Genomic DNA, 72,089 nt, shown 5'->3' on the forward strand with positions numbered 1-72,089 from the left:
GGGCCATGATTTTCAATATTTTAACGTAGAAAAAGGGTGAGGGGTGAGCTTCTCGGCTGAAGTTTGTGAAAATAGTTAACTATGCTTAGACTAGGTCTCAATCAGATAAATAGAATTCTTTTAATGAGTTCCTCACTTTTTTTTATTCATATAATGTGCATTTCGCATTACCTGAGGTTTCAAGACATTCTGACTCAGTTTGCTGAGTTTGCCACTGTTTGAGATGGAGGGAGTTATTAAAAGGTTCGATGTTCCTGCCTTTCTGGAGGCATTACCTGTGGATTCATATGGCCTGGTTCTACGTAGTAGATATAATATCTTATTGTTCTCTTGGATTATTTTATTTTTCCTAAGCTTTTCATTCCATGCTGCTGCAATTGTTCAACCATTGGCTCACTGGCAATGATGACAAAAAGGCCGGACTTACAACTGCTCTGGATCCATTTCAGCTGGTGGCAGGGTGATGTGAAATTTATCAGAGTATATTCTGAGCTAGCTGAGAACTTTGAGAACATAAAGTCGAAATGGAAAAATTTGTAGTCAAACTTGTTTTCAGTTCTCTTGAAAATTGACAAAGTTCATTGTTTTTTCCTTCTCTCTAATCATTGTTTCAAGCTTTTGCAGTTTAAGAGGAAGTTCACATAATAGTCTTTAAAAGAACGTTATGCAATTGTTTATTGTTGCCTGATAGCTTAGTTCTCTCTTCCCACTTGTGCATGTGTTACTCTTTTTTTTTTGGTATTGGATTCTGAACCTTAACTCGTTCATTAATCTGATCATTTCTTGATTGTAATAATTGTTTTATTCTTAAGTTGCTCTAGTGTACATCAAGTGAGGATAGAATCCACAACTCTGCAAGAAAGAGAGACGACAAAGTGGGCTTAATGTTTCATACTAAAACAAAGTCTCCAACCTTGAGACTTGGATTATGGCTCTCGTCTTTGATAGATAACCAACTCACTCCTAGGTTTTACATAGGACATTGCATAAAGAGATTTAACGGCTTTGGGCTCATCTATTTTAATGGATATACATGGAAGTCTCCACAGGTATTGCAACTCACAATTTGCTCAACCGATCACATTTGTCATGTCGATCTACACAAGCAAAGGACTTGACGCAATGACAATTATTTATTTGTTTTTGCTATTTTTTTAGGATTAGGGTTATTTTTGTCTTTATTGGTTGTATAGATTTCAGTGGTAGAATTGAAAAGTTTATTTTATGTTGAACGATGAAGTGATTAGAAAACTAGAGAGAGAAAATAGGTAAGATAAGGATATAGGGTGAGATTTACATGAGGCTAAAGATAGACAATGTTGAAGATATAGAGATGGAGAAAAAACGTGGGGAGGTTTTGTTAACTTTTGTTTTTATCATACTTTTTTAATTAATTCTTTTATTTGTATTTAAAGGGGAATGATATCTCTCTTTGAAATTAGGTTGAATAGAGTAAAGAAATTATTTCTGGGTCGGGGTGGAGACACTTGCATATCTTGAGAGAGGCTATATTTTCAACTATTTATTTTATTTTTATTTTTTATTTATTATTATCTAGTATCAATGCCTTGAGATCAGAGCCTTAGATCCATAAAACATGATGCTTTTACAAATATCTACAAATCCCATTATGGAGTATATAGATGAAAAATTGAGCCATTAGATGAAAAATTTGAGCGAATCATAGAAGACCTGATATATCTACAATATGTATTTAGTAGATTACAACAGGAGGAGAAAGAACACGAAGAGGTAAATCCCAGTGAAAAAGATGTAGACAATTATGAAGAAAAAGATACAATGTTTGAAATACCATCCTTTGAAATCGAAAGAGAAATTAAAATCAATTTGGACATTTTACAAGTTCTGTTACAAGTTGGGTATGTAAGTGTTTGATCAATTGTTTTATTAAAGAAAAAATACTTTGCATCACCAACTATTGGAAAGATTATTAGAAGAGTTTAAATGTTCAAGCTCGAGGTTGTGCTTCTCCCAATCTAATGAAAAAGATGCAATGATTTTTTTTGTTATTTTTTACATTTTTTGAAAAGTGTATTCTATTTTAAAAGATGAAGTGGTTTTTTTTTTTTGTAGAATATTAAAAGATGAAGTGGTTAGGAAATTAGAAAGATAAAATAGGTAAGATAAGGATGTAGACAAATTTACACGACGTTAAAGAGAGACAAATGTGGACGATATAGAGAAAGAAAAAATGTGGGTACATGAGGTTTTTGTTGGTTTTTCCTTTATCTTATTTTTTTATATTAATTCTTTTAGTTGTGTTTAAAGGAAAGGATCCGCTATTTAAATTCAGAAAGGGTGAATTGAGTAAAGAAATTGTTTTTGAATTTTGTGAAGAGATTTTTGGTTGGACTCCTTTACAGGTCCTTAGTGAGGGTATATTTTTTTTGTTATTTATTTGTATCTTTATTTATTATTTTCTCCCTGTATGACGATCCTTTGAGGTTTAGGAGTAAATTTGGACCCTATGAGGTTTAGAAGTAAAATTTGAACCTCATCATTCAAAGCGCCACAACTCCCAACATACTATATTTTGATGATAATTTTGAAATAGATCGCCTTACGAGCCACCATAATTAAGCTTGACCTTACCTAGTGACAAAATATTATGGGACCTTGGTACTTCAGATGAGAGGCTTTCTTTTTTGGTACTTCAGATGGGAGACTCTCTGCTTCTATTTATTCTTCAATGAAATTTGTTCTATAATGAAATGAATCATATGAGTCTCTGACTTGATGCTTGGGTATGACTTTGAGTGACAGGCCATGGGATTGATGTGTCCCTTGCATGCAAAGTACTTGTTTGGATATTGGAATTGTTCCCTCCCAAATTACATAGTGAAATCTCCATTCACCCAAGACCATGGCAAAGAGCATTTGATTTCTAGAGAGAACGACCTCTATTGAAGGAAAAATCGGGGGCCAATTTGTAATACAAAAATTTACCTTTTCAAGGGGGAGCTCCATGAAATGGCTTAAAAATGTCACCGTAAATCAGTTTTACATGGATTGGACTGTCACTGAACCGGTGTGGACTCTGGTAGTTGAATCCGTTTGGATATGAATTTTAAACAATAAAAGGAAAATAGGAACAATAGTTAAAAAAGAAAATGTCTGGCTTTGTTTAATCATTCTGATTAGTCAACACTTTCTGAATCGATTGAAAAACCGGCTTAGAATTGGTTTTGATTGGGTTTTTGACCAAACTTAAGTGTTTGCTCGGGAAGGCCAAAAGTCTTTTTAGTAGTCTGACCGTCCGGGCCGAACTACCCAATCTTGATTCTATGCCATAAATATTCTATAGTTGGACATGAATCACAGCCTTGTCGAGAGAGAGAGAGGGGGGGCTTCTAGTCCCGCTTCTATCACATATAGAAATAAAAAATGAAAAGCCATCCATTAGGATGGTCTTCCATTTGAACTTAGTTGCCTTAGAACTATGAACCGGGCCTAATTTGACCTCGACCCAAACCCAACTGAGTAGTCTAAGTAAGACCCGAGTCCAAGCCATTGGGCTGCCTACTGTCTAGATACAGAATGGACCGCCTATTGTCTAGGTACAGAATGGACCGGTTAAATCCACTTGTGGGTTCCAACCCCTAGGAAAAAATAACGAGTACTTTGGACCTTGTCACTACATGACCCATTTGTTTATGGAAAATTGTTTCATGCGGGCTAGACTACATTTCTACCTATGCAGTCCACAAAGTGTAAAGCATCTATCTTAAAGATGGATGCAAGTAAGTGTTCCATCTAAAAACAATAAAAACTAACTATCCAAGTGTTTTTTACTATAATTATTATTTTTTTAAAATTTATTTATTTTTTCATATTCATGATCTCCATGTTAGAGATTACAAGTCTTTAAAAATTAAGTTTTAAAATTTATCTCAAAAATATATCCATAAAAAGACATGCATTTCTAAGTATGAGTGCCTGGCCGCATAAAAACCGGTAACGTTGCACAACCAATTGGAAGACAGAAATGCGCCATCCATGCTAAAAGAACTTAAAACCCTTGCGTGGAAAGTAACAACTCACACTCACACAGTTGAAACGTCCAATCTCTTTTATTATCATCATTTATTTTTGATACCCTGATTTTTATATAGAATGAGCAGTAAAGGGTATTTGTTTTACAAGGGGGAATCGTAGCATTATGCAAGTCACTTAAATAACATGGCGAGCACATAAAAACATCTTGCAGCATGTAATCGGAACTGTCCATAACCATCAATTGGAATGAGTGCTTCAAAACCTAGATTGGTGGAGCGGACCGTTCAGCTATAGTTCCATACCGTTCAATTGATGATCTAGAGAGGGTCTATAGCGGTCTGAATCAGTGATCTAAAAAATGTTAAAAAAAATAATAAAAATTAATGTAGGGGTTTATAGGGTAAGGATACAATAGGGACTTTAAGAAATGTTAAATAAACTAAAAAATATATATATATATATATAAGAGGGGTTTTAGAGAGAACATGGCAATGACCCATACCATATCAGAACTGGTTTGGTTTTGATTGATTTTCATCCAGATCGACGATACGAATTGGAAATTGTTGAATTCTAAAACATTGGTTGGGATAAAGTATGGCTCTACTCAAGCCGACCATGTCCATTCAGTCAGAGGAGAAGATCATCTCAAATGTACATTGAAGATATTTCAGCAAATACATAAAACTCTTTTTATTCTACATGCAACGTTCCAATTTAGTCAGATCTCTAAAGAGAGAATGGAGGGCTAAAGGATTTGAACCTTTTCTTTTCTTTTTTGTTCAAAGAAAAATACTCAATGGAAATATTTTTACCAATTTGTTTTTTGCACCTTTTACGAAAATTTGGACAAACCCAAAATATTGTGTACGGTACTCCTTATAATTTGTGAGACAAATCCTTGCGGTTCAACACCCAGCAGAAGTGGTCTTAATTCCCAAAGTCAAGGGTGGCAATGGACCGGGCGACTCAGCCTAGAATAGCTCGAACTTGAGCCAATAAATTTGGTTTGTGGCCTTGCCTGGACCTGAAATCTTGGTCCGATGTACAGGCCCCGCCTGGCTCAATGTTTGCCTTGGTTTTTGTTTTACTTTTGTTTAATTTTAAAAACAAAAAAGATTACATTTACTTACCCTAGATTGAGCAAACATTCACATCACCACTCTAGGAACCTAGAATAGGACAAGCCTTTTGGCCCAGTCTGAGCTAGCCCGACTAGGCCTTCTAAGGTCCCAAGTTAAGCTCGACATGGCTTTGGCCTGGCGCGGGTTGGCTTTAGCCATACCCCACGCTAGGCTTTAGCCATACCCATCGCCACCATTGCTAACGTGATGAATATGCTATCTAGATTTGAACTTAATAAATGAAAGGGAAAATAACCTGTCCACATCATGTAAATGGGCACCCTTCCAATCCTTCAAGATTTCTCATAGTTATATATCAAGGAAAAGTATATATTTATCTTTGATACAAGGTGGTCACAATTAATTTTGACTATTAGATTTGAAATTAGATGGATTCATTTATTCAATTGACCAAGCTCAAAGTTCAAAAGAAATTTTTTTGAACTTTGTGGCACACCTAAGCTATAAGATTTCATATGAGATGATGTAAGCAATTGTAACATCCTTGTACTAAAGATAAATAGTCACATTGTATACAAACTCATATATCAAATGGCCAAAAATTAATTTTATATTTGATTTTTATTTTTTATTGAAGCACAATAGTTATCTGAATTTTAGGTTGTAGATTTATTTTTCTAAAGAGAACTAAATAGAAATGGTTAAAAATATTTTAAATAAAAAATAAGTAAAATATCCCTAAATTTATTTTAAAGAAAAATTTTATATAAGGTTAACTTATAAAATGTAGAATTAAGGTGCACAATTAGAATCTTTCGAAAAAAGTTGTTTGATGTTGGAAAAACATCTAATTAATCATATATATATATATATATATATATATATATATATATATATATATATATATATATATATATATATATATATATATATATATATATATATATATATATATATATATATATATATATATATATATATATATATATATATATATATATATATATATATATATATATATATATATATATATATATATATATATATATATATATATAGGGTGTGGTTTCTATAAAGTTGCAACCTTAAACAATCCAATTAAGGCGCGCCTCTAAATTTTATCATAACATATAATTTTGTTGTAAAACATTTATAGGATTATCTTAAAACCTATTTTCATATCTAATTAGAAAATTTTAAACTCCATAAATGGTTAAAATCAAGTAGATCTATAAGCATATGAAAATCATGAAAATGGATGGTCTAGATAATGTGTCGCAAGATGCACTATTTTTGGGACTCAAAACTTTTTTTTTTTAATATTCATATATCTTGATATCGAGATGATCAATTAGAGGGTTTTTCAACATTAAAACAACATTTCCAATAGATTTTGAGGTGCATCTATGATTCTACATTTTACGGTTGCAACCTTATATAAATTTTTTCTATATATATATAGGAAAAAACATGGATTAGCCCACTAGCTCATATGAACATATGAGCTAAACGACCCATATTGAATCTAGTTTGATCTGACGATCACATATGTCCGATAGTGTTTGAATTTTATTTATATTTTTATAAATCCAAATCACTTAAAATTTTAGGCGTGTGTTTATAAAAAATAGTTGAATCTTCGAAAAATATAAAAAAAATATTTTACATGGAATAAATTGATCAAAATACCCCCGAAAATTTTTAGGGGGGTATTTTTCATGAATAAATTTTTTATATTTTTATTAGGTGTCTCTTGATGAGAAGAACATACATCTAAAATTTCAAGTGATTTGAATTTGTAAAAAAATAACTAAAATTCAAGCACTACGGAACATATGTGATCTTCAGATTGACCCAGATTTAATTTGGGCCGTTGGACTCATATGTTCATATGAGCTAGTGGCGTAATCCCAGCTTTATATGTATATATATATATATATATATATATATATATATATATATATATGTTTGTTTGTTTAGAGTTAACAACCTTTCAAAATACAAAGGTTCAAGCTAGAAAGGGTTGTGATAGGTGTATTTATCCAAACAACCATTATTTTTTATTGAAAATTTATTTAAATAGGTAACTTTAACATTAAGCAAGGGCAATTTTGAAATTTTTACAAAAGTACAATGGTATTTTGGAAGCTAGTGTCCTGAAAGTGCCTTTGTCATTTAGTTAAAATTTCATTTTTACCTCTTATGAGATGACAAAAGTACCATTTGTTATATAGTAATATTTACAAAATTGCCCTATAAAAATAACTGTTTTTAAAAAATAGATTATAAAATCAATAAGTCCACCCTTCACAACTCTCTATAATCTTGAACCTTGGTAATTTGAGGGGTTGTGAAGTTTAGAATATATATATATATATATATATATATACGAAAGCAATAATTATGCAACGGTTGTATCATAGTATAATGCAACCACACTTCTAGAAAACCATGTTTTTGACATTTGTATGACTCCAAATTTTGCACATATATTCTCTTTATCCTCATAATCAATCTTATGGGGGCAAAAAAAAAAAGTCAATTTGCACCTGAGATATGGTAAAAATTAGTACCCTCCAACAATGAATCTCGACCGTCCACTCGATGAATTTCAAGATCTAGGCCTTGACAAATTCAAAATCATTTTTTTCTTTTTTAACATTGTTAATCTAATGATGATAACACTATTTAAAAATTTTGAGAATAAAAAAATCATTTGAGGCCTATATCTAATCGTCTCACTAAAATGGATGGCTCATATTAATTGGGCTAGAAAAACACCTTTTGGGGTGTTTTTTCTAAATTTTATTTTTTGTGATTGTTCTTTAGAATGAAAAGAGTATACATATAAAAAAATGAGTCAAACTAATATCTCTAACATGATTTTTTAATGTCATTGTATTATATTATGATACAACCGTTGGATGAAATCATTGCTATATATATATATATGGTGAAAAAGCGAGATTTCAAATCTTAAAAATAATGCATCTTGCAATATATTATCTGGACTGTACATTTTCAAGAGTTTCATGTATTTATAGTTTTGTTTGATTAGCTATTTTTTAAGTTTAAAATTAGAGGTATAAATAGACTCTCATATTATCCTAAAAATTTTGACACCAAAATTACATCTCTTGGAGATTCACCTTAACACATATTGTTTAAAGTTGCGACCTTATGCAAACCACAACCATATTTTAATTAATGTTTTTATTAAAAATAGTTATTATTATTATTTTTTAGTTTGTGTTAAAACCCAAATTTCATATAAATACTATTTTTTTAAAAATAAAAAATAAAATTAATTTTTAGCCCTTGAATGAGGCTCATTGAACGACCGGTAATTGTCCACGTGCTCGGACGCAACACCAACACTGAATGAAAGGTAGGGGCATTTCGGGTATATTTGCAACAACATAAGGCTCGAAAGTCAGGGCAATTCCGGGTATATTTGCCACTACATGAGGCACGACTCCGAAATTGAAGTCGCACTTTCCCTCCATGGACCAGTCGAAGGATGTTGTGTATCGGGAAATAAGAGATGCAATTTCATGCATTAATCAGAAGGTGAACTTTTTTGGCGCAGTAAAGGAGTTTGGGATGCCCAAAAAAAGCAAAGAAACTGTTAATGTTCTTCGAATTCTCATCAATCCGTGTTCTTCATTTAACAAAAACATCCCCGTCCTTTGTTTAACAAAAAGGGAGAAAAAAAAACATCAACCCTTGTTCTTCTTCCGAGTCTCCATGCTTTTGCAAGCCAGTGAATTCAAATTCTTTTGATGATGCACGTAGTGAAATATCTAACAGTTATCGGTGGAAGTGTATTCATATATGCAAAGAAACTAAACCAAAACAAGCGAAACCATATTTCGGGTTTCAATTATTGAACTGAGCCCAAAACCTCTTGTACACTGCAATTTCACCAAGTGAAAAACCCTAATTCTCTTCCCCAGATAGATAAATATCTGAAGTCGTATTCCTGCATTCCCTTGTAATCCCGTTCTTCCATTGTTAACTTAGTCTCAACCATGATTATTAATTTCTTCCCTGGATTGATCTGAAAATGAGGGCAATCTTAAAGAGAAAACCCAATAAGTATTTTAAAATGTGTTTAACAGCCCGGTAGCTGAAACACAACTTTATCTTGGATACATCACAATGAACATGAATTGTGTATCTCGAACCAGCAATGGTAGATTAACAGTTTTTTTTTTAAATCCCATTTTTAATGTATTCGCTGTTTCTTCAGCAAAACTCTAGCAATAAAGCAATCAGCAATGTTCATTTGTGGTTTCTCTTTCTTGGGGGACATTTTGGTTTTTATGGTGACGTCACCACTTTTCTTAGTCGTATTTTTTTAGCGTGGTTGTTTCTCGCGGCAAGGGACTTGTGGCGGCTGTTGTAGTTCTGAAATTTATAACATGTGATCAACTATGACCGTTATCATTTTTAGAAAAATGATATTTATAACTCTGTGTTGTCGAATGACTCAAGTTGATTTGGTGGTTCCCATCTTGACATTAGCAAAAAATGGTTTTAAAACTTTGAATTATCTAAAAAAAAAAGAAATTATTGTTTTAGGAAACATCATCATCCAAGCCTTATCCCAATTATTTGGGGTCGGCTTGTTTTAGAAAACATCACAACACATAAATCATAAGATTCTTTCAAAATTCTCGTTTATGGTTTTATGCTATTTGTTTATTATTTTGCAAATGCTTCTCCAATAGCCTAGCATTACCACTTTGCTCCAAAATTTACAGTTCATCCTTCCTACCAAAAGAAAAAAGTATAGTTGGCCTTACATCTTCATTCTTACAGCCGTTGAACTTGGATATACTCTGCTTTGCTATCTTAAATCCCAATCTCTATAACTCTACTTTCCTCACCTCTCTATATATCCACTTTCCTTGCCATACTTGCTTTTTTCGACTGAGAAATTAACCACCATGATTTGGTTTCATCTCAATGACTGACATACGTGGATCGGTCATGTGGCTTTACTATTCCATCGGCTTTACTATTCCATCGGCTTTACTATTCCATCTTCAATGTCTAATTCATTTAACAGCCTTCAAGCCCAAACATGATAGCTTCAGACTTGTAGGCCTCCAGCAATTGCTAAAGGGCTGATACAGTCATCCTCCTTACTTCACTGTGAAAACTTTCTTTTTGCATCTTGTACAGCTTATGAAAGGTCACCGTAGGAGTTAGATATAAATTGTGCCCCTGTTTCTTTTTTTTTTTCAAGTTTTCCTTTTGTTGTTGGTATTATGTAAAAAAGGTGTGTAACTGTATATAAATTTGCATATATTAGAATATCAATATGCACATACATATCTATGTACCTATCTCATATCTATGTACCTATCTATGTATTTGCATAGGCATAAATGCATGTTTACTTACACTTATAGTATACTGATCAGCACACGCATCCACGTATTTATGCGCATGTATGTTTGTGTCATACATGCATTCTTATACGTACTTCTTAGTGCATCAAATGAATACCTTTAACTGCACAATGTTGTGGCCCTTACCTTCTGTAGTTGTTTTATGTGATTGTCATGTTCAATACTCTCTATCCTTTGCGTCATTTTCACCAGGATTGGTTTTTCTTTTTATCTTGATCAATGTTCTTATCTTGCAGATTTTGTGTGTAGATTAGAGATAATGGACATGTTCCGGGGAGAACCTGTGTTACCTGTGACATTTTTTGCTCCAAGCATGGAGAAGCTTCCTCATGTGAAGTCCAATGGAGATATAATTCGTCTGCATCGAGTTCTGGTGAAATACCATTTGCATAAGTCAATTTTTCCCTACTTATTAGGCTTGGTTTTGTCTCTTGAGATGCATTTTCTTCAGTTCACTATTGCTTATTTTATTTTTGATTCCTAAATGGATTCTTCATATTGATCTGATGTTTGTTTTGTTGAGATTCGGGTTTACAGTTTATTTGTTATGCTGGCTCCGTAATCATTGCTTTTTCCTCTACAAGTTGCGATTTAACTCGTGTAGGCAACATAAAATGGTAATGTGTTTTCTGTCCCACTTTGCTAGTTTTTTCTAGTGAATCTCTGCTTAAAGAATGGAAAAATTCTTTATGGTTTTCATAGTTGGAAAGAAAAATGAATCAAATCCTTGATGATTAACTAGACAAATTATATATCATCCTCTCAACATAAGTTTACTATGTTGTGCTATCCAAATGAAACATTTCATACCACTCAAAGCAGCCATCATACAATTATGTGTGTAAGAGCATAGATTGCTTCCAGATTTTTATCATGTTAGTATATATGAAAGTGGAGTGGGGGTTTGTCAAGATGAATCTATACTAGTAGCTTCTAATGAACCACAAAAGGAGCATAAATTTGGAGCACTAGCGAACTACAAGGTTCCTATGATTAGGTTAGGCTGAAAGGAGTGGCTATGTGGAATTCAAAGTATTAAATTCAATTTTTTTCATTTCTTTTATTCAATATACTTGAATTCCACGGCCACTAAACTCTGCTGTAAATCTAATTAGATCCCTAAACACAACTTAGGATATTTAGTTTTACTGCCAAAACAAATAGATACCATTCATAAGCAATAAGCAATCTTCCACTATGATTTTAAGTGCAAAATGTATTCTTAAAAATTCATAGAACATTTAAAATATAACTATAAAATAATTAAATCAATTGGGAAGACTTATTAGAAGATGCATGGAATTATTCTTACAGGTCTTGCTTGATACACCCCACACCCGATTCCTTGACTGATGACACACTTTTATCCCTTTTTTATACCGCTGGAATTTTAGAGATGGGAAACTTTCATAGGCAATAGCTCTTACTATGGGGTTTTGGAGAGCATGGAAACCTAACGAGGGTTTGTAGGAACTTTTAGGAACAAATTAGGGCTGAGCTTGAAGGCACAGAATCCTCCTACGGCTGGGCGTACCCCTTTTTCTTCTCAAAACAGTAAAACACTAATTAGGGTTTCAATGTGTCACCCTTGTCTTATCAAATTTTGGGTGGCATGACCCTTTTGGAAGAGGGGAGAGAGAAAAATGAAGTTTTAATAAATAAGAGAAAGATAAAGAGAGATTTGGTGCATGGAGGAGAGAGAAATATGTGTTTTCAGAGCGAGGGGCTCAATGGTGTTTAAATAAAAAGAATTTCTGTTCCTATTTGGATTAGAATTTCTTCCTTAGGTATTGTTTATCCAATGACACAACTTGACCAATAGGAACTTAAGAAATCTGTGGGGTGAGAGAATAAATTTGAGCCATCCATCCCATAAATCATGAGTTTGAGAGGATTATTAAGAACCTTATCCTCTTATAATTTGACCCAAGTCCAACTTCTATTTAAATTAGAATTATAAACAATCCAAAGCTTCCTAATATTTTTTAATTAGAGTTTTAGTTCAAACTCTTAAAGATTATCCTAAACTAACCTTTAACAAAAACAAATGTCATATAAATAAAAGAAAGAGGGTGTAGCACCCAAGAGAGATTTAGTTGACCTCAGAATGGCCCATGTCCGATCCATGGGTGGTACATATGTGGGGCTTGATCCTGGGCCCCATGTGCCGTTCCAAATTTAAAAAAATTATGAAAATGCCCTTTCAAAGGATTTTACAGCAAAAATAAATTTTAAATGAAAAATTTGTAATTTTTTTAAAAAACATTTCTAATACCAATATATAATATTTTAGAAGTGGACTGGAACCAAATAGTCAAAATTAACAACAATCAAGGCATTCCACTTTACCCAAGAACTGTGATCGACTAATGTTTTTTTATCCACCCCAACAAAAACCCATGACCCACAGCCTCAATGCAGGAGCTCATGATTGGATTGTCAAAGTTGGACAATAAACAGTGAAACCATGATCATTGAATGTGGATTTCAGTCCCCCACTTTAAGAGCAAGTCCAACACTTGTCCCTATAGTGCAAAGGAGGCTCTCTCGATGTACATGCACACACGTTCCTCTAAATGGCTGCTTCCCAGTAATGTGGTTGTCATGTATACATATCGTGGGTACATGTCGTGTAGAAGTTTGTTAAGACGTGTGCCCATGCTTTCACAGGCCTAACAATCACACGCATGAGACCACACAGTTTTTCTGGACTACGAATATCATCGCTGGGCATCTCACTGATCTCAACAAGGGATGACCCACTGTAAACTCTTCTCGATAGTGTCACATGCCTTGGGGTAAGGGTTTTGAACTTAACTAGGGCCATAAAAACTAACAAGAGCCCTTGCTTCTCATTTTCTTTGCCTTTGAGATAAATTAAAAAAGGAAGAAGCTTAAAATCATCAAAGGGGTCAGTCTCATTGTAATTTAAAAATGACACTATCTTGGCAATTGATGAAGGACAAGATCATTGTCATTATTTGGGTATTATCCCAACTATTTGGAGTCAGTTAGGACAAGATGGCTTGTATTTTTGAAGTTTTCTTATTACATTTTAAGGATGTATTGTTTTAATTTTTTATGGTTATTTTGAGGGCTTTTTAAGTGTCTTTAGGTCTTCTAGTTTTTTTTTATAAATTTATTTAAATATTTTAGGGTTTTAGGAGTTGATTAGAAAAGTAGTTAGAGTGCTTATGGGTTTTTTTGCTTTATAGAATGAAATGTTGGGCAGTTAAGAAAAAAACTATATCCATAGAATGAGTGTGGCTGAGATGGGGATGTTGAGATGGACGAGTGACAAGTCAAGTAAGGATAGAATTTAGAATGTATACATGCAAGAGAACTTTGGGATAGCTCCAATAGGCAATAAAATAAAGGAAAGTAGACTTTGGTGGTTTACCTATATGTAGTGTCAACTTAGAAAAATCCAGTTAGGAGGGGCGATTTGGTTCGAGTGAAAGGCTCTAAGAGCACAAGAAGGCCTAAAAGACATGGATTGAAGTAACGATAAGAGATTTGGTGACTTATGGTCTGATTGAAGGTATGACCTTTGTTAGAGCGAAATGGCGGAATAGGAATCGTAACCACCCCAAATAATTGGGCTCAAATGATGATGATGATGATGATGATGATGATATTGATTACATTCTTTTATGGTTGTTATATGCATCTAACATGTATTGAATGTTTTGAATGCAATATTTTTTCTCAATAAATATTGTTAAACATTTTTGTATGTTTGGATGCATAAAAATATGTTTTTCTATGATTTAGCATTGGAATAGTACAATAATAGTAAATTAGTAATTATAATGTCATGATCATAATTCGGTGTTTCATAATTTTTTTATGCAGATAAGTTCAAATTTTCATCATCTTTCATCGTTTCATTTGTTATTGGTTATTCTTTGTTCATTTTGACTAACTTCTTTTTGGAGATTTGTCAATAATTTTTGGATTTTTCTAGAACTTCTTGTTAATTCTCTGGGAACTTTTTGGACTATTTCCTCACTCGGGCGTGTTTTGGCCGATTCTGAGCTTACTCACTTGAGTCAATCTGTTCGGGAAGCTGCCTTGTCTGCTGCCCAAGTCTAGTGTTGGACCACTGCTTTTGAGTGGACCAAAGATGTTGAGAGGGGCTTCGCGAGTATTAAGACCATGATGATTGAGCCCCCCAATTATGCAGCTTCTGGACTTTGATAAAGTCTTTGAAGTCGAGTGTGATGGTTCTCACATTGGCATCGTTGTTGTTCTGAGGCAAGAAGGGCACACCTGTGGTTTTCTTGAGAGAGAAGCTAAAAAAGGGCAAACAAGATCAGTCTGTAGTTAACTTTGAATTCCATGCAGTTGTTTAGGTAATAGGATTTGATTCCCAAAGAGTTTGTGCTTTATTCAGATCATGATGCTTTGAGTTACCTTAAGAAATTGGGTGTGCACCATGTCAACTGGAGCTCGTATCTGACAGTTCATTTTTGTTCTACCCGAATGGTGGAGGTAAGAAGATTTGAAGCGCTCATGCAGGCATATCCTAGTGATCTAGATGTTGGGAAGATTTTTGAGACCTTCTTGTAGTGGGTCGTACTCATATATCTTTCATGATGAAAGATTTATGAGACCCTTCTTCATGGGACTAGTGTCTTACTTCTCATATATTATTCTTTCATGATGATTACCCCTAGTATGGTGCTCGTATTCCATGGGGCTCCTTGTGGGCGCGCAGATTATACTAGAGTTGCATTGGGGAGGTTTAGGAGGGCAATCTGGTTGACTAATGACCATTTCCCTTGTCGAAAACTGATTCTTTTAGCCTGGTCTTAAGTGTGATGTGATGCACATTATTAGCAGGTGCATGGCATGCCAGCTAGGCAAGGGATAAAGGCAGAACGCCTTTATTCTCCTTTGCGAAAGCCCCATGGGAAGACCTAAGCATGGATCTCCTGTTAGGCTCACCCAGGGCAAAGAGAGTTCATAATTTTATTTTTGTGGTAGCTGATAGAGTTTTTAAGATGGCATATTTCATATCATGTGAAAAAAAGCCTATGATGCCTCTCACATTGTAGATTTCTGTTAGAGAGAGAGTATGTCACATGGTCTGCCAACAACTAATTGACTTTATCCTTACCTGTGACTGGCCGAGTTACTGAAGATGCTGATGCTTTTGCAGCCTGTATCCATAGCATTCATAAAGAGATCTGAAGAGAAATTGCTTTAAACAATTAGAAGTACAATACACAAGCAGTTCCATATCAAAGACCTTCGTTTCCCAAGGAAGAGATACGGTGCTTGCTCATGTAAGGAGAGAAATTTTCAGCTGGGACTTATCAAGCTGCACCTCAAAAAGGCATGGCCCTACAGTTTTTAAGAGGTGTTGTGATGATGTCCACTTGCTTGAGCTGCCACCTGACTTATTTGGAATTCCAATCTCCCCGTACTTGCAAAATGATTATTATTTGGAAACCTAATCTCTCTCTCTCTCTCTATGAAGTTGTTCCTAGCTCTCTTTGTTTCTCTTCTCGACATGTGAAGGCAGTCTTATTTGGAAACTTGATATCTCTCTTTCTTAGGAAGAACTTGGAATGATATCTCTCTTTCTTAGGAAGAACTTGGAATAGGGCTAGACAAGAAAGAGGCAATGGGTAGGTTTTGCCCTGGGTGGGGCCGGGGGGGGGGGGGGGGGGGGGGGATGGCAAATATAGGGTTCCATCAGTAACTTTTTGGAACTGCTATAGGGTTCCATTAGTTTGATGTGTGTGTCTGAGAGAGAGAGAGGCAAACTAAAGGCTTCCATCAATTTGATGTGAGAGAGAGAGAGAGAGAATGGTGCAAATCAGCATTGGAAATGACAGATCCGGGGCCGATTTTGCAACAACCAACCCCAGCTTCTTTGATCTTGATCAAGGGAATGAAAGAGTAAGGGATTTGCATCCCCTACTCTTGCCACTATACCAAGTAGATGGCCCTTCAACTCAAAGTTGAGAACACACACTCTCTCTACACCAAGTAGGAGGAATTTTTCAATTTCATTAATCAAAATCATCAACTGAAAAACTGTCCAACTGTTACAGTAATGTTCCATATATGAGACCCCTTCGCTGGACCTAAACATTGACCAAAATATACCTAATAAAATAGTAAAATAGCCAAACTACCCCAACTGCCTATTTCGCATACAATTAAATCAGCTTGCGTATAACCTAATTCCTAAGTAAGATTTCCCCATTCATACAACTAAATTTCTATGCATAGGATCTCTATATCTTTGACTCTAACTCATGGGAACTCAAATCAACAATTACTCTACTTTTGACTTTTGACATACATGGGAAATCTACAACACTCTATTCCATCCTTGACTTTACACTAAAACCCAAAATAATCCTTTAATGACAAATTACAAAGGTGTACTCAACAAATACTGAAATTCCAGATTCATCCCTACTTCAATTTCGAAATTATTATCAAGGTCCAGCCAGCCCGTTGATGTGATTTACATCATATTCCTCGGGTTGGAAAGAACTCGTCCTTAAGTTTTTGGCAATCTTCTTAGAATGCCTTTCCTCTAACTGATGGTGAAGTGCTATGGCTCCATGGGAATTATCCTTATGAGGCATGTGGTCGAACTCCATGCTTTTGATGGTCCCACGCTTTACATACATGGTAGGCAACATGTTTCACATGGAAAGATCAAAGCATAATGTTGGCACTGAAGAAGAGTCGCTACCCATCAAAGAAGTTTGAACCATTGCAAAAACAAAAATCTTACTTCTAATGGGTTTCTACAATCTCACAATCAATATGCATAGGTAGGAAAGAATTCATAGAAAAATTGTCAAAACCAAGCCTCAACTTTAGCATTTGAGCATGGACTGGCTCTTCATACATGAATCTCTTGGTGCACTTGCGAGCTCTAAACAGAGCTGCAAGAGAGATCTAATTGAATCCCACCCCATTTCTTCTCATCTCTCCAAAATTCCTGCAACACTTTCATGTGTCAGCTTAGAAAAGGATGGTTTACTTCGAGTATCGCAAGCATTATTCTCTTTTAAACCTGTAGATGAACATGGCCTCCAACATCCACAGCAATCAGTCTAGAGCAATGAAAGTAAATGCTCGAGAATCTAAGGTAATACAAATTTAACCTCTTCACCATGGCTTTTAGGAAGTGCTTCATTGGAAGACAACCAAAGGCTAGGCTAATAGCCTTCACCACCCGATCAGTGTGAACAGTAATTGACCGATCTTTGGCTATAAAAGGTTGGTCTCTTAACTGGTCACATGATAGTTATTCCTCAACCACTATCATCAAGGCGCTTGATCAATGTTTCACTTTCACCCACCTTAGCAACTCTGAAATTGGCCCCGTTATTAGTACTTGCTTCACTACTTTGTTAAAGAATTTTGTAGTTATTTCAACTGTAGCCTCAAGGCCTAGCTGATTGCTCTCATTGAGTGCAAGGAAGAAAGGTACGGCCTCGCTGCTCACTGTTTGGTGAAGAATGACACACAAGTAGTAGCTTACGCTGATGTAAACAAGTTTGGTCTCCTCCAATATAATGGAGATATTAGTGTCACTTAGCCTATGCACCACTCAAGCTATTCATCAGAGTCAAACACATCATCGGTAATTCTTTGCTGCAAAATTCAGCAAATGGTGTTCAGTTCACTGAGAGCACCATCTATGAAAGTAATAAAACAAGCACCAACACCCTTGGTTCTCACATGGCCACTAACTGCCTGACCAACATTACGTTCATTACAACTCCCAATAAAGTTAAAGCACGGTTCAAGAAATACCTTGAATGCTTCTCTAAAACACTAAATATCTCGTAAAACCCACTTGAGGTTTCATATTCAATATGAGAGATTACCTGCTTTGCATGCTTGAGATTTGCAGAGAGTTGCTAAATTTTGCATTTTCAGGCCCAAAGCATTGAGTTGTAAAACATAGCTCAAAGTAATGCCTCCATGGACATGGACAACACAATCTCCTATCAGAGATCCGTTTGATAATGCCTTGCTTTTGCCAATTTTCAAGAGAATATGCACACTCCAATGAGTCAAAACAAGTAATAATGCAATAAACCTCATAGAAATCTGTGAATCTATGCCCAACTTAAAGTTCTCCGTGAACTTGAACATCCAAGACTAAATTCCTTGAGTTCAAGCGCAAGTATGCACTAACAACGACAAGACGATCAAAATAACTTGGTTTAGAACTATGAATAAGCATAGGAGGGAAGAGTCTTGATTTACTTCGAATCATACATCCTCGGAGATATCTATTCAAAATAATTTTGTAGGAAATCTCAACTCAATGATTTGTAAGTTTGAGCATTAAATCTGCTGATAGGAGATTCCCAATCTTGTAATGAGCTCATGACAGTGCAATGCTGGTGCAAATATTACAACTAAACCCATGTTTCAGAGCTTTAACATAGGTATGCTTAGCAGTCCCATACTCCCTAATCATCCACTGCACCACTTTGATGTAGCAATACCAGCAAGGGGAAATTGAGAAGACCAAAATCCAGAGTTTTTCATCTCTTAGAAACATTGTAACTCAATCTTAAAGATACGCAATTCAAAATCAATGCTTTCCAGGTTATGATGCATCTCATAGACATCTCATCCATCATTGTTTTGCGCACATTGAAAACTAACACAGCTGCAATGCCAATGATAAATGCTATCGGCCATAAACACAGTTGAAGAGAACTCTTCTCTTAAGATGCAAGAAAACCTTTGAACTCTGAGGCTGTTTTGTAAAGTCGAGATGCAGATATTAGGTTCCTTGGGTTTAAGTTTTGGGGGAAGATGATAAGGAACAAAGTTGGTTTTTCTATAAAAGCAAAGCGACAACATAGCCTGAGTTCCCTCATAGAGAATGATTTCAGCGACCATGTGGCGAGCATCCCCTATGCTAAGCTCACCAACTGAGAGTGTAGGGGAAATTACCTTGAACTCTTTGGTGTGAACCTCGCGTCACACCCTAAATTCAGGTAAGAGATAGAGAGAACAACCAAGTTCAGCAGCATACAGTTGGGGAGTAAAGCCCTTTGAATGGAAATACAAAGGTTCACCACCACCATCATTGAGAGAAAAGGAGCTCTTTGCAGTTTCCCCTCTAATTGTCTCCTCGTCAGCATCTTTACCTTCGTCATTAACATTATTCTTTCACTTATTCCTCCGGGGAAAAAGAAACCAGTTATGATAATAATCTTAGGAGCAAATTCGTCACTCTCACCTAGGTCTTCATCAAGGAGAAGATTCACGAAATCCTCTCTAAAGGTAGGATCTTCTTCTTGATCCTCTTCAACAATTGGATCACCATTGAAGTCATTATCACCTGCTTTTTCTTCAGCACCTGAAATCTTCATCCACTTACTTGTCAAAGACTAGTGATGAGTCCCAGTCAATGATGTGCTGATTTTGAAACTCATTTTATGAGAATACAATTCCTCCATGGTTTTCCTCTGATAGAATTCCATAGTACCTGCTCAAATCATCATCGATCTCGTGACATTGTGCAGCAAACTCTTGACGACATTGTGCAGCAAACTCTTGACTGTGATTATACCATGCATTTCACCCGTCTGACACCAACTTGATCTTCGACTCATGGTGCGTGCCATAGGAATTCATACATGTTGGTCTCGTCACCACAGGCCTTATCTTGCATGGAGCATGCCCATGTAATTTCTCTCATGCATCAGCATTGCTACTGTTTTCTTCAGGCAACTCACCCTCTCAAACATCCAATCGTACATTAGCAAGGTCACCAACTCCTTTAGGTTATTCACCCTTTCAGCCATCTTATCAAAGTCGTGAGCTCCATATCTTCAACCACGTCCTCTACCACGTGCAGCCATCAAATTCGATGAAGCTCAACTGTGGCTCTGATACTAAATAGTGTAAAACCCACAAAGAAAGGATAGGCCTGAGGCGGATTTTACAACAATGACCAAGCTTCCTTGATCATGATCGAGGGAGTGAAAGAGCAAGGGATTTTCAGGCCCTAGTCTTGCCAAGTGTAGTAGATGGCCTTCCAAAAGTTGGGAACACACACTCTCTCTCTACACCAAGTTGGAAATTTTTTTCGATTTCATTAATAAAAATCATCAACTGTAGAATTGTCCATTTGTTATAGTAAGTTCCATGTATAAGAACTCCTTCCCTGGATCTAAAGATTGAGCAAAATACCCCCAATAAAATAGTAAAAAGACTAAAATACCCATATTCCCTATTTTCCTATGTAATTAATTCAGTTTGCATGCAATCTAATTCTCAAGTTATATTTCTCCATTCATGCAGCCAAATTCCCATGCATGGGTGTATCATTGAGGCTAACTCATAAGCAACTCTAAACACCAATTACTCTACTCTGACTTGTTGACATACATGGGTAATCTACAACACTCTATTTTATCGTTGTCTTTACACTAAAACCCAAAATAACCTTTTTATGACAAATTACAAAACTGTACTCAACAAATACTAGAATTCCATATTTGTCCCTACTTCAAATTCAAAGATGTTTCATGGTCCAGCCAGCCCGTTGATGTTATTTACATCACACACACACAAGAGGGGACAAACTACAGGATTCCATCAGTTTGATTACTTTGGAGTCTTTGTCGCTCTCTTACTCCTTTTCCTTGACACCATCACCATATCACACTCAAGGCATTCACATACATAAATTCCATCGAATAACTGTAAGCAATACTCTCTCTCCCTGTTTAATCTTATTTCCAGTTCTTATACGGCTCTATTTTCCTAAAAAACTGCCTCTAGTTTGAAAAGACTAGCCTATTTTTTATTCTCTACATATTTGTTTGGTGAGTATTCTATTTATTTCAACTTTTTTGGACAAAAAGGTCTGGCTGGTTTGTGCATTGGCAGGACCCAATTGGCATGGAGTGGATATCTAGCTGGTTTGACCACTGCGCTGGTGAACATTGGAAGGTTTTTTTATGTATTGTTTGGCTCAAGTGCTTGGAAAGTGAGCATATATCACGCAGCACGCTGATCAAATGAACATTGCCAATCTCGTAATTTATATGTTAAAAAGATCCATTGGTACAATTCATGAGGATTGAACATTTGTGGTCAAAATTTTAAAAGTTAACATCATCATCATCATCTTTTTTCTGCTTTTCCCTGGGAAATTGATGGTTATTCATGGTTCAAGTACTTCCTCTATAGAAAAAAGCTATAACAGCATTTTTGAATCTATTGTATGGCTAAGGGCAAAATATCTTATTTACAACATTGATTATGATTAGTAAATAATTTCTATAGTTGACTTTCCACACGTAATGTTGCCATGAATTTATAAATTTAATAATTTCTATATTTCACTTTTCACACCTAATGTTGCCATGAAGTTATAAATCTCATGTATTTATACTGGAATAATATCCTGTAAATTTATTAATTCATAGATTTCCTGTCCTTTGACTAAAGAGTAAATTTTCTAATCTTATTAGGAAAAATGCGTAACCTTTCTGATCGTAGGATGTATGTGTGAAAGAAACTTAAATCATTTGGACATCCAGTAGTAACTAGTGCATTGGTCACGCATCTTCAATGGTGAGGTGAATGCTCGTTTCAACAAGAAGTTTTCTTCTTTTTCTTTATTTGAAGGGAAGTCTGGTAAACGTTTTATTCCGTATCAGTTCTCTTCGAGTCCCTATATTACAGATCATGACAGGAAATACATAACCGAGCTAAGAAATTGGTTGAAAAATTTCGAGTTTCAGAAAGGTTCTTCTTATTTGCTAGTATTGTGAAGATTAAGGTTTTCTGTTAATATATTTTGATGCTCAAATATGTGTTGGTGACAAAAAATACCAGTGTTTGAGTTTATATTGACATGTGAAGTGATTTCGGCATGAGTGATGGTTTGTGAAGCATTTGGTCATATACTTTTTACTTGTAATGATTTGATTGTCATTTGGCTTTTATGGTTAGTTGGAATGCTATATTATACGTGAATGCGTGTTCATAGCCTGTTGATTTTTCATGAAATTGGTATTTGTGTAGAAGAACCCTAGATATTTGATATTGAAGTTCATTAAGTCTACCTAGATTCCCTAGCAGTGTTATCCTATCACTTTCTTTTTATATTTATGTAGTATATCAGCATTACCACACACCATGGAAACTTAGCACTTGTTGGTAGCATCCGATTTAATTTAAAGGTGTCAAACCCTTCTCAAGAATGAACCCTTTAACATGTAGGGGCCGTTTGTATCCATGGAAATAGATTACTCTAGATATTCTATTTTCATAGAAAATACATTATGATGGATGCATAACATTTTTATTTTTATTTTAAATTTCGTTAAATATTTTTATTATACTATTCATTATAATGTCTTTTTTTATTATTAAATTTGAGGCAGTTTCCCTCTCTACATATTTGAGATAATTTTTCGCTAAAATATTTCAAGTAATTTCTCTCTCTAAAATTCGATATAATTTCTCTCTCTAAAATTTTAACATATTTTCTCTCGCTAAAACTTAAAAGTTGAGATAATTTCTCTCTCTAAAATTTTTAAGATAGTTTCTCTGACTAAAACTATTTAAGTACTTTCTCTCAAAATTTTTGAGATCGTTTCTCTCGTAAAATTTTAAGATACTCTCTCTATAAAACTTAAAATTTGATATAGTTTCTCTCTCCAAAAATTAGAGATAATTTCTCTCTCTAAAATTTTTCAAATACTTTCTGTATCTAACACTTAAAATTGGAGATAGTTTCTCTCTTTAAAATTTTTCATATAGTTTTTCTCTAAAAATTTTGATATATTTTTCTCTCTCTAAAAGTTTTCAAGTACTTTCTCTCTCTATAACATAAAATTTAATGTAGTTTCTCTCTCTAAAATTTTTGATATATTTTCTCTTTGAAATATTTTTCACGTACGTGCTCTCTCTAAAACTTAAAATTTGAGAGTCTCTCTCTAAAATTTGATACAGTTTCTCTCTCTAAAATTTTAATATACTTTATCTTTCTAAAAACTTAAAATTTGAGATAGTTTCCATTTTTTTTAGTTTTTTTATAGATACTTTCTCCTTAAAACTTAAAATTTGATACAATTTCTTTCTCTAAGAATTATGAGGTACTTTCTCTTTATAAAAATTAAAATTTGAGATTGTTTCTCTCTCTAAAAATTTTGATATAGTTTCTCTCTCTAAGATTTTCAAGTACTTTCTCTCTCTAAAACTTTAAAATATTTTAAGATATTTTTTCTTTAAAACTTTAAGTTAGAAATAATTCCTCTCTCTAAAATCTTAAGATATTTTCTCTTTAAAACTTAAAATTTTAAATTGTTTCTCTCTATAAAATTTTTGAGATAATTTCTCTCTCTAAAAAATTTCGATAGCTTCCTTCTCTAAAATTAGAAATAGTTTCTCTGGCTAAAATTTTAAGATAGTTTCTTATTCTAAAATATAAAGTATGAGATAGTATCTCTCTATAATTCGTGGTGGTGTTTTTGCCGAATTAATTATATGTTATAAATTGGATGTCTCTATAATAGGGAAATTTAGCTGGAAATCAATTTCAGAGGGTAAAGACAATGATACAGATTTCTTTATTTTTGGGTTGAAATGAACAAAACAATTGTGGGCACAAAATACATTTCAGTCCCAAAATTTCGATCCAAATGCTAGCAATGTGTCATTTCCACTGAAATACATTTCTGCAAATGTATTTCCAAGTATCCAAACGGCCTTGTAGGGTCTGCCAATATCATTTTCTTTTATTATCCACAATATTCCTTTGATGTGACACCTTAATTAAAGTTTGAAGATGCTGGCACTTCTCAATGAGGGTCAACACTTCACAAAAAGAGTTGGGAAAGATAGATAACAAGAAGAGTTTTTGACATTTTCTTAAAAGTATCAACGTGTGCAATTTCCACTTTCTTAGAAGTAAGAGGGAAGATCCATGATGCATTTTCAAAATTGTTTTCTGAAAGTTACGTCTTTTATTTTTCTAATTTTTAAGTTTTTTTATGGTAATATTAACATATCAGAGTTTGTGGGGTCGTACTGTGACATGTTCACAACACATGACCAACACTTATAAGTCACCTTTTGAGAAATACATTTTCGTACATGATTGTCAAGAAACTATGTTATCTAAGAAAATGGAATAGGGAAAAGTTTATATAGATCCTAGGCTCTAAGCAATCAAATTAGACCCTACCTCAAAATTTACATTAGAAGAGGTTGTTTTGATGCCCAAATATCCTCAACTTTATCATCTCGATATCAAGATGCATGGACTTGAGAAAAAAATGGATTTCAAGTTTTGAAAATAGTGCATTTTGTAATGCAGTTTTGGACCGTCAAATTTTAAGTTATTCAAGCTTTTATAGATTTGCTCGATCTACACTATTTTTTGTTTTATAATTAAAGATGAAAATATAAAATTTAAGGCTAGTCAAAGATTTCCAATATTGAAACCACATTCTTGAAACTATTTGAAGGTGGGCTCTAATTTGATTGTTTAGAGCCTCGGCTCTATACACATTGCACCCAATGGAATAACAATCAAAATATGGAATTTGACATGGCAGAAAGTGAAATATAATGGGTTCATAAATAATCTGAAAGTTACATAGCTTAGGGTTTTTGATTTCAGAGTTTGAACCAAACTGAAAAACACACCAATCAATGCTTAAAAATTTTACAAGTTAATTAAAAAATAAAAAAAATAGTCTTGAGGAAGGAAGATGGTTTCTATGCAAACCCTTGATGAAACCTCTCACCAAAGGATATCCTGAAAGCAAATCTACCTCTAGGTGACTCTCTCTTGGATTTTTTTCTTATTTCATAAATTATGGAAGTCACACAGAACAGTAGTTTCTCTTCATTTTCATCTTTCTAACTGATGCTCTCATTCTCTTATCTCACACAAATATCCCTGGGCCTTGTTTGCATGTCCATAGGTCTTTATCTCTTGGAGTTCTTTTTTAGGGAAACCTCTAAATGAACAGCCAAAATAGTGTTTCTATCGGCTTTATTATTGAAATCATCCTCGAAGGAAAATTAATTTTTATTAAAAAACATTACTCAAATTCTGTGTAGTTCGTTTGGGAGCTAGTCAAAGCCCATCATCATCATCATCTTAGCCTTATCCCAATTATTTGGAGTTGGCCACAAGAATCCTCTTCCGTCGTTATCCTCTATTGAGGCCCATACCTTAGTTAGATCATAAGTTACCATATCCTTATCCCTACTTCTATCCATGTCATTTGGGGTCTTCTCTTTGTCTTTTTAGAGCCTTCCACTAGAACCAAACTGCCCCTCCTAATCGGTGTTGTTCTGTGTCGATGCTGCATACAATCAAACAACTACGTCTGCTTTTCCCCATTTTATCGCCTAATGGAGCTATCCTTAAGTTCCCTTAAATGTATTCATTTTGAATTCTTTCTCAAGATTCTATGATTACGTTATTTCTTGACCACCCAACATTCCGTCTCATAGAGCATTAGCTGGTCTGACAGCCATCTTATAGAACTTTCTCTTTAGTTTGATTGGTACGTAACAATCATATAGACTCCATAGGTGCATCTCTACTTTGCCCATCCAACTCCAATTCTATGAGTAACATCTTTCTCAATCTCTCATTTCTCATGAATTATCGACCCAAGATATCCAAAACAATATCATCTAGGTACTTCTTGGTCATCAATCTTACCTAAGTCCTCGTTTTTGCTTTTATTATTATTAAACTTACATTTAATATATATTTTATTAGTCCAACTAATTTTAAAACCTTTAGATTCTAATGCATCCCGTCAAAAATCTAACTTTGTGTTAACGTTGTCTCTAGTATCATCAATCAAACTATGTCATTCACAAAGAACACATACCACAGAACCTCATCTTGTGGATGCCTTGTTAACTCATCCATAACTAAAGGAAAGAGATATGGGTTCAATGCTAACCCTTGATGTTAGCCTACTGTCACTGAAAACTCACTTGTTTCTCCACTAGTTGTGCTCTCATTAGTTAGTACTCCCTCATAGATATCCCTAATAATGTTAATATATCCTTTTGAGACTCCGTTTTCCAGCACCCACCAATTCTTATATCTTGTTTTACCCAAATCAATAAAGGCCATGTGGATGTCTTTTCTCTTCTCTTTAAACTTCTCAATCCATTGCCTAAGTAGGAAAATAGCCATCAGTGTTTCAAAACGTGTTTAGCGGTGCCTAGGCGGCCGGGGGGTCTAGGCCGCCCAACGCTTAGGCGGGTGCTCAGAACCTGGACGTCCTAGTAGAAATAAAAAAATTGTGGGGTTTTTCTCTTTATAATAGGCTCTAATGGGTTTTAGGTTTCAAATGAACCTAAAACCCATAATTTTGCCCCTTTAATATTAAAAAAAATGATAAAAGAAATGCCCTCAATGAGGGGCATTTTTGCCCTTGGGGGTGCCCGCCTATGCGGGTTCAGGTGGCCGCCTAGGCTAGTTAAGGAATCTCCACCAACCTTCACGATTCCGGTTCTTAAACCTGATTCCGTGTTTTTGTTAAGTAATCTTCACGAAAACTGTTTTTTGGAACAATTTTGGAACCAAGGAAACTCGATTCCTTATTTTTGGAATCTCAATTCGCCACATCTTTAGAAACCGTTTTTCCTTATTTTGGAATCTCGATTCAACACATCTTTAGAAACTATTTATCGGAACCAAGAAAACTCAATTCCTTAATTTTGGAATCTTGATCCAACACATCTTTAGAAGTTTGAACCCATTAACAGTGGGTCAACGTTCCCAAATATATTGAATTTGGATTCTTGCGAGGATTAAATCTTGATTCAAACATAAATAAATTCAAATTATCAAGAAAAAGAAAAACCAATGCAAAGTATATAATGTTCAATTTTTATGATGGTTGTGCACTTTCTAAAGGAAATTGGAGTAGAAATCTTCATTCGAATGCTTTTAGTGGTTGCTGGTTTTCAGTATTTCACTTATGCCACCCTAGACAGCTTTAACTTTAAATTTAAAATATAATTGATAAATACAACGCATACAATTAAAAGTACAACCATGGTGTAGACATAGTCCTATTTTGTCTTTATAATAATGAAGTCGAAATCACAATTTAGAAATACTTAGTTTTTGAATATAATGAATATAATGACCGTAAGTTCAATAGTCAACACAATTACTTTAAAATTTGGGAAACTTTCTAATAAGAGACATCCAATATCGGTTCTAAAGTTGATAAGGCTCAATATATGGTTGGGGCTTCTTTCTCCATAAAAATGAAATATTGATTCCTGGTAGGGGTCGTTAAACGCATTCCTCAGTCTATATTATTGTAAATCTCAATCGTAAACTGGCATGGATCTCTGATCCATATACTTCAGAAACTTGATTCCAAATATGTTAGAATTACGATTCGAAACAACAACATATCTCTGTTCCACATATGTTGTAAACTCGTTTCCATAGATGTCGAAAACTTGATTTTGCATATTAATGAATCTTGACTCCTAGAGTGTCGATTCCAGGGGGATGGGAATCACGATTCCAAGTAGGATGGAATCTTGAGTCTATATGTGGATGAAACTTGGATCTATTTCGGTTGAAACACGATTCTCAAAAACTAGGAATCTCGTTCTTCGCGATTCCTATTGTACGGATAACAATTCTTAATATAGGAATCTTCTAGCCAGCGGTGATTCTATGATTCCGGTTCCTAAGACGATTTAGATTCTCAGGGGTTTCCAACAACTATGGTTCGTAAAGCTATGTATGTCTCCTTTGTTCTTGTAAATAAGTTCCGTAGTACATTGCCTTCATTCATCTAACATTTTCTTTGTTCTCAAAATTTTTGTTGAACAACTTTATCAACTAGAATATGCCAATCTCTCCCATGCACATTTGAACCTCTATTGAATATATCATCTGGTCCTAGAGCCTTTCCTATCTTTATTCTTCTCAAAGTTTCTTTCACTTCAGATATCCTAATTTTATGAAAGTATCTATAACCCCAACCTCATTTATGTCAACGGTTGCTTCTAATTCTGAGCTTCCAGAGTGTTCGTTAGTTAACAATATATGAAAATATATTCTCTACCTTTTATTGGCCTCATCATCCTTCACCAACACGCTCTAGTCCTTACTCTTAATGCATTTAACATGATCTAAGTCCCTATACTTCCTCACTCTCAATTTTGCTAGTTTGAAGATATCATTTTAACCGTCTCATGTCCCCAATTTATTCTATAGATCATTATATGCCTTAAGTTTAGCCTTACTATTTTATTAAGGTTCTTCTTGCCTTTTTTACATTCTTCTAAATTTTGGTCATTTATATTATCTTGCTATAATTTGTAACATGCTCTTTTTTCACTAATAACCTTTTTTACCTCATTATGCTACTACCAAGTTCCTTATCTGAAAGTCTTTTTCCTCTAGATTCTCTTAAAACTTATTTTACAATTTATTTCTAAATAAGTCTCTTTTGTCCCTAATTCTTGGACATCCATTAAGGTCAATCTTTTCCTTTTATCTCTTAATTCAAACATCTATAACCATGAGTCTATGTTGTGGGGACAAACTCTCTCAAGACAATCTTACACTCTTTACATGATGATCGTTTTGTCTTTTTAATTAGAAAAATGTGTATCTGGCTTTTAGATGATCTAGTTTTGTCTGTTATTAACTTTTCATCTCTCGTAATTATTTGTTATTGTTTGATCGTTAGCCGTAGTGAAATCAAGAATAGCATCATCTATCTCGTTTCTTTCCCCAAATTCATATCCTCCATTTACCTTTTCATATCCTTTAGTATCCTTTCCTAAATGACCATTTAAGTCACCTCCTAAAAATGTCCTCTCCATTTGGTATTCCATAGACTAGTCCATCCATTTCCTCTTAGAATTCTCGTTTTATTCTATCATCTAATCTTACATGTGGCGTATAAGCACTAATTACATTAATTATCTCATATCCTTGAAAGAAGTGGCAATGTGAAATTCTGTAAATAAAATAAAAATTTTCCCTTTTCTGTTATTAATATAACTGAGTTCCGTTTACTAGTACCACAAAATAATAATGTAAATAAGAAAATCAACACTATATACGACCTAGAATATTTCTTTTTAGGGCTAAATAAACACAACTCAATCCAAGGGCTGAATCGTCATCATCATAGCCTTTTCCCAATTAATTGGGGTCGGCTACATAAATCCCGATTCGCTATTATGCTTTATTAAAAGCCATACCCTCAGTGAGGCCGTAAATCGATACAAACTTTTATTCTTTCTAATGCAAATGATGTTCCTAAAAATTGTAATACAAATAGCAATAATGACTGAAAAATAAACTAAGAACAACCAAGAAGACTTACTCAGCTTGGCCTAAGGTTATCCTCTTAGGACTTGATACATCCCACCCGTGATTACTTGGCGGATGACGCACTTTGATCCCTGAATTCTTTGAGTTGGGAAGCTCCTTTTTTCTTTTTCAGCTTGAGTGTGCCCCTCTCTCTTGTCTTTGGTTGGACATGCCACATCAAGTTTACTTTGGTGGTGCATGCCACCTCCACCTCTTTTAGAGAGAGAGAGAAAGAGAGAGAACATGAAGGAGAGAGGGGGGAAGAGAGGCTAATAAATCAAGTGGTCAGAATGAGGAGGGCTTCCCTCTTTTTATAACTTTCAAGGGGTCCAAATATGCTTATCTGAATTGGAATTCTTCTTGGCCATATGTCGCTTAGGTAATCTATGAGGTGAGAGAAACAAATTTGAGCTATCCATCCAACAAATCATCATCATGATTAGGGAGGAATCTAGGAACCTTATCCCCTAAATTATCGACTTACATCCACTTTTGGTCAACTTAGGATAAGATCAGTCAGTCTCGTCTTCTATTTTGACTAGAGTTTCCTTTCTGGTCAAAATGAAAAATTAAAATAGTGTTTTCCAAATGGAAAATATTCTATATTTCCACAAAATATGGCCACAAAATCTTTCTCAAAAATTTTCTCAAGATTTCCTCTAACAAACTATATCTTTATTAAAAGATTATTAAACTTAATTAGTACTAATTAAAGAAAAGACATGGGCATCCTCACTCCACATAGATGTGTGGGCCATATGGGACCCACATCCCACACCCATATGCGGCCCCACTGTGTGGGACTAGGCCTTCTCCCCCCAACATGGGTCCCACAATGGCCTTGGAATTTTTGGAATTTACAACACTGCCTTTTTTAGGGTTTTTGAGCAATAAACTAATTCGAGAAATCTCTAAAAAATATTATGAAATATTTAAAATTCACAAAAAACCTTCTCTTCAGCTGAAAAAATATCTAAAGTGGATTGGTATCAATGGGTCAAGAAAACGTGATTGTCAGGGCCTCCACACAACCTGGTAACCATGATCCTTGTCTATCTTATCAAACCAACATAATGAGACCATGACCTATGTCTCTTGCTAGGGCTTATGATTGGTTAGTCAAATCTAGCCAATAAATAGTAAAACTGCATTCTCGGAATATGGATTACATGTTCCCCTTTAAGATCAACACTATAGTGCACGGGGGACTCTTTCTATGCACATATACATGTATGCCTTTACATGATTGCTTTCCAGAATGTGGCTATCATGTGTACCAGTTGTGCATAAGTTTGTTAAGGATTTAACTTTTGCTCTTAGAGGCTTACAACTACAGACAAGAGACTACGAAGCTCTCCTATAAACTATCATTGGGCATCTCTCTGACCTCAATGGTAGTGTCATATGCCCAGAGGTAAGTATTTTGGTCACGATCAGGGCCATAAACTGGCTGGCCTCAAGTTAGTTAACCAACACATGCACTTCCACTGAAGTGCATAATCCATGCTAATTTCTATTTGCATGCTCTCAAGGGCTTTAAAGTCAACAAATCCCAACACTTATAATACAAGTTCAATTAATAAGAGCCTATCACCTACTTTTTTAACATCTACTACTCTATCATTTAAATCTTTGTCTTTTAGTATACTCACGCTAGTTTTATTACTATTCTTTTCAATATACAAAAATTTATATCTGTCAATTTCCTTAGCTTTTGTCCCTTTCCACTTAGTTTCTTGTAAACAAGCTATGTTAAGTCTCCTTTGTCTCATTGTATCCACTTACTCCATACTCTTGCATGAGAGAGTTCTTACATTTCATATGACCAGATGAATTCTATTATCTTAAACTTGTAGTTTTACCCTCTTTCGTCCAAAATAGCACATGAACCCTTGCCTACTTATCATCTCATCCTGGTGTCATTGAGGCACTTCACTTCCAAGGAAGCCCTAGCCAACTCTTTTCCATTTCTCACTACACCCGGGTGCCGGTACAACAGATAACTTATGGGGAACACCCTAGCATTGATATATGATGGATCAAGATTCATGATAGGGATGTGGCAAAAGTTTTTTGTTGGCTGCTAACCTAAAATAATCATCCTCGCTTATCCGGTCTTGGGACTGGCAATGGTGGAGTTAGCTGGTCAAAGCCTGTATGAGTTAAATATCATGCCAACATTATTCTAAGAAATTGGGAAGTGTGGGAAGTTCACAGATTTGGTAAAGGTTGGTTGGTGTGAAACTTTCAACTCCAAATATCAACGAAAATAGATATATGATGTTTGCCAGAAAGATCAAAATTAAAAAAAAGAATTGATTTTTTGAATTTTTTAATACTCTTAGAGCAAATAAATTTTGGTTTTAAGGGATTTTGGGGGCTTTAGATACCCCCCAAACCATTTGCCCGCTTCTTTTTTTCTTCTTTTTTTTGGGAGTTTTTGGGTGGGGGTGATAATTTTATCTCTGCAAGTCGGCACAATTTCTGCCCATGAGGAGGTCTACATGTGTGGCTTCATAGGATGCAAGGATGCAGCCATTGTGCCCCTAGGCAGGTGCATCTTGTGCGGCTAAGGGCTGCGCTGCTTCGATGCAGCTACATAATGTGTTATGTGGCCAAATTTGATAACCGTGTTCTGTAGGAGACAAACAAATTTAGAGGAGTACCTTGTAAGGATGAGGAAGCAGGTCATGGACACTATACTACTTGCTGTTTACCGAGAAAAATCTGGGCAGATTCTTGCCATGACAATCATAAACTGGGAGTAGGTACTTGGTTGCAAAGAGAGTTGAGTTAGAAATCTTGGAGGAAGCAAAGCCTGAAAATCGCCATAATCTATAATATATGAAAGGAGTGAAATGTTTGGGTCTAGAATGTGAAGTAGGGAGCTTGCTCTAGGAATTATACCATAAAAAGCTCATATCGTTCTCATGTGCAACTAAGAAAAACACAAGCAGCATGGTCGCGAGTTTAGTATGATTAGAAGCGATATATGCATGAAATATGTGCATGGCGCTGCAGTCAGGCTTGAGATTAGAATGTTTCACATGTAAATATAACCTGTGCTTTCAGTTTCGAATGGATGACTGGAATCTGGTTGATGGAAATTGTTTCTTTCTTAAACATTTTCTTCTAGTTAGAATATTTTTTTTGGCTCATTCTCACAACCATTTAGTATTTGGGATTCTTTTCATAATCCAGAAATCTAGTGAGCTATATGGTTTTCTTTATTTGACATGAGTTCACTTTGTTGCCGCAGCATTATTCTGGCATTCTTTTATTCCGCATTGATTGTTTCAGACTGGTTATACCTATGTATTTAACTGTGGCTTCTTTTATCTTGTTCATTGTCGAATGAGCATCTAGTTTGCTCGTTGCCTTTACAATATTCCAAATATTTATACTCTCTCTCTCTCTCTCTATACCCTGCATTCCAGAGACAGATCATCAAGATGCACCTTTATCATCTCTGCATGAAATCCTTACTCATGCAAAGGTTCTCTCTCTCTCTCGCCCCCCCTTGTATATATAGATGTAGATGTATATGTATGTATATATCCAGTTAAGGACATGTATATTTCCCGTATACACACATATATATGTATGCATGTATTTATGATATGTTTGTTGTTTGTATAACGCATGTAACATGTATAGTATGGAAAATTTTCCCTATTGAATATAAGGATAACCATGTTTTCACAAGAGTTTTTTGAACCTTTTACATGTTTTGAAGGTCAAGGAGGCCTTAGAAATTTTTCCAACAATTGAAACAAGGCTGAAGAAACTTTGCGACTTAAATTTGGGGCACAAATTCAAAATTAATTGGTGTCCTGGGATAGCTATACGCCAGTTACCTTTCTTCCAACGGAAAAGGTTACAGAGTGCCGAGGCTCTAAACAATCAAATTAGAGCCTATCTCAAAAATTTCCTTAGAAGAGATTGGTTTGATGCCCAAATATTGTCAAATCGAACATTTCGACATCAAGATGCATGGACATGAAAAAAAAATGGATTTCAAGTTTTGGAAATCGTGTATTTTGTAATGTATTTTGGATCGTCAATTTTCAAGACTTTCAAGTTTTCATAGATCTGTCGATTTACACTATTTTTGAAGCTTTAAACTTTATAAATAAAGATGAAAATATATTTTAAGGCTATCACAAAGATTTTCAGTGTTGAAACCACATTTCTCAACACTATTTAAAGTAGGCTGTAATTTGATTTTTTAGAGCCTAGGCTCTATACAAACCGCACCCTTCTTCAAATTGTGGGGTTGTTTACATCTATAAATATATTTTATTGGTGAATGTTACAGTCTATATTGGATCTATTAATTTCTTTGGAATCCATTGTCCGTCGTTACCAAGTGTTAAAAGCCTTCAATTTTCTTTGATTTAACCACAACACATCTCTTTGTCCTCGTATAGTAAAGTTTCTTTACTACGTATCACTGGAAAATTTGTCTCGAAAGACTTTGAGGTGAAATAAAATACATTTTTGGCAAAAAATAATTCTTGTAAAATGTATTTTTTCTCTTTACATAATATCTGGATGCAACCTTGAAGATGCATTTCTACCATGAAAAGTGGTTAAATGCAATGAGCCTCAATAGAGAAAAATATGGTAGAGATAAAGATAAGAAAATGGGTAGAGCAAGAAGGCAGTATAAAGAGATAATGATGAGAACTAGAGAGATAAATGGGAAACAAAGATAGGGAGAGAGAGAGAGATGGATTAGCAAGGGGAGAGGGAGAGAGAGGGCAGCGGGTGAAGGAGAGAGATGAGAAGATATTGCCTTTTTTTATACAGGCCCTAACTTGCTATAGCTTGTTTTAAATTTTTTTTTTTCAACTTTGTAGGAAAATCAGATAGGGAAATTAATATTTTAGCTTGTAGGGAAAAAAAAAAAAATTCTCTGTTTTGGGCTCAAGCCAAAGAAACATTTGCGTCCTAGATTATGGATTGAGCAATCTCCCTGGAAAACTATTTCTAGAAATATTTTTCCAAAGTTCGAAATGGTCCCTTAGTATTGTAAATTTTTTTTTTTTTTTTATGCATCATATCTTAGTATGAGCTAGTAAATCATTTACAATTGATCTATAAATTATAAATGTGGTTGATTATTTCAATAATGAATTGGAGCTTTATTATCAATGACTACCTGTGATTTAAAACTCAGCTGAGTCAACTCAGATTCAGCCTAGTAAACTTGCATCGGCCCCTTGCCAAGGAGAGGTCTGTATATACAAGAAAATCGTAAAAATTATATTTTTGAATAAATCACTAATAAATTATCAATAAATATGGTTATATATAATTTTGATGTTTTTGATGACGAGTTGTGACATTTTCTTATTATGTGCTCTATTTTTCTATTTTTTTTTTTTTTATTTGTTTTTGAATTATTTCAAGTTATATATCAATGTTTCCATATTCCATTTTCTGTGTATTTTTTTCACCATACATACACTTAACAATGCACACATGCAATCAATTATTTTTTACTGGTCTTTAATTATTTTTTAATAATTGTATTTTTTTTTTTTTTTGGGGGAAGGTGGGGTCGGGGGTGGGGCAAAATTTGAGCACCTTTTGGGCTTGTGCAAGACTTTGGGGAGTCCACTTGGAATTACTAGAGTTGCTCTTCACCAGAAGAGACCGAATCCCAAGCCCGAGCCAAGTTTTTCAACATTGATGACTACAAAGAGTTTCAGGTTAGTGATAATTTCATGTACTTTTTGGAGGTCATTCAAGTGTTGCTCATTTTGTTTGCACCATCTTGTACGCTAGCAAGACAATCTGCATAGTAGAGAAGAAAAAAATACATTAATTCTTGTGTGTGGTATAAGACCAAGGGACAAGATACGTAACTTAAACTTTTCTATTTTATTGAAACATAATGCTCTAACTACTATGATCTAGTGGAATATGGAAGTCCATTGTCCATTGGAGTCATAACCATCTGATGAAATGATGGATGGTGATGGAGAGGGTGGGACCCAAAGAAGTGTATGATCCAATTGGTGCATCCTATCCTCTGCTGCCTGTTATTTCATCGAACAGTGATAAACCCTGTGGACTATGAACTACCTTAGTCCTTTTGGATTGTAGTAGACTTCCTTCTCTCGCATCTTATAGTTTTTATTCAGATTATAGGTAAGTTGTTTTCTTTGTCAATGGGAATATATCGCACCTTCATCTTGAGCTTCATGCACTTGCTTCTTTTATTGCAATAGACTTATGTTTTTTCACAAAGTTATTAAAATGTCATATGATCTGGTTTTTCTTCTCAGACAAAGCGATAATTTTTGTTTTTTTTCTTGACATTTATGAATTTAAAGTGGAATATGGTGATTGGGTAGTGGAGCCTGTTTGAACGAAAACTTATTTTTTCTGTTTTCTAGGTAGCTTGTGTTTTGGAGGGACCCTATTGTAGGATCTGATCCTGGGTAAAACTGAGGACCATATCGAGTGCACTAACCATGTAGATCTCTACTTGATTGATGTGTTCGGAAGAAAACTGGGGATATGGTTTATAATTTTATACACAATCTGACATTTCCGAAGTTATTCAGGCTAGGCAGCTTTGACAATCTTATCTGTTGGAGAAATACTAGGGCTCTGCTCTGTACAAGTTATCCGGAAATTTTCATTGCAGGTTGACTAGCCAGAATGTTCTATGCTTCTGCGGGAGCATTTTCTCCATTCACTCTTTCAGGCAAAACCCAATCTGCGAGTAGTTTTAGCCCCAATTTATGGAGTTGCAATCTCTTCAGCTTTGTGATCAACCTCCGTAGTAGCTTTTCTGGGGAGTAAAATGCATAGTATTCTCCTATCCTTGGGAAAGGACCTAGTCACCTATATAGATAACCACAGGCTTTTGGAGTAGGAATGATCACTGGCCTTTGGACTATGAATCATCACTGAGACTCCAGTGAAGGTAGTTACTGTTCTTTCTTGAAAAATATGGGTGACAACAAACAGCTTTGAAAGATCTGTATTGTGTGAATCATTGTCTTTTTATCTTTTTCTAGGCTAGATGAGTTTCATTTGGTCACTTTTTTCAAATTTCCCTGTATCTTCATCGGATTATGATGATTTATATTCGACGCCATGGAGAAGAACTCAGAGCATAAATAAATAAATCATAGGAGAAAGAAGATTAATACTACTAAAAAGATAATAACCGATTATTCATGGTTGGCTTCTTAAATTGTTGTCGTTCACTCGGAACATAAATAAATAAATCATAGGAGAAAGTAGATTAACACTACCAAAAAGATAATAACCGATTATTCAGCTTCTTAAATTATTTCCGTTCACTTATTCTTTTTGAGAATTTTTTTTCAAAGAACCATCCACCAAATGATATACTACTAACCAAAATTAAAATGGGTACTGTATTAAACCATAGCTAAAATATTAACTATTTAAAATTTCACCCCTTTATCAGACACTTAAAATATGGACTATTCTAACTTGTGATTTTATGTTTCTTGATGAGGATTTTTGAAACTGAATCAAAAGAAATGGCAAAGGTCGTAAATAGTTCATTCCTTATGTACTCTTCGATAAATTTTGTAAATTAAATTTTTTTTCGAATAATTATAAATAAATCATCGAAAAGAAAATAAGAGCAACCATAAGTCATGAATGGTATGTAAAAATGTTCTGCTAATTGTTTTTGTTTTTACAGGAGAAGTTTTTTGGAGGCTATCCACCAACTGATGAACTGCGGGAGTGAACAAGCTCCTTGGAGTCGCTGAAGACTCCAAGGAATTAGGAGTCTCAACGATCAGTCAAAGATCACCTTGGTGACCACAAGTCAAATAGCCTGAGAGGTCCTCCATGCGTAGAGTGTTGTATAAAATCATACTACTTGGATAAGAGGAATCCGTGGGAAACTAGGCAGTATCGGATATTTGGAACTCGAATTGGGGCCTAGTTTTTCTTTCAAAATTTTGTTCAGTTCATGCACATAGCGAAATTTGTGAAGAGATCCGTGTCACAATGAAGACATAGTTATTTTAATTTGGATACGTAATGTCGATGTTGATTATTGTATGATGAATATTACAGAGGGGGTTTGGTGCGTCAACCAAGACACTCCTTCAAATATCCTTCTTAGAGATGGATTTTGGACCCTGATAATCTTGACCACCTTGTTCATGAGCTTGAAAAAGAATGGATGCTGAACCATAAAATCAGACGTCTTAAATTTTGTTTTTTGATTGGTCTAATTTTTTAGCAGATATCTGCACTATGCTGTGAGCTGCATAATCATAGTCTAAAGCATAAGTGCATCTAGTTCAATCCCAATTGACAGCGAGAATTTCAGATTTTCATGAAAAGCTCATAGGGGCAAAGAAGCCTATCTGAACAGAGTAGCAAACAGACCAATCAATCGATGTCTCCACAGTCCATTCAGTCTAGATGGCCAGCTTTAGGATGGGGCGAAGGTTTTGTCTATGAATGATCGATCCGATCCAATCGACATCTAAAAGGTCCAACTCCTACATTGGTAGCCTTTTTGCTTAGGAGTCAAACAAATTGTTGGCAAAGCAAACAAGAAATTTTCATAGGATACCAATAATTAAAAATTAATATTTATAAGGCTGCTGTTTGTATAGAGCTGAGGCTCTAAACAATCAAGATAAAGCTTACCTTCAAATAGTCTTGAAAAATGTGGTTTCAATACTGAAAATCTTTTTGTAATAGCCTTAAAATATATTTTCATTTTTAATTATCAAATTTAAAGCTTCAAAAATAACATAGATAGAGTAGATCTATGAAAATCTTGAAAATTGACGGTCCAAAAAAGCTTACAAGATGCACTATTTTTCAAATTTGAAATCCATTTTTTTTTTTTCATGTCCATGCATCTTGATGTTGAGATGATCAATTTGAGCATTAAAACAACCTCTTCTACGGAAATTTTTGAGTTGTGTTCTAATTTGATCGTTTAGATCCTCAGCTCTGCGTAAGCTTTTTCCTATTTGTAAGTCTACAAAGAGACTAAGAGACTATTTATCCTTTATACATCTAGGTCAAAGAGAAATTTTTTGTGGTCCCCATTTCACTGAAACCTACTGTGATGGGATTTACAGGCTTGGAAGCCATGACCAATTTTATTAATTTTCAAGCATAGAACCAGTTCGGCTCACCCAAAGCCTTAATTCACAAAGCTCATAATTTTTCTGATAATGTTCCAAAAATTAGAACTGGTTTTTCCAATTCCTCAAAAAACATGGAAGAAACACGACCAGGTCAGCTCTCTAGCTCACCAAGGTGCTCCTTGAGAGACTTCTTAACTTCCCAAGGGCATGTTTGTATCCAGGTATTAAGCCCATCTTTAATTCAAGGATTCCAGTTGAGGCTGATCCATGGAGGCAGCCAAATAGCAGTTGTTCCCCTTGAATACCCCAGAAATTACAGCATCCCATTTCATTTACAGCGAGATAGGGTTTGAAAATGCCAGAGTCTCAACACCAATGACTGAAACTTGGCGTGTCTCTGCTCCGACCGAGAATATATCTATCTACGTACTCTAGAATTGAGCAAGAGTTGAAAGGGCACATGTCGTAAAAATAGGCAGAACTCTAATTCTATAGAGGTTATAACAATGGTTTAAAAAGCGGAACGGTGACCCGGATCGGGCACATAAAAAATCGATCCGGATAGGCGAATCGGCGATCCGGATCGGGAATCGGTAGAATCGTTCAAATTAAAGCTTCAAAAAAATCCGAAAAAATTATTAAAATTCATTATAAATATTTTTTTTTAGGAATTCAATAAGAAATGAGGCTACTCCATTAAAAATTTTCATTTCTTTGCATGAATATGCGAATATTGATATGTTCTTTCCTTGCATGAACTACTATTTACCATTTAATTTACATCACACAAAAGGATAAACATGGAATTATCATGAAATAAGTATATCAACATATATGGACTACAATAAAGCATGCAATTAGTAACATACGATCTAAAAATAAAATTACAGACGACGTCGTTCTTCTTCTTGGTCACGTTGGTGCCATTGATTGAATTTGTTTGACGATTCATTGATTCGATCTAAAAACGAATCATTGATATTAGTAGGCGTCTGACTATACCTAAATCCTTGAGTGTCAGTGTTCTGTTATGTTCCCAATCAAAAATCCCCGAAGCTTGTCCATTCTTCATGCTCACCTACACTGTCGTGCTCATCCCTACCCTATTGCTGTTGGGACTTGATATGTGAATAATATGGCTAGGATAGGGTTGCCTCAGAATCATCATCTCTCTAATTTTTCCTTAGACCTCCTTCCCACTCTTCCTCATTAGGTCCAATATCATCGACATCTCTGACGAATTGTGGATACGTTGGCTGGCTACTTACTCTTTCATGCTGCTCCTCACCTTCTTCAAGATCTTCCTCACCGATAGCCTCAAGAAATGATCTCTTGTGCAACACTGGCTCCTCCTCTTCTACTATCCATTGGTCTGCTGTGTCTGTGACAAATATTGTGTCTAAGTCTATCGGCCCATAGTCTTCAAGCTTCTTTCGTATTTGTCGCTCTCGGAGGTTTAAGTTGTAATGAACGTAGACTAGGCTATGAAGCTTCTCCGAAGCGAGTCGATTCCTCCTAGTAGTGTGCAACCATTGGAAGCGCTCACAGCCAGTAGCAGAACATGTCTGGGAGAGCACCTTGATTGCTATCCTCTTTAGGTGAGGTGCATCAGTACCATATATCTCCCACCATTCAGCTGGATTAAAAATGCAAAAAGCATTATAAGAGCAAGAACAATTCATAAGATTAAATATATGAATGAACAAAACATTAGCTAGGGGATAACCTGGAACCATCTTAGTTCGAGAATTCCTGACAAGTCTAGTTCCAAACGATCCTATAGCATCCCTATACATAGCAAGCTAAAACAAATATATTTCGTTTTAGTGCATTATTCTCTCCAACCTTACAATAATGTATCTGACCCCTTCCATAATCTTGTAGGGATGTTTAGGTGTCAAATAGAACAATTTTGGGTTGAAGTAATAACCTAGAAAATATATAGATAGAAAAATGTCATTTACAATTTCATAAAAAAATGATTTAATATGAAACATTCTAATGATATAAATATATATTTGCCAGCATAATGAATTGGACGTCCAAATTTGGTGTTCCACCTCCTTTCTATAATCTCGATCACTTTGCTAGCAAAACTACACTTCTCCCCAATAGCTGATTTCGCCCTCTCGATACCTTCATAAAGGATGCTCATGGTAGCTTTCTTGTCAGCATCCACCATTCTTAACAACGTTACAAAAAGGGTAATGGCCTCTACGACACTGAAACATCGAGACCAGAATCTCCTATTTGAGACTATGCTGTCCACTTTTATACCGGTACTGGACTTTGAGAGGCGATCATTTAACCACTCTTCACAGGTAAACAATATCTTTAATGCACCTTCAGATTCTTGAATGGAGTCCACAGCTAAGTAATCGGTCGCAAAGTAGGTTATGACAGGCCTCATTATCTCTTTTTTCTTAGAGTGTTATCTAAACAGAAATAAAATTTTAGAGTGGTTATATATAAATCTCGACACCAACCTTGCTTCCTCTAGAGTCTCATTCACAATTTTGATCTCACCGATCTCCTCTAACATAAGATCGATGTTGTGTGCAGTACACGGGGTCCATACTAGATGCTTCCTCTTATCCATCAACTTGCTGCCCGTAGAAACACATGCACGCTCATTGTCCGTAATAAACTGGACTACATGCTTATCTCTCATCTCCTCTACTATCTGATCATATAGTCGTACGTAGAAGTTTGCTTCCTTCTTCGTCCTTGATACGTCTTTGCTAGACAAAAAAGCAGTACCTTTTGGGGAATAGGTCAAGAAGTTTAAAAACTCCTTTTTGCTAACTTTATTCAACCAACCATAACTCATGAGAGTAATGCCTGTCCTTGGCCAACTCCGTTTATATTCTTCAATCCACTTTGTAGCTTTCTCTACCTCTTCATGTAATATTGGTCCACTGAGCTTATATACCATCGGGGGTTTTACCTCGGGCCCGACTATCTGGATTGCACTAACCATAGGTGGAAAATATGGGCTATTGGCTGCATATAAGGGAATCCCTTTATCATATAACCATTTACCAATATATCTCCCCAACATGTTTCTTATACCTTTAACCATGCCTTTTAGGGTCATCTGTTGTGACTTAGGCTTTGAGATAAATGGGTCTATACAACCATGACCTGCAATACTGGCACTCTTAGGTAACCTAGAAACAATTTCTTCAACATCTGATTCTTCTTGATATATATTGCCACCAACCCCTCCATACATATTTGAGCTGCATATATGCTTGAGCTGGGCCTGCCATGCATGTCTAAGCTAGGCCTACCATGCATGCCAATATCATAACCACCAGGCAATCTAAACCCACGTTACCTCTAGTATGTTTCATGTAAACTCATTCTTGTGGCCACCTCCAAGTCATTATTATATTACTCTCTAGATCATTCCCACTTGATGGCGTATATAAACTAGCTATCTCCTCATCTATCCTCTGCTTTACAAATTTTTTTCCTTTGGTAGCCTTGAAAAATGCCTCCATATGCTTTCTTACATTATTAGGGACACTATTGCACGCAGAAACATCTCTCTTAACCCCTGCTAAGTGTTGCTTGAACCTATGTACCCCATTACTTATCACTCTTTGGCAGTAATTACAAATAATTTTGTTTTTTTTGTTGGGATCAAGTCTGACTCCATGTTGCCATGCAGGGTCTTCTGCAGATCTTGCCATGGTTCAACTTTAAAATGTAAAAGGTTAAAAATTAACTTGACAGTTGAACATGAAAAATAATCACCATGTGTAGTGATAATAGGTAGGGATAGTTCATGAAGTTATATTTGTTAGTTATTGCAAAATACTTCTATTGACAAAATATTTTAATTCCTACTAAGAAATATAATTTATTTATGCAACATTATATATAAAAATGGCCTATATCAGTCACTACATAAAGAACAATAAATTTACATTGACATAGTATCAATAAAAAATATATTTACAATGGTATAGTAATTCACAATGCCAATACATATGGACTTGTCACAAATCTTCATTTCGACAAATATGAATTAGTTCCTACTGAGAAAAAAAAACTATTTATGCAACATTATAGATAAAAAAAAGTCTGTATAAGTCACACATGCCAAATATCCATACATCTCAATTACAAATATGCAAGATAATATAATAAAAAAAGCAAGCTCTAAACATGCCTACAACTCAATAATCAAGAACATACATTTTTTGCATTAAAAATTTAATAATAAAATTGATAATTGCAAGCTAATATAATTATCATACATGATATTTCGCAATGATATTCACTTTAATTCGTCATGATAATACAGTTTAACAACTTGTATTTTTTGCATTAAAATTTTTAAAAATTTTAAAAACTTTTTTAATGCAAAACTGCATTAGAAATATAATACAGTTTAACAACATGTATCTGTTAATGTATTTTTTTGCATTAACAAAAAATTAAAAAATACATTTTTGCATTAAAAATATAATAACATGCCACAATTTTTTTACAATGATATTCACTTTAATTCCTCATGATAATACAGTTTAACAACATGTATTTTTTGTATTAAAAATTTAAAAATACCTTTTTAATGCAAAACTGCATTAAAAATATAATACAGTTTAACAACATGTATTTGTTAATGTATTTTTTTTCATTAACAACAAATTAAAAATTACAGTTTTGCATTAAAAGTATAATAACATGTATTTTTTTGCATAAATAATCTATCAACATGCAATATTTTGAACTAGAAATTTAACAATAAAAATTAAAAATATTGTTTAATTCCTCATGATAATCAAAAACATTTTTTCCAAAAATTATGATTTCTCAAAAATATTGATCTTGAAAAAAAAAAAAAAAAAAAAACCCAGTTCTTCACAGACCAACCTAACATCAGTCATTCCAACTAAAAAATCCACCTCAAATCGAATAAATTACATCAAATTTAATACATGCTTTGATAAACATCACTATAAGGATTCAAAGCCCTAGAATATTAACACATTATTATCAAAATATTAAATAAAATAGATTGAATTGAGGAAAAAAAAAAAAAACAGTTCTTCACAGACGTCATTCAATCTCAAAAATCAATCTTAAATTAAATACATGAGATGATAAATAACACTATAATGAATCAAAACCGTATAAGTTTAACACATTCTTTGTAAAATATTTACTGAAATTGTGAAAATGGCGGAAAAAAAAAAAAAAACAATCCACTTTTTTTTTAACCGACATCACTCTTATTTCCTATAAAATCCAATTGAAATTGAAAAAATATAATCAAATTGAATATATCTAATGATAAACAACACTACAAAAAATCAAAACCCTATAAATTTAATACATGATTTGTAAAATATTAACTGAATTTGAACGCATGGAAAAAAAAAAAAAGACTTTTTACCTGTTTTTCGTGCATCTGTGCCTTCAAACTCAAAATTGATATGTATTCCTCCAAGTTAATCACAAATTATGAACACAAAATTCTGACCAACACTCTTACAATCACTCAGCCTAAAATTTTACAAAAAAAAGAAGTTTTATTTTGATTGAAATCACTGAAAAAAAAAAAAAAACAATCCATTTTTTTTTTAACAGACATCACTCTAATTTTCTATAAAATCCAACTGAAATTGGAAAAATATAATCAAATTGAATATATCTAATGATAAACAACACTACAAAGAATCAAAACCCTATAAGTTTAATACATGAAGTGTAAACTATTGACTGGATTTGATTGCATGACATAAAAAAAAAAAAAAATAGACTTTTTACCTGTTCTTTGTGAATCCGTGCCTTCAAACTCAAAATTGATATGTATTCCTCCAAGATAATCACAAATTATGAACACAAAATTTTGACCAACACTCTTACAATCACTCAGCCTAAAGTTTTAGAAAAAATGAAGCTTTATTTCAATTGAAATCACTGAAATGGCGGAAACTCTAAAACTCACTCTGCGATCCAAATTTGTTGATAAAAAAATGGTGGCCTTAATTCGTTTTATTGAGTGAAAATGATTCGAAATTTGAATTAAAGCCTGTAAGATTTGTTCATAAGGCTGAAAACGTTGAAAATCGATCACAAAATGACAAAAGAAATCGAAATCCCATGAAGAACACTGTGCAGCCCGTGTTCTTCCGGGTGACTCGGTCTGACTCGGACGGAATCGCGAGTCTACTATTGGGAATCGCCCGGTTCTCTCTGGACACCGGCGATTCCCGTTTTATGTGCAAAACCGACGCGTCCTCGGGCGATTCCCCAGTTGAACCGGGCGAGTCCGGTTTGACTCGGCGTTTTTTAAGATCCTGGGTTATAAGAAACATTCATGACTAAAAACTTGGCCGGATATACTATACTACATTATAAAGTCAGAGTGATAGAGTTGAAGGGTAAACACATGTCGCAAAAATAAACAAAGACCCTAATTTTATAGAATTTGAAGGGTGGACACATGTCGCAAAAATAAATAAAGGCCATAAATTTATAGAAGTTACAGGAGATATTGGCATTGGGAATAGAGAGAGAACACATCCACGTACTAATTTTAGGGAAGAAAGAGTGAGTACACGATTAATCCGGCATGGGCCACGTGAGCCCCGAGTAATTTACCAAACAAATTGATAAGTCGGGCATTCCCGGCCCACCAAGCAAAATCTGTGGTTTCTTGGTCATGACCAGTTAAAGCTAAAGTTCCATTAAAGAGTGTTTCCACGGCTAATTTTACTATACGCATATTTTAGGACAGAGATGGTTAGATTCATGGCATGAGATATTAAGGAAAAAATGATATAAATTATGGGTTAAAAAAATTATTTAGAAGATTTAGTTGGTTATGAAAAACATTAAAAGAGAGACCGTAGGCGACAGAGAGAGAGAGAAAATCAGGGAAATAGACTTAAGGGAGAGAGAGGTGCGTGTGAGGGTGAGAGTATGTGCCTATTTTAATATAGAAGATAATATTTAAGAGAGAGAAAGATGCTTATACACTATATTTAGGCGAAGAGAGAGGGCTGGAGAGATGCAAGACTACGAGAGATTGAGAGTACGTGGAGTGGAATTGAGAGAGATAATCAAGGGGACATATAGCTTTCCATCTTCAAGGGAAGAGAGAAACTCAAGGCCCTATCTTTAAGGGACATCTTCAAGGGAAGAGAGAAACTCAAGGTGCTAATCCCTATCTTAATGGAGAGAGAGAAGTAGAGAGAACATTGAAAGAGAGAGAGTACGTGAGGTGAGAGATAAACTCAAGTTGCTAATCCCTATCTTTAAAGGAGAGGTAGAAATAGAGAGGACATTGGAAGAGAGAGTACTTGGGAGAGAGAGAAAAATGGAAAAAAAAACAAGGAGATAAACTTAATAGAGAGAGAGGTAGAAAACCAAGGAGACATATCATTGAAATTCTCTTTAGGTATTCCTTATTGTTTTAGATAAAGATGATATCTTGCTTTATCTTATGTATATAATTAAACTAATAGTATGTACTTTCGTTGCAAGAATTATTAAATTGTTATGCATATAATAAATTTTAATGATATTTTATAAGAAAAATAAATTTACAAAATATAAAATGAAAACATAGAATAAAATAAGAATGAAACTAAATTCCATAATAAAATAAAAATACTAGTTCTCACGTGTAGGGAAAAAACCAAAGAGAGATGAATTACTTTTCATGGTGAAAGGGTCAAAGAGAGATGAAATACTTTTCATGGTGAAAGGGTCAAAGAGAGATAAAATACTTTTCATAAACAAACACCAATGATTGAAATAGAGAAAACACTACACAATGTCTATTGGTGAAGTTCTATATTACTTCACCAACGGCTTTATCACCATTCAAAGTGTATCACATGGTCACATATGTCTAATAATGTTTGAAATTTAATATTTTATTTACAAAACATAATGATCTGAAATTTTGTAGGTGTGTGTGCCTTAGTGAGATGCACATGAATAAAATATAAATCAAATAATTTGAATGATAAAAATACAAAAAATACCCCTATAAAGTTTTAGGGGTAATTTTATTATTTTATTTTATGTTTATTATTTTTAAATATTTTATTTTGATGTGACTTGATCATATGTATCACATCTCAAATTTTAGATAAATATGATTTGTACAATAATTATAAAAATTTGAATATTACTGGACATTTGTAGCTGTGTGATGGACTTTGGATGGTAATGAGATGTAATGAAGTACGGTAGAACTTCACCTATAGGCATTTTGTAGATGCTTCATTTTCTTATATATTCATGATGACCACAAGTTGCATTGAGAGAGAAGAAGAGAAAGACAACGTTAAAAGAAGAGAGAGAGAATAAATAAGAGGAGAGAGCTCATTGAGAGAGGAAGAAAGAGAAATAGAGAGCAAATAGTTAGATAGTTTTATAGATATAATGTATAGATAACTAATAAATATTATATTGAACAATAAAGAGTTACCATGAGAAATGGGGGAAGAGAGACAATGAATATTGAGAGAGTTTTAAGGAGAGAGATGAAGACATTTCTAAAATAACATCCACAAATAAGGAGTTATCATGAGAAACCCTTTAGAAAGAAGAGAGAGAGAACGGGGGAGATGGAATGAATATTGAGAGCGTTTTTAGAAAAGAAGGAGAGACTTGAGGAAAGATTGAGGTTCAAATGAGAATATTAATAACTATGAAGGAGACAAAAATATGGAAGAGAGACATTTGCTAAAACATAATATAGATGTTAAATGAGAATGTTGTTAAATACGAGGGAGAGTGATTTTAAGAAAGAGGGAGGGAGACTTGGAGAAACCGTAAAGAGGTAGAGAAGGAGAGATATTAGGAAAGTGTGAAGGACATGTGGCACAAGAATAGAGAAATAAAATAAATACAGAGAGGATCGGGAGAGAGAAAGATGTTGTATGAGAGATTTTAGGATACATAAGGAGGTTAGGGAGAGAGAAAGAGGTTGTATGAGAGATTTTAGGATATATGAGAAAAATATGGAGCAAAATATATATATGATATGTTTTAGGATAAGAGAGAAGAAGATGAGAAAAATAGTGAGAGATTGTAGGAAAGATGAGTAAAATATGGAGCAAAAAATATATAGAATAAATTTTAGGATAAGTAAGAGAGAAAAAAATGAAAACGAAATCGAGTAACACGATGGAGAGAAATAACTTGGAGAGAATATTTATATACATAAAATGGTTAAATAAACCATCACTCATCTCATAAGAGACCACAAAAAACCAAAATTTACCAATCACATATATAACTAACCAATATAGTAATACAGAAAGCCTTAATCTACATATTATTCATACAACCAAATAATGTAGCAATACATTCAGAGAAGATTGATATAACCAAACAATGTAGTAATACATTCAGAGAAGATAAGGGCATACATTTTATTACTTCGGTACTTCACTTTGACTTTGTCTGTTATATGGTCCCGTTAGGCTTTTCTGGTACACTTTCTAAAATATGATCCCATTAGGCTTTCATTTAGAGAGTGTGTCACGTTGTCAAGAGTGTGTGAGGAAGATTAAATTTGATTTGTGTGATAAAGAAAGAGAATGATAGTAAAGAGAGAATGATGAGTTAGAGTAGAGTGAACGAGAAAACAGAGCAGAGTGAATGAGAGAAAACAATACTTATAGGGGTCGTTTGGTTTCTATAGTTATACATTTGAATTTTGATGGAACAGATGCCTGAGATGAAGCTAGATATATAACGTTTAAATTTTGATAAGAGAGTTTTAAGGCACTTTGACATTAGAATTTTGGTGGGAGAGTTTTAAGGCACCTTTTGGAAGCGGAGTGATGTGATATGAAATTAGTTATAGGCAAGTTGAATTTTGATACGGCAGAGTTTTAAGGCACATTTTGGAAGAGATCCATGCAAGTAGAGAGAAAAGATTACCTACACAACGAGTAAATTTTTAGAAAATTTTATCTAAAATTTCCAATTGTCTTCAAAGAAATAAAATAATTTTACTTTTTGATAATATACGAAACTTACAGAGCAAGTAGCTTTGCCATTCTGTGTATTGTGAAGCATGAACGGAGATAAGATAAACGAATAATTCCAAAGAGATATCGTTTTCCTTCATTAATATATATAATAGATTTACATACGGTTTAAACGGTTGCCTTTAACATCCTCAGTTGATATTTGCTACTTATTTTATTATTTTGTATTATTTTAATATAATTTCTTATACATTTTTGTATTAGTTTTATATTGTTATTTTTATTTTTTTGTATGAATTTTTTTTGCTTTCTATGTTTATATTTTTCTAATTGTAATTCTTTGTGCATGTTCTCTCGGCAATCTATGAAGGGCTGCGATCATTTTCATCTTTTGAGATATGTTGTATTTTTCATTGAAAATTTGAATGGTTCTACTTCATGTGCATAGTAGAACAAGAGTGAGATTGTCCTGCAAAACCCTGCTATTTGAAGGTACGTAGTTATTTGAATTTCACAATGGAAAAGTTTATATAAGGTTGCAAGTTAAAATGTAGACCTAAAAAATCTATCGGAAAGGTTATTTTAATGTTGAAAAACCCTCTAATTGATCATCTCGACATCGAGATGTATGAATATTAAAAAAAAAAAACGTTTTTGAGTCTCAAAAATAGCGCATTTTGCAACACATTATCTTAACCATCCATTTTCAAGATTTTCCTATGTTTGTAGTTCTACTTGATTTTAACCATTTTTAGAGTTTAAAATTTTCTAATTAGATATGAAAATAGTTTTTAAGACAATCCTAAAAAAATTACATGTTATGATAAAATTTGGAGGCATGCCTTAATTGGATTGTTTAAAGTTGCAACCTTATAGAAACCGCACCCATTTCACATCACCTCACCATATATATTTTTTGGTTCACAATCTTGTTGTGAGAATATTTTATTTAGAGTACCCAACAGAACAACTCATACTTGCGAATAAATTTCATGTTATAAAAATTTTATTTATTATGTACTTTTTATTTGATGCTTAATCACATGTAAAAATCTAAATACTAATGTTTCATCAACAACGAGTGTGATTTTGTAACTTCTTTTTTTTTTTTGTAGTAACTTTTCATTTAATTATGAATTTCAAATGTTTTATGATTTTTTTCATATTTCTTTTGTTGGAGTATGGCGACAAAGCCTCACAACTACCATTCACTTCATGGTCCCTCTCATTCTTTAAATTTTAAATACTTTCAATAAATATTAATTTACTTTTGTCTTATTTCCTTTGAATTCATTGACTATCCTTTTTTTTTTTGGCAAATGTCGTTCTCTTTTCCTTTTTTAAGCCACCCATCAATAATACTCTAATGGTAATTTTTTAATCAAAACATGTTTTTAGGGAAAGAGAGAGAGAACGAAGAAAGAAGGCTCAATGGTTGGCAGAGATCTAGAGCATTGAATACAAAACCTACCATTTATGGCAAGGGGATAAGCTCCAAAGCTAGGGCTCACTTACCAACTACTACCATAGTTAGCAAGTTGGGAAAGATCAATATATATGCTCACCATAAACTTAAAAATAAATTGTTTTTATTTTAAAAAGTCAGGTGAAAAAACCGGGTCAAAAATACTGATTGGGAAAAAAATACTTTATGTAAAAAATCGTAAATATATCGAACTAAGCTAAAAAAATTGGAGTGAAAAAAAAGGACATGTCTAAAATAAAATTAAGTAAAAATTAAAATAAACTTAAGTAGAAATAAAAAAATAAAATAGTAAGTTGCTGATAAATATACGATATGAATTTTCCCTTTAAATGCTTTAACAAACATCACACATACTTAGTACATAATATAAAAAGAATAAAAGGCAATGTGAGATAAGTAGAATTGAGTTCAGTATATTCATTTCTCTCTCCGTATAGTGACCATCCTTTTATAACCATAGTTAAGCAATGGGAAGATGTATACCTTTTTTGGTGAGACGAGCAACAAACGCAGTAGACCAAGAAGAAAAATAGAACCAAAAGACGAGCATTACGTAAAGTGAGAGAGAAGCAACCACAAAATCTTCCATAAAGAAATGCAAAGTGAAAGAGAGAGCATGCAAATGCACAAATAAACAAGATGGACGTAAAATCTTAGAGAAGATGAAGAACACAGTGGACATAAACCCTAATCCAAGATTTTCAGTCATGAAGTAGGTTTAGGGATTGAGTCCTATTTGTTTGAATTTTTTTTTTTTTTTTTTTTTTTTTTTTTTTCAAGTCTTTTGTTTTAGGGATTTACTGATCCAAATTTCTAGCCATGAGTTAGGTTTGGGGATTGACCTTTAATTTTTTTTTTTTTTTTTAAGCTTTTGTTTTAGGGATTTAAGATGTCGTACAAATTGTGATTGGACGGCAGGATGGTAGGGGAGGATAGAACTTCTATGTTGTAGGGGAAGTATAGAAACCTTTCCCATATCTCAAAACCAAGAGATATACCCAAGAGTCCTAATCTTTTTTGGATTTATATATTTTTTATAAATCAATCTCAATCTCGTAATATTAGATTCTTTTATGTGGCCGATTTCGGATATCATCATATTCAACAAGCTTGGTCCCGCATTTTGACAAAATTAAACATAGCTTCCATGGAGGTCTATTGTGCAGGTTCAAGGAATCAAGAAGCAATTTAAAGTTGTTCTCAATAATTAAGGATATGCCATGTAGCTGCTGTGTCAAATAGATGACTTGGTCCAAAGCCTAAAAATCGGTGTAATTATTGGAGGTGATACTTAAGGGAAACTGCAGAGATTACAACAAAACCACCTATGTCATTTTTGATGATCCCCGAGATTCTGCCGCTTAGAATTCCCAAAAGAAGAACCATCTATGTTGAGCTTAAAATGACCCGTTGCCTCCCGCTGATTCTGTTTTCCATGGCTTAACGCTTTCTACTTGGTGATACCTTCCACCGAAGACCTCTCTCATATTAATGCCTTGCCAAGCCTCACGGTACACTGTTTACAAGGAAATCCATTTGTCACGCACCAAGAATTTACAACACTGATATTCCTGAGATGTGACAGTCAAAACATATATACATCTCATTGATAGGACAAATTTACAGTGGCGAATTCTTACAAAGTAACAAAAGAAAGTTTAAGCACAACTACAGTATCTTCCAAATTTGATCCTGACGAACACTCAAAATGAAACTGCAGTTACCCTGAAAAAATGTTTACCATAATTTGATGAGTTTGGCTACTCAGTAAGTGATCATCATAATCCTAAAAATAATCATGATTGAAAGATATCAATATTTTCAAAAAGGAGATCTATTAACAAAATGCATTAACAGTTTCACTTTTAAAAAAAATGCATAATTAAGTATAATTCGAATAATTGAAATGCGTATAACATTTTAACAACAATGCATAATTCAAAGGATTTCACAAATTACCCTACTGGCGTCCCAAATAGGTCACCTATATACCCCATCAGCGTCCTGATGGGTCCACTTAATCCCTATCGGCGTCCCAGATAGGTCCACTTAATCCCTGCAGGTCCACTTATACCTCACCATCGTACCGGATGAGTCCACTTAATCCCTACCGGCATCCCAGATAGGTCCACTTATACCTCACCGGCGAACAGGATGAGTCCACTTGCATACTTAAAGTATTCTAAATCTCTTTAAACATTCGAAAGCAGCAATATCATGTACTCAACATATCACTGAAATTATTAATATGAATTTCACTAAAACCATTAATAACAATCACTTTCAATAACATTTCTAAAATAACCAATCAAATATTTTGGGCTCAAATGAAGAAAGGTAGCAGTTTGTAAAGACATTCTAGCATAATTGCCAATCTAATATGGATAGAAAAACTCTTATAGAAATTCACGAATACAGAATTATCACAATTTATGGGATGTTAATTCGCAAATGAACATTTCACAGACAATGCTATAATCAAATGCAAAAATATCAGTTTTCAAATAATAAGACAGTCATTTGCCCATGAAACTTACAATGTCTAAATATTCAAAAACAGTAGAAAGAAATCTAACAATTTTACTAAAAGCAGAAATATCACATTTATTTTTAATAATTTTACAGTATCTAAAATTTTCTAACAATGGACAAGAAAAATAAATAAATTTATTTCTAAGAATTTACAGCATTTAAAATATTTTACAATAGATAAAATGTCATCATTTTTACTAAAAAGATTATTCTTCGAAATAATGGGGTCGTTTGCGAATAAAATTTATCGCGCCTAAAATTCATGATAATAAGCAGCAGTAATTATTTCATTTTATTTTTAAAAAGAATGGATTGTTTTTCGAGACAATGAGGCCACTTACCTAAAATATTTGAGAGGCGGCTTCCGATAAAAACTCGGCTAGAAAGAGAAAAAGCTCACTGCGTTTCGACTTGAGAGAGAGAGATCTCAAAATTTTCTAGGGTGGGAGTCCTCGCCTCTCCTATTTAAATTCTTAAAACACCTTAGTATATTATTTATTAAGTTACACCTCACACATGGGGTGTAACAATTATATTACTCCTGAAATGTTAAAACCTCACGTCAAGTAAAGGACGTGGTGAAGGTAAGGAAAAGCTTAAACCAAAAGCTTTTGAAAGTAGTGATGGTCCCTAAGGACTATCATGCTTATACGAACCGTCACTTATTTAAATTTTTTTTTTTTTTTTAGGATTATTACATTCTTCCCCCCTTAAAGAAATTTAGTCCTCTAAATTTGTGTACCTGATTACTAAAAGTGATAGGGATATTTTTTTCTTATATCGTCTTCTCGTTCCCAAGTCGATTTCTCTCTTGAATGGTACTGCCATAATATACGGACTAAAAGATTCTCCTTGTTGCGCAACACTTGTACCCTTCTATCCAGTATCAAAATTGGCTGCTCAATGAAGGATAGGTCCTTCCTGATCGGTAAAGGTTCATATTTCAAGATATGGGACGGGTCGGGCTGATATTTTCGTAGTGATGATACATGGAAGACATTATGGACATTTGCCAACTCGGGTAGTAAGGCAAGTCTATAAGCGACACCTCCGATTCTTTCCAGGATTTCAAATGATCTGATATAACGTGAGTTCAACTTTTCTTTCTTGCCGAATCTCATAATGCCCTTTATTGGTGAGATTTTTAGGAAAACTCGATCACCTTCCTCAAATTCAAGATCTCTCATTCGATTATCAGCATAACTCTTTTGCCGACTCTGAGCTGTCCTGAGCGTTTATCGAATTAATGCTATCTTATATGTGGTTACCTGGACAATTTTGGTCCCAAAAGCTTTTTTTCACCAACCTCATCTCAACATATGGGTGACCTACCTTTCCTTCCATACAAGGCTTCATATGGTGCCATCTGAATACTGGCTTGGAACATATTATTATAAGTAAACTCAATCAGGGGTAAATGGTCATCTCAACTTCATGTAAAGTCAATTACACAGGCCCTCAGCATATCTTCCAAGGTTTGGATGGTCCTCTCCGATTGTCAATCAGTTTGGGGGTGAAAGACAGTGCTAAAGGTGAGTCTCATTCCCATGGCTGACTGTAGCGTAGCCCAAAATTTAGAAGTAAATCGAGTATCCCTATTCGATACAATACTGACCGGAACTCCATGCAATCGCACTATTCCATAATGTAAAAATTGGCCAGTCGATCCAAAGTGTACGTCGTGCGAATTGGCAAAAAGTGGGCAGCTTTCGGTCCACAATGACCCAAATGCTATCATGTCCTGAATTTGTCCTAGGCAAGCTATTGACAAAATCCATAGAGATGTGCTTCTACTTCCATTCTGGCATGGGTAAAGGCTGCAACAACCCAGCGGACCTTTGATGCTCAGCTTTTGCTTGCTGACATGTTAGGCACTTAGACACAAATGACGCTACCTATTTTTTCATATTATTCCACCAAAGGTTCTCTTTAGGTCTTGATACATTTTAATACTTCCGGGATGTATCGTATAGCGAGAGTGATATACTTCTTTCAAGATAGTTTTTTTCACACTCTCATCATTCGGGACACAAATCTGACATTTGAATCTTAGCAAATTCTTACTACATATAGAGAATTCGTCTCTCTTTTCCTGTTTCACCTCTTTTACAATTGTCATAAGCTGAGGGTCTTTCTTTTGTGTCGATCGAATCTGTTGGATTAATTAGGGTTCTATCTTAATATTGGCAATCATACTTACCACACCATTAATGGACGGAGTCGGATGCCAATCCACTATTTCCTCTAACAATCTCATTTCTTGGATCTATAGATGAGCTAAGACTCTCGTAGATTTTCTACTTAGAGCGTCGGCCACAACGTTAGCTTTTCTTAAATGATAATGGATTATACAATCATAATCTTTCAAGAAATCCATCCATCTTATCTGCCGCATATTTAAATCCTTCTGAGAGAAGAGGTATTTCAAGCTCTTATGATTTGTGTATATTTCGAATTGCTCACCATATAGATAATGCCTCCACATTTTCAAAGCGAATACTATTGCAGCCAGTTCCAAGTCATGAATTGGATATTTTTTCTCATATTCTTTCAACTGTCTGGATGCATATGCCACTACTTTTCCATATTACATTAATACACAGCTCAAGCCTTTATGTGAAGCATCACTATAAATCACAAATCCCCCACTCCTCTCAGTAATAGTTAAAATAGGTGCTGAAGTTAGTCGAACTTTTAGTTCTTGAAAACTCTCATCACGTTCACTTGTCCACTCAAATTTGACATTTTTCTGTGTCAATCGAGTCAATGGGGTTGCAATTCGAGAAAATCCTTCTACAAATTTTCTTTAATATCCTACCAATCCCAAAAAGCTTCGAACTTCAGTTACATTACTTGGTTGTTTCCAATTAACAACGGCTTCAACCTTTGAATGATCAACTGATAGACCTTCATTTGATAAGACATGTCCTAAAAATGTCACTTGTTCAAGCAAAAATTCACATTTACTAAGTTTGGCATACAATTTCTTTTCTCTTAATATTTGCAATACTATTCTTACATGCTGCTCATATGCCTTCTGATTCTTGGAATAAATGAAAATATCATTGATGAATACCACAATAAATTTATCCAAAAAGGGCTTAAAGTCCCGATTCATCAAATCCATAAATGCAGCCAGTGCATTGGTTAATCCAAAAGGCAAGACTAAAAATTCATAATGGCCATAGCTTGTTTTGAAAGCTGTCATGGGAACATCTTCACTTTTAATCTTAAGCTAATGGTATCCAGATCTAAGATCAATTTTTGAAAATACTTGTGATCCTTGTAATTGATCAAATAAATCATCAATTCTAGGTAATGGATACTTATTTTTCACTGTCACTTGGTTCAACTGTTTATAATCGATACACAATCTCATGGTCCCATCTTTCTTTTCAACAAACAATACCGGAGCACCCAAAGATGACACTCTGGGCCTGATAAAACCTTTATCTAATAATTCTTACAATTGTTGTTTAAGTTCCTTAAGTTCTGCAGGTGACATTTTGTAAGGTGCCTTAGAAATTGGGGCTACCCCTGACAATAATTCAATAGAGATGTCAATTTCCCTGTTAGGCGGTAATCCTGGCAATTCTTCAGGGAAAACGTCGGAAAATTCTCGGATAATTATAGTGGTATCCAAATTTATTTCTTCCTTCCTATTTTCTTTGATATAGGCAAGAAAGCCTTGACACCCTTTTCGAAGGAGACGATTATCTCGAATACAGGAGATTAAATATGATGGGGAGTCTTCTTTGATACCATTGAAGTAAAATATTGGTTGATTCGGAATACTAAAGGTAACCATTTTCTTGTAATAATCAATACTTGCATGGTATGTAGAAAGCCAATCCATGCCTAAGATTCCATCAAAATCTTGAATTTCTAGGAGTATTAAATCAACCAACAATTCATTTTCTTCTATCTTTATTACACAGGATTTGTACACTATGTTGGTGTCATTTGAATTTCCCATCGGTGTGGCTACCTCTAGAATATATTCTAATTGTTCTGGTTCTACGTTTAAGTGGCATGGAAAGTGTGGTGACATAGATGAATGAGTAGATCCAGGATCAATCAAAACATGAGTTACTTTTTGGAAGATAATAATAGTACTTTGGATCACTGATTTTGAGGCCTGAGCGTCTTTTTGGATGATGGCAAATACTCTTCCCTTCATCTGAGGGTTTTGAGTTATCTCTCCCTGCTTTGGAAGCTGTTGCATCTGTAAGCTAGGACATTCTCTAATCTGGTGCCCCAATTTTTTACATTTAAAACAAGCTCCAGTATTCCAATAACAAGGGCTCGATCTATGGTTTTTCCCACATTTTTTACATGGTTCTATTGGGCTTTGAAGTGGCAAGAGCCTTGGCTTCTTGTTTGCCCTTTCAAATTGTTGTCGATTAGATGTTGTGGGTCTAACCTGAATTTTCTGATTTTTCGTCTTTTGATAATCTTCGAAATCTTTTTCGATAATTTGGGCTCGATCCACTATTCCAGCATAAGTTATCAATTTTAAGACTAATATTTTGCTTCTAATAGCTGGTCTGAGACCCCTTTCAAATTTCTTTACCTTTCTTGCCTCGTTGTTAATCATATGTGGTGCAAACCTGGCCAATTCTGTAAACTTGGCCTCGTACTGTGCGACTGTCCGGTTTCCTTGGATTAATTCCAGAAATTCCATTTCTTTTTGGTCTCGAATAAAATATGGGAAAAACTTTTCATTAAATGCGTCTATAAATCCTTCCCAAGTTAAGGGTTTATTTTCTTTGACCAATACTCCTTTTACCATTCGCCACCAATGTTGTGCTTCACCTTTTAACATAAAAACTGCCAAAGCCACCTTTCTATCATCAGGACATTCCATTATCTCGAATATTTTCTCCAATTGCATAATTCATCCCTCGGCTTCCAGTGGCTTTATAACACCCTTAAAAGAAGATGGGTTCAATTTATTAAATTGTTCGATATTACTCCCACCATTTCCCGTAACTAACTGCTTAGGTGGATTGTTGTTTTCCTTCTGATGTTGAATTAGAGCAACCATATTTTCCAAGGCTTTGTGAATTCCTTCCATATTAGCTTCAGTTATTCTAGATCTTGACTTCGTCCCAGTCTGGACACACAATAAATGTGATTTTAAGTACATTCTTTTTAAATTTCCTAAGAATCTTAAACCTATTGCTCTGATACCATAAAATTGTCACGCTCCAAGAATTTACAACACTAATATTCCTGAGATGTGACAGTCAAAACATATATACATCTCATTGATAAGACAAATTTACAGTGGCGAATTCTTATAAAGTAACAAAAGAAAGTTTAAGCACAACTACAGTAAGTGATAACCATAATCCTAAAAATAATCATGATTGAAAGATATCAATATTTTCAAAAAAGAGATCTATTAACAGAAATGAATTAACAGTTTCACTGTAAAAAAAAATACATAATTAAGTATAATTCGAATAATTGAAATGCTTATTACATTTTAACGGCAATGCATAATTCAAAGGATTTCATAAATTACCCTACTGACGTCTCAAGTAGGTCACTTATATACCCCATCAGCGTCCTGATGGGTCCACTTAATCCCTATCGGTGTCCCAGATAGGTCCATTTAATCCCTATAGGTCCACTTATACCTCACCGATGTACTGGATGAGTCCATTTAATCCCTACCGACGTCCTAGATAGGTCCACTTATACCTCACCGGCGAACCGGATGAATCCACTTGCATACTTAAAGTATTTCTAAATCTCTTTAAACATTCGAAAGCAGCAATATCATGTACTCAACATATCACTGAAATTATTAATATGAATTTCACTGAAACCATTAATAATAATCACTTTCAATAACATTTTTAAAATAACCAGTCAAATATTTTGGGCTCAAATGAAGAAAGGTAGCAGTTCGTAAAGGCATTCTAGCATAATTGCCAATCTAATATGGATAGAAAAACTCTTATAGAAATTCACGAATACAGAATTATCACAATTTATGGGATGTCAATTCGCAAATGAACATTTCACAGACAATGCTATAATCAAATGCAAAAATATCAGTTTTCAAATAATAAGGCAGTCATTTGCACATGAAATTTACAATGTCTAAATATTCAAAAACAGTAGAAAGAAATCTCACAATATTACTAAAAGCAGAAATATCACATTTATTTTTAATAATTTTACAGTATCTAAATTTTTCTAACAATGAGCAAGAAAAATAAATAAATTTAGTTCTAAGAATTTACAGCATTTAAAATATTTTACAATAGATAAAATGTCACAATTTTTACTAAAAAGATTATTCTTCGAAACAATGAGGTCGCTTGCGCATAAAATTTATCACGCCTAAAATTCATGATATTAAGCAGAAGTAATTATTTTATTTTATTTTTAAAAAGAATGCATTATTTTTCGAGACAATGAGGCCACTTATCTAAAATATTTGAGAAGGAGCTTCCGATAAAAATTCGGCTAGAGAGAGAAAGAGCTCCCTGCATTTTGACTAGAGAGAGAGAGATCTCAAAATTTTATAGGGTTGGAGTCCTCACCTCTCTTATTTAAATTCTTAAAATACCTTATTATATTATTTTATTCAGTTACACCTCATAAATGAGGTGTAACAATTATATTACTCCTGAAATGTTAAAACCCCACGTTAGCTAAAGGACATGGTAAAAAGTAAGGAAAAGCTTAAACCAAAAGCTTTTGAAAGTAGTGATGGTCCCTAAGAACCATCATACTCATACGAACCATCACTTATTTAAAAGTTTTTTTTTTTTTTTTTTTTTTAGGATTATTACACCTTATCTACTAAAATTAAGACTCTTGACTAATCTTATGATATTAACTAAATTCTATCTATAATACGATAATCACATTAATACAATCATAATGAATAACTCCAACAAACTTCTCATTTATTTTCTATTAACAAGGAAATAAGAAATCTCTCTCTCTCTCTCACTTAGGACTTGGCTTTAGAACCTTGTGACCGGTCCGACACATTTTTTGCCGGACTGAAATTGTTTTTTTGGCATAAAACTGTATCAGACTGTCTTATAGGGCTTTTGGATTTCCGGGAGCTTGTGAAGCAAAGAGAGAAAAGAGGAGAGAGATCAGAAGAGATGAGGAGAGATAATAGATGGGATGGAGATCACATGAGAGAGAAGATGAGAGATGCTCATTTTAGGGTCTGGTTTTCGAGCACTGTTTTAGGGATTTTTTAGAGCCTTGTTTTAGAGGAGTGTGATAAGAGAAAAGAGAGAACAAATGGGAGAGAGAAGAGCTCGGCCGGGTTTTAGGGTCTGGTTTTAGACCAGAGAGACCAAAGGAGAGATGGTTCCCTGTTTTTCGTCTTGGAGCTGGAGAGAAGCTTGGCGTGATGGGAAGCTAGAGGAGAGAAGCTCAGCGTAGTGCAAAGATGGAGGAGAGAAGTGTTGTGTGTGAAAGTTCTAAACCTGACGGGTTGATTTTTGACAAATAATGTATGAGAAAAAAGAACCGGAAACAAGCAAATAAAGCAATAAAAAAATAATAGCGAATACAAAGATTTACATGGTTCACCCCAAAAGGGCTACATTCACGGGTATGGCAAAATGAAATCCACTATACTAATGAGAGTTACATCAAAGATTTTGAGATATAGAGTTACCTCTCTAACCCTCGACATAACCTCGTCAAGCAAACTCTTTTAAGCCACTCTCCTGAACAACATCACATGTCGTTCTTGATACTCTTTACTTTTGGCAACTATTATCGACAACTCCAAATAGAGACGCGAAATTAATGCGAAACTGATTTTCTTTTTAACTAAAAGGGAAAACTACCCAAAATCTCTATGGGAACCGCTTCTCTACAAGAATCTGGCTTTTCAATTTATAAGAGATACCATTGCGATGTTTATATCCATAGGAAGCCTCTTCTCTATAAGGACAGATCTTGCCTCTTATGCAAGGGAAGCCCCTGCCCCTCTAGATATTTATATGAGGCACCATCGTAATTTTTCTCTCCCTAGAAAGCCTCTACTCTATAAGGAGAGACCTTGCCTTTTATGCAAGGGAAACCCCCGCCTCTCTCTATCTAGAGCAAGCCATAATCTCAATCCTATATGATATGAGATTTCTTTATGTGGGTGATTTTGGATATTACTAAATCCAATATTCTTCACCTTGATATCAAAATCTCTTGCTCACCATACTAACATCCCTTTCATAACTTTATGAATTTTTTATCATTTGTTAAATAAATTCCTTCATCAATCTTGCCTGAAAAATAGTATACTTGCTATCAAATTTCTCCACCTTGAATATTGCATTCGAAACCTTCACCACCATACCAACAACTCCAAACTAGGCTCTGATACCACTTGTTGTGGGTGGAAGCTCAAAACTCGACAGGTTGATTTTTGACAAAAAAAAAAGTACGAGAAAAAAACCCAGCAACAAGTAAATAAAACAAGAAAGAGAAAAAGAGAACACATGTTTACGTAGTTCACCCCATAAGGGCTACATCCACAGGCACGACAAAATGAAATCTATTATACCAATGAAATTTACATCAAATAGTTTGGGATATAGAATTACCTCTCTAACCCTCAACAAAACCCAGTTAAGTAAACCCTTTTAAGTCACTTTCCCGACTGACACCACATGTTGTTCTTCTTTCTCTTTACTTATGGTAACCATTAACGGCAACACCAGATAGAGACGCGAGAACGATGAGTTTTTTTTTTTAACTAACAGGGGAAACCACTCAAAATTTTAATGGGAACTGCATCTCTTCAATAAACTAGCCTTTCAACCAATATGAGGTACCATCGCAATATTTCTCACTATAGGAAGCTCTCTTCTTTCTAAGGAGAGACCTTGTTTCTCATGCAAGCAGAAGCCTTGTCTCTCTCTCTAGAGGAAGTCGTCTTTCCCATATGGTGACCTAAATAAAGCACATATTTTTTTCTCTTTCATCCCATATATATAAGTTAGGAATTCATACTGAAACTTCTTATAAATGTTACATATATCTCAAAACCAAGAGCTATACTCAAGAGTCCTAATTTTTTTGGATTTTTATTTCCTTTAAGAAACTTGTCAATATCAATCTCAATCCCACATAATATGAGATTTTTTTATGTGATTGATTTTGGATATTACCAAATCCAACGAGAATCTCAACGTGTTAGGGCAAGTCAGGAGAAAGAAAAATGGCATGCTAGGCTTTGTTTTAAAAGGGAAAGAGAAAGTTTGTTGTTAAAAAAAACTTGTTAACGTTCTTTTTACTATAGAAGTTCTCGCACTGCCAAACATGGAACTTCTACAATAATAGGAATGTTTTCTTTCGGAATGTTTTCTTTCAGGCAATCAAACACACCCTAATGTGCCATTTATATGTCGAACACATATCTCTAATTGTGTCCTTTTTAGTCTCGAAGCCCCTTCCCCCCTCTATCTCTCTACGGCAGCGACTTTGTCACTTTAACTCCTATCTCTCTCTATGTGCCCTCTCTCTCTCATTCTCTCTCTATGACCTTTCTTTAACCGTACTCTCTATCCCTCTCTGAAGCTGTGAAGCCTAATCTCGATAATGTGTTATCATTTCATTACAAAGTATGATATTTGATAACTACATGATATGATCACAAATAAGTATTTCAGAATTTCTAGATATCAACGATCCAACTTCTTAGGGCCCAGAACTTCTAGGTTCTAGAGAATCTCCAGCTTCTAAGTATCAATTGGGTCCCTGAATCCTCTACAGTTTGCAACGAATGCTGCCGTCTCAATTGAAGTGTTTGGTTTACCTACTTTAGTAGTTAGTCTCCCATTTTTTGAGTTTTATAGAGCTACAAGTTACGCCACGCAATCCTATGGCGCTCTTTTTGCTAATCGTTTGTAGGATATTCTGTCATTTTTCAATTTTAATGAGGTATTGGCTTTAAGATTTTATTTTTTGAAATACGAGTTTTGCGTTTCAATCTTTTAAGGGGAAATAACTTGAGATGTTGAAGTACTAAAGTCAAAGTTCTAAAATATTCGTTTTAGACCTTCAAGATCTAAAACATCACATAAATTAATTTCCGATCTTAAAGGTCTAAAGTCTGACATTTTGAAAAAATAAAATAAAATAAAAAAGAGTATCAACATATGAAACATTAAAAGATTTTTAGCTAGCAAAAATTAGGGGGATACAAGACTAAATTTCCCTTAAAAAAAAATCAAGGAATGTGATTGGTTTGTGCGAATGAAAAACACAAAAAATAAGAATATAAGAACATAGCATATATAGATTAAGCCTATGGTCACCTGTACAAAATGAAAATAACTCAAATAATACGTTTCTGCATAGCACATTGAAAATAGCCATGCATAGCCCCTTAGGGAATCTGGGGAGTTTTTGCTTTGCAGGTCCATTTGATATAAAGCAGCCAATGAAGTGGAATTGATTGCGGTGCTAAAGGTGCTCAAAATTTTAAAAGATAGAGGCTTACACATGAAATATGTGTCATAGAATGCGATTTCCTAAATATAGTTAATTGATGTAATTATGTCTCTAGACCTCCTTGAAAGTTAATGGAGTTGAGCAGGGATATGACTGTGGCATTCCAACATATTTAAAGAGGTGGAATGGAATAATGGATGCTTTAGCTAAGAGAGGAGGTACGATGCAAGATTTGGTTGTTTCGGATGTTTTGATTACTTGATTACATTGTGATCTCTTTAGATTAATAAAATGATGTAATATTGTAAAAATAAAATGAAAATGGCCCCTCTTTATTTTAAGGAAAAAGTTTATATAAGGATGCTAGAACTACAGATGCTCCTAACATATCCATCAAAAAAGGGAGTTTTAATGTTGAAAAACCCTTTAATTGATCATCTTGACATGAAAAATAAAGAGATTTTAAGTCTCAGAAATAGTTCATTTGACAACATATTATCTACACCGTCTATTTTCAAGATTTTCATAGGTTTATAGATCTACTTGATTTTAACTATTTTTAAAATTTAAAATTTTGTAATTAAATATAAAAATAGATTTTGAGATAATCTTAAAAACATTTTACATCAAAAATATATACCATGATTAAATTTTGAAGGGCAGCTTACCTCGATACCTAGGGAGGCGTTCGGATGCAAACTCCACCCTTATTTTAATTCACCCCATTTTAAGCTTAGTTGTCAAATTCTTGAAACATAAAACCACCTTATTCACCACCTTGTAACATATATTGAGCTTATTGTGCATGGTTTATAGATGAGAAAAAAGTCACAAGAGACCACAGAAGCGAGGCCTCGAGCATAACCGTCTCCCATAAGCTTTCACAACAGCCACTAAACTTTCAGTCAGCCCTACTCCGAGTGCCTTGCACCACGTCCAACTGTAGTTAACACCATTGTTCGCAAAAATGGCTGATCTAAGTATTAAGAAAAAGCGAACTCCTCTACAAGAGGGGTATAAGAATAAAAGATTATGTGGGCCAATGCGAAACTGGCAGGTGGTGGGCTGATTGTTAGGGGCTTCTGTTAAGGAAGATATCAATGGACGGACCATCGGGAAATTGCAGTGGATCGACCACTGGAATGCTTATTGGGACGATGACGGGTTGCCATGTTGACAGAAGGGGTGGTGGTCAGGGCTGGAGGGGCTGGCGTGTCTAAGAGGCCACGAGCAGCGAGACGAGCATTGTCACCTAGCAACAACAGAACAAGGAGCATGGCTAATAAGAGGGAACTAGGGAGGGGTTGGGGGATCTTTATATAAGAGAGAAAGAATAGGGACATGTTTAAAAGAGAACCAGAGAAGTATTTGCTATGGTGGTTGGCTTCGTGGGTGACACATTTAATTAATCCTCCCATCTACTATCTCTGCGTTTTTTCTCTCTCGAAATACACATCCTTTTTCTATTTTCTCACTCTAAAAACGCAATCTGTTTAGATGCCAAAACGTGCTAGCCATCTTCTACACGATTTCCATTGATAAGCACATCAGGCACGTCCTGGAAGATGAATTGCATTCCCAAAATTTATTTGATTATATGCTCCTGCAGGAACGCATTGTTCAGTTATCCCATTATTAAAATCCATCCAGGCGTATTCTTAGGATCTGAAATTACGCCAAAACTAACTTCCCTGGAATACTGACCAACCCAAAAAGAAAAAAATTATAAGCACTCAAGTGTGAGCTGTTCCGCCTTTCTCGTGAGCATGTGTTATTATTTAATTGTTTATGAGTTCAAAATCCAACCTTTTTATTATTTAGAAATGGACACGGTTAGGATACGGCCAGCCCGCATATTGTAGAAATGCGGGCTTGGCAATAGATATATTTTTAAAATATAATTTGATCCTAATTTTTCGAGAATATATAATTTTTTAACATGAAGATTATAAATATGAAAAATAAATTTTGAAAATTAGAAATAATAATTATATCAAGGAAACATTTGGTCTGTTAGTTATAATTGTTTTTAGATGGATCACCTATTTGCATCCATCTTTAAAATGAATGCTTTATTCCTTTGGACCGCAGATTGTAGAAATGCGATCCAGCCCACATGAAACAATTGTTCTTTAGAAATACTTTGGATCTCAAAATTTTAGATTAAAAAATATACACTAAGGAAAGGAAAAAGTTTATATAAGGTTGTAGCCTTAAAATATATAATTACAAATGCACCTCAAAAATCAATCGGAATGGTTGTTTTAATATTGAAAAACTCTCTAATTGATCATCTTGACATAGTGTATGAATGAGAAAAAAACAATTATGGGGGTATTTTGGTCAATTTATATTTTATGAATTATTTTTTTCATATTTTTAATAGGTGTTTCTCACTAAAGATGTACATACGCTCCAAATTTTAGATCATTCTGATTAGTAAAAACAAAATGAAAATTGAAATACTATTGGACAACTGTTACCATACGATGAAATTTGGATGGCGGTGCTAAATCACTGTTCATTTTTGCCTATAGGCGTTTTGTAGTGTCTTCCATATATATAGTGGAGGCTCTAAACAATCAAATTAGATATACAATAAGAAAGAGTATTTTAGGGTTTGAAATCTATTTTCTTCATATCCGAAATAATCATTAACATATTTTCCAACATTAAAAATAAATATATCGGCGATATTTGAAATGCATCCTTGTAAAGCCGCGGCTCCTTTTGTTTCTTATTTTTTTGTTTTCAAAAGAAAACGCGTTGTCTATGAAACGGCAGTGCATGAATCCTTTTTAGGGCAAAAGCTGAGAAATATGACCGCCACGGCCCCACGGTATATCTTTTAGGGCAAAAGCTGAGAAATATGACCACTACGGCCCCACGGTATATCGATGAATAGATAGAAAGAAAATTGTTTCATGCGGGTTGGACCGCATGACTACATATGCGGTCCAAAAAAGATAAAGCTTCCATCTTAAAAATGGATGCAAGTGGGTGTTCCATCTAAAACAATGAAAACAATGGTCTAAATATTTTCTTACTAGAATTATTATTTCTAGTTTTTAAAATTTACTTATTTTTTCATATTCATGATCTCCATGTTAGAGATTGCATGTCCTTAAAAATTAAGTCCAAAAGTCCTTCTCAGAAATAGATTTATTAATACGCCCACATTTCTACATATGTAGCCGCATAGAAACCGGGTCTTAAGAGAAATAGAGGAGCCCACGTCATGTGATGGGACATGCCCTCTCTAATAAACTTTACTTTCCTTGGTATAAAGTTAAAGAATAAGCTTTTTGTTTGGGAAAATTAAAAAGACCCTAAAATTACACTTTCTATGCCACTTACCCCAACCTAATTTTTCTATCAATTTATTTTTCAAAACAAACTTTCTATCCAAATACCCCTAAGAGAAAAAATACATTTTTTTTTAAGACGATAATGCTTTTCATGTACACAAAAATCATTTTGATCAGATTTAACGTTGATTGGACCCCAGTAGCATACTGCCAGAGCGCATCATCACATTATCGGAGCGCACAAGTGCCGGACTTCCCTAAGACAACTACCAGACCGAAACTGAGTACAGTCGGACTACACTTTAAACAGTGCTGAACCGCCCTTTGCAACTTCTATACCGCACGTTACATAGTGTTGGACCCCTACTACTAGACCACACTTTAAACAGTGCCGGAGCTCTACTGCCGGACAACACTTTATACAATGCCGGAGATCTACTACAGAACCGCGCCAGAGCCCCTATTTTGGTAGGACAGAGAGAGGAGTGGATAAGCTAAAAGTAAGCGAGGGTAGTTTAGGTATTTTTATATTTAGTTTTGATTGGGGGTATTTATATAAAAAGTGTATTTTGGAGAAAAAAAATGAAAAAAAGAGTTAAGTTGGGGTAAATTGCATAAAAAAATGTAGCCTTGACCTTTTTTTTTTTAATTAAGAATAGAGGCTCGTTTGGTATCTACAAAAAAAAATGCAAGCATGTTTGCAAGAGAGAGTATAGTGTTGGTGAGAAAATCGAGGAAAACTCAATTATTGAGGCCCTTGATTGGCATGCTTTTCCTAATGGATTGTGATGCACTCATTTTGGTGAAGTCGGCTCCCCCTTCTTTACTTTTTCTCGACCTTTTTATGAAGCGCGTCTTATTTGAAGTCGGCTCCCCCTTCTTTACTTTTTCTCTACCGTTTTTATGAAGCGCGTCTGATTTGAATTTGTGCCATTGAATCCTTTCCTGGAAAAATGGTTTGATAGGGCTGCAGCCATATCAAAGTAAGTAAAGCCTTACATCATAACTCATCCAAAATTACGATTTAAACATTCAAAACCCTTTATATCTATCATCTGGAGTTGATCATTATGGTTGTTAAAAAACGTTAGGATTTTATGCTGTAAAAATAAGATATATTATAACAAAATTATACTCCATCCATTATGCCCTAAAAATAACATATATTATAACATTAATGTGGCCTTATTATGAAAGAGGTAAAATGTCTTATAGTTTACAATCCCAAAAATTAAAGGAAAAGGTTTATTTGAGGTTGAAATGTTATACTATGGAAGTTAGGTGCACCTCAAAAATCTAGTATAAAATAAAGTTCCAAAGTTATAAAACATCCTAATTGATTATCTCCACCTGGAAATATATAAATATAAGGAGAAAAATAACCATAAATCCTACAAATAGTACATCTTGTAATAAATTATCTAGACATTATATTTTTAAGATTTATAAATATTTATCGATCACCTTGATCTGTACTTTTTTAAAATTTTAAATTTTATAATTAAGGTTGATATTCAAGCCACCATAAGATTTCCAGCACCAGGACTACGCAAAATTTACTTGTATAGCATAAGGTGGATAACCTAATAAAAACCTCCACCAAAACTAAATGCATCAATAGGAGCTAAAGTAGTCAAAAGTTTCTGCCATTTTCTTAATAACACTAGTGCAAAATAGGCTTTACTTACAGTAGCAATACCCCTCTAGTATGCGATGACATTGCTTAAAATTTATATGTTGGAATTCCTCAAAGATATATATCACAAGTTCCATGTCTCATCTTGTGAGCATCCCTGCGAAAGGAAGGCCACTAGATGATGATCCCTTGATTACATTACCATCTACTGAGGCCAAATGCCTTTAATAAACCAAGAGCAAAGGTATCCATTCCACTTTTCTGACCTAGAAAATCCACTTGTGGCACTTTATCGATGAGTGGGGACAAAAGAAAAATAAAAGGCTAGAGCCCCTACATATCAATTTGGATTTCGAAAATAATATAGGGGTGGCAATGAGTCGAGTTCGTATGGGCTTGTCGTCTTATAGGGCCGGACCAAGTGAAGCCCCTATATATCAATTTGGATCGCGAAAATAATATAGGGATGGCGTCAAGTTTGTATTGGCTTGTCCTCTGATAGGGCCTGGACTAGGTGAAGCACTTATGTATCAATTTGTGCTCCGAAAATAATATAGGGGTGGCAATGGGTCAAGTTTGTATTTGCTTGTCCTCTGATGGGGTGCGGACTAGGTTAGACTTGGGTGAGGCCTAGCTCAGCAACCTAGGGCCTTGGCTAAGCCTATTTGAAGGGCTAATTTGAGGGACCTCCTTTCGTTCAATTCGCCCGACTGGATTGGGTTGGGCTATGAACAGCTCTGGAGGGATTATCATGGGTGTGTAGGAGAGATTATGGTACCTTAGCTTAATTGAGACCCTCAAACTCCAACCCTGATACAATGCTTACACATTAAAAGGTAAAATATACAATAAGATCGTTTGCTAGGGAACAAGATGATAGTAACCAACCTTAACACATAGTTGTGAATTTGGGCTTGTTAAAACGGTATACAGTTGACATACTGTGTAGAGCTGGCTTACCATGTTGCCGGTCGATTGCACCTGCTGCATATGACTATTTGTATATAAACCTCCAAAAGCTTTTTCATGAGAAGCCCTTTTTTGCTATAAAAAGTTACTGACGTCAAACAGACCTCCTTTCTAGATTCCCTTCTCGCAGGGGAGAATGCAGTGACCTCTCCAACGATTCTCTTTACTTTGGTTCCTTCTCTTGCAAGAAAGAAGAGGAGAAAAAGTAAACGCAGAGAAAGGAGGTTTACGATTTTTTGGCAAAAAAGGAGAAAGACTTGGACCATTGGGACCATATTATATCAAAAATATATTAGAGCAAGTTTTCATATTTGAATGGTGTTTTGGTATATTAAAGAGATTAGCAACTGATATTCTTTGAATCTTATTTTTTGTGCATCTCTCCTACGGTTAGTGATTTTATTTTGATTATATTTATTTTTCCATTATGGCTGAAAATTTAAACCCAAATGACTCAAATCCAAACCTCAAAATTACTACTGAGGTCTTGAAAGGAAGGATAAATTATCTTTTTTGGTCAAACTCAATCCAATTGTTTATAAGTGGAAAAGACAAGTTGGGGTATTTGATCGGCTCTAAGCAACCTCCTGAAGAAAATAGACCATCCTATGAAGACCGGCAAAAGAATAATGACTAAGTCAAATCTTGGTTATTAAATTCTATGGATAGAAAAATTGCTACAAGACTTTAGTTTCTTCCTATTGCTATTACAACTTGGAATAATGCCAAGGATGTTTATAGTGGAATAGATAATACCTCCAAAATATATCACATTAGGCAAGAAATAATGAATTTAAAAAAAGGTGAGCAAACAATTGGAGAATTAATTAGTATTGTACATGGTTTATTTGATCAACTTGAATACTATGTACCTACTACTACCGATTTTACAACCCTTACTACAAGAAAGGATCGAGAGATGACATTTGCTCTTCTGTTTGCCCTTGGTTCTGAATATGAAAGTCTTAGGAGTCAAATTCTTGTCACATCTACCATGTCTTATTTCAATATTGTTTGCAATATTGTGTCAAGAGAAGAAACTCATACAGAAGTTATGACTGAAACTCTAAAAGATAATCTTAATTGATCTGCTTTGAAATCTGAAGCTAATGAGGGTGCTAAAAAATTTCTTGGTTGCAAGGTTTTTATTACTCGTGGTAAAGGACAAAATTCAAATCGTCCCTATTGACCTGAATGTAGAAAATGACACTTTAAAGATTGTTGGAAACTCCACCCTGAAAAGAATAAATAATTTTTTAGAAAAAATAATGCTTTCAACATTGCTGAAAATAATGCCTAACAATCCCTTGAGAAGCTGGCACAACTTGTTCAAAATTTTGGTAAAGCCTTTATTTCTTCAAATTCACAAGATTCCATCAATGTCCTAGGTTATACATCATTTCTCTCTCAGTCTTTTGATTCTTGGATTATTGACTCTGGTGCCACATACCATATGGCTGGTACTCATACAATTTTATCAAATTTTGATAAATCTTCCAAAAATGGTCTTGTCACCATTGCCAATAGCTCTACTGTAGCTTTGGAAGGAAGTGGAAACATATAGTTTTTCACTAATTCTTACAAGTCAGATGCTCTATTTTTACCGAGATTTTCATCAAATCTTCTTTTAGTCAGTTAAATCACTCATACTCACAATTGTAATGTCATCTTTACCCTGGCCAATGTTATTTTCAGGACCGGACCAAGGGGAGGAAGATTAGTGAGGGACGGTTGGAACGAGTGCTATACATTTTGGATACAAACTGCAAGGCTTTGGTGACTTCAAAGGAGAAGGTAACTGATTGTCAAATGTGGCATCGGTGTTTTGGCCACCCATTAAACAAAGTTTTTGGTTAATTGTTTCCTAGTTTACACTTAGATTCTAAAAACTGAGATATTTACCATTATGCTAAGCAAAGCAAATTCCCTTTTAAACCTTATGACAAAATATCATCATCTATTTTTAGTTTGATTAATTTCGATGTTTGGGCTCCTGCTCCTGTTACCTCATATCGTGGGCATCAATATTTCTTGACCTTTATTGATGATTTTTCTAGACGTACTTGGGTTTGTTTACTTCATTCTAAGGATCACGTGTTTCTTACCTTTAGAGAATTTTTTAAGACAATTGAAACTCAATATGTTGTTAAAATTAAGATTTTACAGTCTGATAATGGAAGTGAATATGTCAACAATTCTTTTTCTTCTTTTCTCAAAGAGAATGGAATAATTCACAAAACCACTTGTGTGGGTACCCCTCAACAAAATGGAATAACATAATGTAAGAATAGACACATACTTGAAGTTGCGAGGTCTCTTTTGTTCCAAAACAACAACCCTAAACGTTTTTGGAGTGATGCGGTTTTAACTGCTTGCAATCTCATAAATAGATGGCCAAATAAATTTTTGCAAGAAAGAACGCCAGTTGAAATGTTGAAGTGAAAGAAAAGTTCTCTATTACACTTGAAGATTTTTTGTTGTATATGTTATGTTCATAATCAAAATTATAATAAATTAAGTCCAAAGGCAAGGAAATGCATGTTTCTTGGATTTAGTAGCACTCAAAAGACATATAATGGCTATGATAATTTTTCAAAAACTGTTATTATATCCTGTGATGTTATTTTTAAGAAAATGAACCTTACTTTCCTCAACTTCCCATTCATGAGGAAATTAAGGTTTAGGGAGAGAATCATGTGCTGCCTTTGATTTCACGTGACGACCCTATGGAGAA

The 72,089-nt window shown here is 34.4% G+C and overlaps 1 protein-coding gene, 2 long non-coding RNA genes and 1 other non-coding gene across 4 annotated transcripts; 3 read left to right on the forward strand and 1 right to left on the reverse strand.

Annotated features, from left to right (window-relative positions):
• The first annotated feature begins 397 nt into the window (after positions 1-397).
• LOC148781038 (small nucleolar RNA snoR113) lies at positions 398-496 on the forward strand. Its single transcript, XR_016039871.1, has one exon. It is a non-coding gene; the product is annotated as a small nucleolar RNA snoR113 (small nucleolar RNA).
• Positions 497-8,606: 8,110 nt separating this feature from the next.
• On the forward strand, positions 8,607-38,036 carry LOC148781039 (protection of telomeres protein 1b-like). The gene is made up of 5 exons (XM_088874699.1): positions 8,607-8,760; positions 10,759-10,901; positions 22,105-22,288; positions 37,585-37,589; positions 37,672-38,036. The coding sequence occupies exons 1-5, from the start codon at positions 8,607-8,609 to the stop codon at positions 37,831-37,833; spliced, it is 648 nt and encodes a 215-aa protein (XP_088730825.1). The 3' UTR covers positions 37,834-38,036.
• LOC148781040 (uncharacterized) lies at positions 35,446-37,066 on the forward strand. The gene is made up of 2 exons (XR_016060811.1): positions 35,446-35,602; positions 36,293-37,066. It is a non-coding gene; the product is annotated as an uncharacterized LOC148781040 (long non-coding RNA).
• A 13,604-nt stretch (positions 38,037-51,640) lies between the features above and the next one.
• Positions 51,641-65,045, reverse strand: LOC148781041 (uncharacterized). The gene is made up of 2 exons (XR_016060562.1): positions 64,111-65,045; positions 51,641-51,980 (listed from the first exon to the last, which is right to left on the reverse strand). It is a non-coding gene; the product is annotated as an uncharacterized LOC148781041 (long non-coding RNA).
• Positions 65,046-72,089: the final 7,044 nt, after the last annotated feature.

The sequence above is a fragment of the Amborella trichopoda genome, chromosome 8 (genome assembly GCF_054954075.1).
Source record: "Amborella trichopoda isolate Santa Cruz 75 chromosome 8, AtrichopodaSantaCruz75HAP2 v2.0, whole genome shotgun sequence".
Taxonomy (NCBI): domain Eukaryota; kingdom Viridiplantae; phylum Streptophyta; class Magnoliopsida; order Amborellales; family Amborellaceae; genus Amborella; species Amborella trichopoda.

Coding starts and splice junctions, on each gene's coding strand:
- LOC148781039 (XM_088874699.1), top strand. CDS start 8,607: ATGGACCAGTCGAAGGATGTTGTGTATCGGGAAATAAGAGATGCAATT. Junction 8,761..10,758: donor TCGAATTCTCATCAATCCGT/GTTCTTCATTTA, acceptor CTTATCTTGCAG/ATTTTGTGTGTAGATTAGAG. Junction 10,902..22,104: donor TGCATCGAGTTCTGGTGAAA/TACCATTTGCAT, acceptor CATTGGTCACGC/ATCTTCAATGGTGAGGTGAA.